The sequence below is a fragment of the Nothobranchius furzeri genome, chromosome 7, assembly GCF_043380555.1.
Source record: "Nothobranchius furzeri strain GRZ-AD chromosome 7, NfurGRZ-RIMD1, whole genome shotgun sequence".
Taxonomy (NCBI): Eukaryota; Metazoa; Chordata; class Actinopteri; order Cyprinodontiformes; family Nothobranchiidae; genus Nothobranchius; species Nothobranchius furzeri.
In genome coordinates, this window is record NC_091747.1 from 62,568,217 (window position 1) to 62,624,607 (window position 56,391).

General features: G+C 46.1%; 1 protein-coding gene across 1 annotated transcript; it reads right to left on the reverse strand.

Annotated features, from left to right (window-relative positions):
- Positions 1 to 11,316: 11,316 nt before the first annotated feature.
- Positions 11,317 to 47,171, reverse strand: rnf152 (ring finger protein 152). The gene is made up of 2 exons (XM_015955516.3): positions 46,735 to 47,171; positions 11,317 to 13,873 (listed from the first exon to the last, which is right to left on the reverse strand). The coding sequence occupies exon 2, from the start codon at positions 13,723 to 13,725 to the stop codon at positions 13,075 to 13,077; it is 651 nt and encodes a 216-aa protein (XP_015811002.1). The 5' UTR covers positions 13,726 to 13,873; positions 46,735 to 47,171; the 3' UTR covers positions 11,317 to 13,074.
- Positions 47,172 to 56,391: the final 9,220 nt, after the last annotated feature.

Here is a 56,391-nt window from a genome sequence, read left to right on the forward strand (position 1 = left end):
AAATTAAACCAACGTCCACTCCGACCTCCCGTCTACACAGATGCCGCACCACAGAACCGGCCTGCTTCCCAAATTCCTTCATTTTCAGACGTCTCCTATGACCGTTTCCAGGCAGAAGCCGAGCCACCCGAAAGGCTCTGAGGGGCTAATTTGGTCTTAAGCTCCACTGCTCTTCCTAACAGACGACAGAGTTCAAACAGCAGAAGATAATAAGAAGTCTTCCAGCTCTAATCCTGCTGAGGGTAAACCGCGGCAAACCCGCTGAATCATCCCCTAATGGGAGGAAGAAAAACACACTTCGTTCTGCTGGAAATTAAGGGGCGGAAAAAGGAGAAACCTCCAGGCCTCCAGAGGGAAGAGCAGGTCAAACCCCTTCGACGTGTGGAGTTGGAGAGCGAGACTTTTACGGACTTCTTCCTCCTCAGCCAATTTATTCAGCTCAGACTGGCCCTCTACATCTGGAATTCCCTTCTGTCCGCCTCTGTGGGAGGAGAAGTATCAGCTAAGAGCTGCAGATCCGACCTGCGACCGTACCTGTAGCAGCAGGTGTTGGTCTGGAGCACACAGGTGCGTGTCAACACAACATCAGACTGTGGAAAAGCCTCTTCTGCCTAAACATGGCAGTGGAGCTTAGGTTTGTTTTGTTTTATCTCAAACTACCACAAGTCTTCAGGAAGTGGACCCAGGAGGCGGAAAGCAAAGCGTCTGGGCGGGGGTGGGGGGTGGGGGGGGGCAGGACCAGGAAGGCACTTCATTAAAAAAAAATACAGTTTGAGTACAGTGGTGGAGGGTTGATGGTTTGGGCTCATTACAGTCCACCATGTCAAATGAGAGTCCATCATGACATTGGTTTGAACCTCTCAGCCGTTGTAGCTCGACACTTGGCTGTGAAGGCCGTGGGGTTGGCCCCACCCGGTGGGAGAAGCGGTGTGCGATGTTAAACCTAAAGGACACATCTGAGAGCGTGAATCCATCTCGGAGTACTAGATGTCACTTCTCCCTGTGATCCATTGACATCCTTTGTTGCTTTCTTTGGTGTTTACCTGGATTTTGTGTCTTAGATAACATTTAGTTGCAAATATTTGGGCAAAACTAGGTTTTTATACAGGTCATCATTGACACCCTCAAGCAAGAGGGTAAGACACAAAAAGACATTTCTGAACGAATAGGCTGTTCCCAGAGTGCTGTATCAAGGCACCTCAGTGGGAAGTCTGTGGGAAGGAACAAGTGTGGCAGAAAACGCTGCGCAACCAGAAGAGGTGACCGGACCCTGAGGAAGATTGTGGAGAAGGACCGATTCCAGACCATGGGGGGCCTGCGGAAGCAGTGGACTGAGTCTGGAGTAGAAACATCCAGAGCCGGCGTGTGCAGGAAATGGGCTACAGGTGCCACATTCCCCAGGTCAAGCCACTTTTGAACCAGAAACAGCGGCGGAAGCGCCTGACCTGGGTTACAGAGAAGCAGCACTGGACTGTTGCTCAGTGGTCCAAAGTACTTTTTTCGGATGAAAGCAAATTTTCATGTCATTCAGAAATCAAGGTGCCAGAGTCTGGAGGAAGACTGGGCAGAGGGAAAAGCCAACATGCCTGAAGTCCAATGTCAAGTACCCACAGTCAGTGATGGTCTGGGGCGCCATGTCAGCTGCTGGTGTTGGTCCACTGTGTTTTATCAAGGGCAGGGTCAATGCAGCTAGCTATCAGGAGATGTTGGAGCACTTCATGCTTCCATCTGCTGAAAAGCTTTATGGAGATGAAGATTTCATTTTTCAGCACGACCTGGCACCTGCTCACAGTGCCAACACCACTGGTAAATGGTTTACTGACCATGGTGTTACTGTGCTCAATTGACCTGCCAACTCTCCTGACGTGAACCCCGTAGAGAACCTGTGGGGTGTTGTCAGGAGAAAGTTGAGAGACACAAGACCCAACACTCTGGATGAGCTTAAGGCCGCTATCGAAGCATCCTGGGCCTCCATAACACCTCAGCAGTGCCACAGGCTGGTTGCCTCCATGCCACGCCGTATTGAAGCTGTCATTTCTGCAAAAGGATTCCCGACCAAGTATCGAGTGCATAACTGAACATAATTGTTTGAAGGTTGACTTTTTTTGTATTAAAACACTTTTCTTCTATTGGTCGGATGAAATATGCTAATTATTTGAGATAGGAGTTTTGGGTTTTCATGAGCTGTACGCCAAAATCATCAATATTAGAAACAATAAAAGGCTTGAACTACTTCAGTTGTGTGTAATGAATCTAATATATATGAAAGTCTAATGTTTATCAGTACATTACAGACAATAATAAACTTCATCACAATATGCTAATTTTTTTGGAGGACCTGTATTTTTAATTATAGGTACAGATAAAGTAAATCCATAATTAGAAGAAGACAACTAATCACTCCTAAAAATACAAAACATGGCAGCAATGGAGGGAATTCTCCCGCTAAAATGAGAACACCACAGTTGAGTTCATCAGCGGTTCTGGATCGCTCCAAAAACTGACAACTCTTGCAGCAGGCTGAGGAAAACTTTGCTTCCAACATGACTGAGACAGACTGTGTACGGATTATTTCACTGTGGAAATCATACCTTATTCTTACACGCTGCACCTTTAAAGTCATGAGAAGAGCTGTTTCAGGGACCTTGGGTCGTCCTGAATTAGACCCAGTGAAGTCGAGGTTAGCAGCAGCTTCTCGGCTGTGACCACACGGGACTGGAAGCACGAGCAGAACGGTAAAAACAAAAAGGTGTTTCTGTAACCTCATGAACATGCGCAGGACCTCGGGGATCGACGAGACCTGACGGACACCTGACCTGAACAAACATGGATGTGGAGGAGCTGGAGCTCAAACCTTCTCCTTGATGTTTCGCCTCCATCCATCTCCTCTGGGTCTGGGGCAGGAAATCTGACTTGTGCACTTTAACATCCAAAACGTCGATATTAGCCCTGCAGCTATTTCACACAAATCCTGTGACAGTAGGCTGTATGAGCATTTAATTTAATGAAAAAATTCATTTTTTAATTCCCTAACCCAGCAGAGAAATGTCCGAGGAGGCTTTAAAGGCAGGAAGTTCCCGCTCACCGAGAAGCTTTGGTCACTCGTGAGGATCTGTGACGTCTTCAGGTGAAGCAGAGGTCAGGTGAACAGCAAAAGGGCGAGCCTCAGGCTACAGCACCAGAGAGGCAAATGGAGAGTGCGTCCTGTTGTCTTCAGGCCGGGATTAGCGGATTTCTCTCAGGACCTGGCAGCACGCATCAGTCTACTCACAGGAAACAGAGACCTCGCCGGGCTGACTGTCTCCACAACCTGGACCAACCAAGACTCAACTCTTGTGCTTGTAACAGTAAATGTTCTTTCATAGACTGAGCTAACGCTCAGGCGGACTCTAAACCTCACTGACCTTTGACCCTTTTCTCACACTGAGCTTCCTCTCGTCTCTTGAGGACAGGGCAGTCGTGGTCAAACATCAGAGCTGAAGCATCGTAGCACTTTGTGACCTTTTCAGAGTCTCTGGGTTCTGCAGCAGGCCTCGTGATGGTCCGACCTGCAGCACGTCTCCATCCGCTGTGTGTCGGGACTAAAGGACACGGAGCGGCTCTGGATTGCACACACTTGTTTGGAGCCGAGCACGGCCTCCTTTAATCCGTCACGCCGCCCGTCCAGCCTCTCCCGTGCATTTGTTAGGGCTGAGAGGCGTAAACAGATCGATGGCTTCAGATCAGGCAGAAGAGACGCCTCGATGGGGTCGCAACGAGCTGCTGCTCGTCTCGACGAGTCACCAACTCTGACTGAATTATTCACACAGTTTTAGATTTTATAAGAGATGCAAAGTCAGGATTTTACAAACAGGTTTAGGTTTAAAACCATGGACGTAATCTTCACTTTAGAAGTGGGGGGGACACGGGGTGGGGTGGGGGGGGGGGCATCTTTGCAGTATGTTCTAATGGGAAACAGGCTTCAACACAAACGGTTGTTTTCCGCATGGTCCTAGAGCTCAACCAGTGTTATTTTAATATAGCGTAATATTGTTTTTGGATGGTAAAAAGTGCAGGGGTCAAAACTTTACTTTGGAAAAACAAATTACATCCATGTTTAAAACTACATTCATATTGTTTTAAATATTTACAGATTCAAATTAGATTAGACAATTTGGTTAAACTGAACCGTTAGTCACCGGATTAAAGTTGGAACCTGACTTTACTAGAACTAGATTTGGGTTCACCCATCTTAAATAATCTATATTTAATTTGACCTCATTCACTTTGATTAACCGCATTTAACAGAATTTCACTTTTTTGTTTTAATCCAGATTAATCAGAATGAAGACCCAAAGTTTGGCACGAAGGACAAATATTGCCAACAGTTATTCAGTTTTAATGAAAACATAAAAAATTTAAATTGTTTGCTTTAAAAAGCCCTTCTCTGCTCTGATTGGTCGGCTCCAGTGCCCTGATTTTGGCTCCGCCCATTATTTAACAGCTTAGCTGTATTATTTTAATCAGAATTGGTTTAACAAAACCACAAAGTGACTAAAATTAATTATGTTTTAATAAGCAAATACATATTTAAAATTTAGATTTTCTAACGTTTCCTAAAGGGTTAAAGGTCAGAGTCTCGTGCAGGTGGAGTTTGACTCGAAACGAGCCGTTATGGTTGCTTCTGTCTGCCGGTTACAGAAAGTAAACCACATCAGAGCACAGAGGTCTGGCTCAATTCATTCTATAAAAAGAAAAGTCTGAGACCTCAGAGAAAATGTACAGAAAGCAAATATTCCAGGACTGAGGCTGATGGCTTTGCCTGCAGGGGTTCAGTAAATAAAACCAGCTGCTTCAGCGTTTTTCAGCACATCTGATGGATTAGACAAGCTGGAAAACCTCACTCCATGCTTCATTTCAACAGGGAGGGGATGAAAGTGTGTGTGTTGGGGGGTCTGGGGGGTGCAGGTGTTTGCCTGACTGTATAATTCTGCTTTTATGATTGGGAGCATAAAAATGCCACACTTGCAGGAAGTAATTTGCAGGCGGTTCGCGTGATGATGGCACAATAAAGGTTTCTGTAGTCAATATCCCAGCCGTCCATTGTTTGCACGGGGCCATGCATCTCTGGGAACCATCCCGATCAATACGGCAGGAATACGCTACACCAGTGATGGGAGTTAGGCGTCGCACAATGCTAAAAGTGTCCCTGAAATAAAGGGAAACACCTCTGGTTTTACTCCTGCACACAACACGGGGCGGCGGTGGCACAGGAGTTAAGAGCTCGCCCCGTAATCGGAAGGTTGCAGGTTCGAGCCCCGCTCAGTCTCTCGCTGTCGTTGTGACCTTGGGCAAGACACTTAAGCTGGTGGTGGTCGGAGGGACCGGTGGCGCCAGTGCTCGGCAGCCTCGCCTCTGTCAGTGCGCCCCAGGGCAGCTGTGGCTACATCGATGCTCATCACCACCAGTGTGTGAATGTGTGTGTGAATGGGTGAATGAGTGATTGTGTTGTAAAGCGCCTTGGGGGGTTCCAGGACTCTAGAAGGCGCTATATCAAATACAGGCAATTTACCATAAAAACACACACGGCTCATAGTCAACACAAAGGTCAGAGGTGGTCTCAGATCTCAAACTCCTGGATCTTGATGCTAACAGGAAACATATCCATGGTTATTTAACCAGGTGCGAACGTTTTTAGCCCAGAGATGCTAACATTTAGCTCACACACCTAAAGCCTAGCTAATACTTCATCAGCAGGGGTGTGGAGACAAACTATGTCATCATCTAACAAACTATTCCCCCAATTGTCCATTGAAATCTATGAAAAGCATCATTCTTGGTTCAGTCAGTTCTTTTTAATTCCCAAAATGTGGAGCGCTGGAGATATCCAGCAGCAGACACGGAGCAAATCAAGAAGGACTTGTGGAAGACGTCTGACCCTTTGAACATTTATCCAACCTTCACTGAAGGAGGACGACGGTACGAGCAGCTTTAGACAGCAGGCACCTGAGGTCGCTCAGGCATCAGGACCTGATCAATAGCTGTCTTCATCTATTGATCAGCGAAGCATTTCTGCAGACTGCCCAACACACGAATGTCTGTTTAGTCGCAAAAAACTCAAATCTTCTCATATTTGTAATTTCATCATTTATAAAAGATCATTAAAATCACAGAGTCGTTCTGCAGCCTGACGTTCTGAGGTGTGACAGCGATGCTACGTGTCACGTAAGTAGTAGGAGACACGGGTCAGTACTCCACACGGATGAGAAGACAGGTGTGGAAAGAAAACTAGACGAGGAGAAGAAACAAAAACCGCATTCCTCAATGACTAAGTCGAAGGCTGAAGCGTTTTGGGGAAATTTGGAATCAAAAGTCCAGAGTTGTGATTGGGAGCTGATAGCTTATTTCCTTCCTTCTTCTGCTGGAAAAACCTGAGTCCACTTACCTAAGATAACAGGAGTGGTGCTGAAGGAGGCAAGGGCTGAACCATCCATTGTTTCCACGGTGTTTCCTCACGGGCATCCTCTGTTAAGAAAATGAGACAAACGCTCAGAAATCAATAAAAGATTTTCAAATTAAAAGCCCTATTTTTCTTCATTTACCACCCCTTGGTGAGAATTTGAACCTTCCAGCGTCTGAGATGTATTTTAAGTTTGTTTTACCACGTTGAGCGGAGCTCCAGACTATTTCGGCTATCTGAGGGGAAAGACAGTTTAAAAGGACGACTGTTGTGACTCATTTCAGTCACAGACGGAGAGAATCTCAGTGGTGTTTGCTTCCCAAGCAAACTGTTCAAATCTGGAGCTGTTCAATTTTCAGATTAAAAGCATCAAAACCCAGTAATGTTTCACCCATCCAGTGGTTCCTGGACAACCTTTCACAGGAGGAACATTACTCTGATGGAGGACAACAGCTGACAAAGTATCAAACACACTGCATCACATCACATGTTGTAATAAAAAGTATAAAATCATATATTCTAGTACCGTAGTACGCCACAACATACTTGCTTTGATTGTTGCTGCATGTGTTGTATTGATTCATCTTACAAAGTATTTATCATATTGTATTGATTACATCATATATTTGTCAAGTTATGATTAATTATATCCTTTTAAATTATATTTTATGTCGTTTAATTAGAATAGAATAGAAGTTACTGATCCCACAGAGGGAATTCACTTTCTACAGAAAAGTAGATGACACAAGGGCAGTAAGCTATGAGCTATGAAAGGATATCGTGTCACGTCGTATAAGAAAAGGACATCGCTGTATTCCAGCACTGATTAAATATTGAGCTTTTAACAGCAGGAGCTTTAATAAACAAGCAGCTTATATTTAAAATTCAGAGACAAAACTTTGTTTTTCTAAAAGCCGGGATGGAAATATCTGTTGTAACTCAGGATCCTTCTCGGTTCCAGTCAGATCGACTCTGAAGCTGCTGTCAAAACCCTAACAGCTGTCAGGTGTGTGTGTGTGTGTGTGTGTGTGTGTGTGTGTGTGTGTGTGTGTGTGTGTGTGTGTGTGTGTGTGTGTGTGTGTGTGTGTGTGTGTGTGTGTGTGTGTGTGTGTGTGTGTGTGTGTGTGTGTCACACACCTGCGCTCCAACACGGTTTCATGTCGCCTGCAGTAATGCATGGTGGTGCAGTGGTTAGCACTGTTGCCTCGCAGCACGAAGGTTGCAGGTTCGAAACTCGGCTGCGGCCTTTCTGCGTGAAGTTGCATGTTCTCCCCATGCATGCGTGGGTTTCCTCCAGGTGCTCCGGTTTCCCCCACAGATCACAACATGCCCTATAGATTATGAATTGTAAGTCGCTTTGGATAAAAGCGTCTGATAAATAAATAAACATAAACATAATCTCCCTAAAGTTGTCATTTTCCACTTTGTTTGATCTGCAGCTCAGACAGAAGAACTCCACCTGGAGCCTATGAGACGTCTGAAACCGGAGCTCCACACCTATGTTTAACTTTTCTCCTTCAATCCTCTCAAATATTTAAGTTTTCTGTTGTCTGAAACGCTGCAGGAGTGTTCGCTGAAAATTTGATATTGCTTTGATTCACTCTGCTGCACACCATCACCCAACGCTGCCTTTTGCAAATGGGAACCAGAACGTTACTTCTGTGTTTTTCTTCTGCCAGCGTGAGGAAACAGTCTGATCTGCTGCCAGGCTTGAAAGGATGACAGCCTCAGCAGAGCTTATGCTGCAAATCCACAATGCACCCTCAAGAGCGCTCACGAGGCAGGAAATGGCTCCTATGCCGGTCGGTAACAGTGATGCTGGGAGCCGGAGATACCACGGAGACGGAGCTTCACAGAAGAATGAAATGCAAATGAGCCTCAGTCAAAGTGAGGATTAGAGCTGCAGAAAAACATCTAAATCAGTGCATCTGCAGGTTGGTAAGACCCACAAACATTTATTCTCTTTTATTGGGCCTTGTGTCATCAAATGAGATTTAAACTTTAATTTTCTATGATTAAAAAAACATTTTAGAATAAAGCTACTAAAGTTTAGCTGTAAAGGAATCTGGGCATCTAGTTATAACGGTACCCACTGTTCTTGCATTAATCCACTCATATTCATCCATCTACAGGAATGTAAATCCATGAACAAACATTCCCGGATAAGCCCCCACTCTGTTACGTCCCTCAGCTCGCTAGGAGAGCTGTGAACCAACCAAGTTGACAAGAATAAAAGATCCATTTGGATCAGAATTGAAACTATTAAAGTTAAAATTCATCAAAACGAAGGTGTTGAAAACAAAATGAGGCCTGGAGGACAGCAGAACCCCTGCACTGCTGCCTCTCCTCATCCTGGGCTGGATCAGGCTAGTAGGTTTCTGAGAGCCCATCCAGTAGGGGCGGGGCCTCCAGAAGCACCCGCCAGTCATCCATGCAGCCATCTGTTGCTTAAAATCTTCTAAACAAATAAAACACCATTAAAATACCACCACCAAGGGATTGTACATTCCTTCACGGTCTGATGTTTTAAAAATATCCCGGATGAGCCCCCATTTACTTTAGAGTTGCATGAAATCTTCTAAAGAAGAATCTGTTTATTCAATTCAACTCAAATATACTTTATTAATCCCAGAGGGAAATTAAGGGTTTCAGTACACACAATTCAGAGATCAGACATACATAGGCAAAGACACATGACAAGAATTGGTGACTGTGGTCATTCGCAACCCTGAGTCGCGCTACCTTAATAGAGATCAGAGGGTTTACATGAGGATTGGTTCAGGTGGAGGGGAAAAGAAGGCACTTCAGAGTTACCCTCCACCGGGAGAGCAGCTTTTCCATCCATTATCTAACCTGCTTCCTCACTAGGATCACTGGGAGCAGGAGCCTCTCTCCAGGTGTCACCAGGTGAGAGGTGGGGGACAAACTGGACAGGTCTCATATGAGGACATGGACTCAACCAACCAGTCACAAGCTCACATCTGTGGAAAACTTCATCTCCAACAATCTGACATGCATGTTGTTTTTTTTTTTTTTTTGTTTTGTCTGGGGAAGAAATTCAAGGAAAAGCCACACATGCGTGGAGACGATGTGCAGAAATCAAACCTGCAGCCTTCTCACTGCAAGGCAACACTATCATCCATGTCATCATGCAGTTTCTCAATTAAGCAGTTATTTAATTATTAAAAACCGTCAAATGAATTAGAAAGGACGTGCATGTCCTCCACGAGGAGGCAGAGGACTTAGAAGTTTGAGGAATGTACTAAACCTGTTAGAGGGAGAGGGCTAGAAGAAAATCAGCAGGTTTGATTGAGTTTAGGTTGTTGTTGGGTAGGTGACGACTCCAGGTGATCTTATAAAATACTTAAATGAAACCATCAATGCACAAGAGAACTCAGGGAGAACAGAGTTTAACAGGAACCGAGAGGAGAACAGGAGGATCTAACTGGTGGATGAACTGGAGGAACCCTTATCCCACTAACCATGAATAGGTGAGCTGAGTGCTGATGGAAAACAGGTGTGTCTATTCACTAACTAGGGTGCTGAGGGAAAACACTCAAGCAACAAAACTCAAGTAAAGGTTCATGTTTAATGCATTAAACTGCTTCTAGTCCATCACCATGGTAACTCCACAGCCAGACCAGAAGCTTCCACTTCAGAACCAACCCGGTACCAAACCCAGACCCTTACCTTTACACGGTTCCACTCAGGTTCTTCTCTGATCGCCACAAGCTGCATCAGACTCTTGACTCCTGATTAGCTCCAGAGACCACCTGCTCCTCTCCCCCATGCTGTGTTTAAACACACATCAAAATGTAGGACATTTCACCTTTTTAAAGGGAAAGTAGTAAAAAAGCTGCATGAAGTGGGACACCAGGTCACCCTGGTGCAGAGGCAGGTTTAGTCCATCTCCACAAACCTGCTAAATGTGCAGAAACACAAGGAAGTTAAAGTAGAGACATGAAGAGCGGCTGGTTGTGAGCAGAGCAGCTATCATGGATGAGAGTGGGGAGTTCAGGTGTCACCCTGGGGAGTCTTAATTACCTCCACGGCATTAAATCAATAAATGCCTGAAGGGAGGTGAGATTCCTGAGGGGAAACAAAGACTCTGAGCACCACTGGGTTTATTCAGCTGTGAAAACCAGGGTCAGTTTAAATAAACATTAAACTGAGCAAAGGAGTTGTTTCTTAGATGAAACGTTTGTTTAAAATAGAAATAAAAACCTGCTTGTTCATTTTACAATATTTAAAATATTTAAATTCAAGAGGTCAGAATTGGTGGCAAGTTCTTTAAATGTGCAGCTGGAATTAGAAAACCAGCAAAATGTTTGCGCCGGGATGTTTTTAACCTTCAATACATTTTACATTTAATTTTTATTGCATAAATTCGAATTTAGGAAAAAAACAAAAACTTGGTGCAAAGAGATGAATCTGTTTGTCTCAAAATCCAAAAGTAGAAAAATGAACAAACATCCATTTCTGCTGAAAACTAAATATCGAAAAGCAGCCAAATCAATACAGCCTTCATTAACAACCGCCCACAGACGACCCGGTGCCGACCCGTTACACAAATAATTACAGTTCAGCCCTGTATCCCAGAGGTTCTGTGCTGAGAAGAGGAGGCGATACGATGATGTGGGCTGTGGCGGGTCAGAGCGGGGTGGGAGCAGGTCCTGACCGGGGGGCAGCCAACGCACTAAAACTTCAGTTAAAGGTCGAATTCATCATCTTAAGAGTCATCGTTAACTTTCATGTGCATAAATAAAAGAAGAAATCAATATTCCTCCTCCGTTTGTGTTTAGCTTAGCTTAGCATGACGAAATATTTAGTTTCTGCAGGTTTCTTTGCGGGAAGAAAATAAAAGTAAGGCATTTGAAAACGATTTAATGATTTTATTAGCAAATTCTGACGTGTGAGGCACAAAAACAGGAAGATGTTGAACAACAGAAAGTAAAACGTAAACACGTACAGTGCTTAACTCAACCACACTTCCCATCTATCTTGTTACTAGCTAGTAAGTTCGCTAGGTTTGTAGCACGAGAAGCTAACACATATTCTAGCTAACCTGGGAGCAGCTATGCCAGGGGTAGGAAACCCCGGTCCTAGCCCCTACCAGCTTGTTTTAGTTGTTTCCCTGCATCAACATAGCTGATTCACCTGTTCAGCTGGTCACCTGCTCATATAAACCAGGTGTGTTGAATCAGAGAAACTTCTGAAGCGAGTTGGTTAGCGGCTCTCAAGGACTGGAGTAGCCTACACCAGAGCTAGCCAAACGAAGGCCTCTTAAACGTTCATAAACACCAAAAGCGACTCGTCTAACCACCTTCAACAGGAACAGATTCAATTTTTTTCATTATTCTGTAATAACAGCAAAATAAAATAAGTTTAAAACCTTCACAAGTAGCACAAAACTGAGTTACACCTCGGTTTATGTACAAATAAATCCAGACAGAGCTAGCTGAAACCTGGGCTTAACGCTAAATGTTTGCTTTTATTCAAAATTTATTTCTTACCATTTATAAATTAAACAACTAGCAAATATTATTAAATCAATTTCCATTCATCTGATAATGACATTACCATCATTGATATTAAAGAGATAGGCCTATAATCATCCAATATCAATATATAGAAATGATTTAAATATTATCATTATTGTTTCTGAATATTATGAATTACAACATTTGAGTTCCCTTTTGGATGAATAAAGCATTTCTGAATTACATTAAAGCTAATCTTCAGACCTGTTGACATTTAAATATTAAGAACAAAAGTGATTTAACATAAAATATAAGATTATATAATTTAGGTGGTAAATTCAAAGCTTTTGTCACATTTGGAAAGAAAACTGTCGAATTTAATTTAAAAATTTGATTTAATTAATAATTCAGTGTCAGATATTCTGTATTTTTCCAGATATTATAGCCAGTTTTATTTTTCAGCTCATAATGATCTCACATTTAAACTACTTTTAACAGTTTGTTCGTTTTGTGCACCAACAGAAGAGTGAAGTCGACACAGACATGTGATTTAAACCCGAAAAACAATTAAAAACCTCCAACGAGTCACCAGAAGATCGTTGCAGGATACCCTAAACCAACTACCTGCTGCTCTTCTGCACATCCTGGTTGGTTTGAACTCTACATTTCACTTACAGTCATCTCAAAGGTTTGTTCTCAACAGGTTCTTCCACAGCAGATAGAAAATGAAAGCCAAGTAGGTTCCACAGATTGGTTTGTTCTGGGTGAAGATGTGGCTTCTGCACAGTAAGGTCCTACAGAACCAGGAACCAGCCAGCTGGAGAATGTCTGAGCCAAACGCTACAAACACAATCAGCTGTGAGGGAACAATCCATTCGGAACGGTCCATCAGAGAAGATTGGGAGAACACCTGGGGTGGGAGTTTTTAGGCCAGCGGAGTTCTGCTGGAGAGGAAGAAAATGAAACTCAGAAAGCTTTTTCTCTGTTTTAACATCAGTCCCCAAGGTAGAAAAATTCTAACAAAAACAACAGTGGTCCCTTTGAGGATCTCCTTCCTGTCCTCTCCGTGGGTTTAGTCCACTCCCCTCAGCAGAGTTCATCCCTGAGGAGAAGCCAGGCCAACATGAGATGTCTGCAGGAGCCTGAGCTCCGCCCTCAGCCACAGGAGATAACAGTGAAGCGTTTGGAGATGCAGGACATGTTGTGTAGCACGATTCCCAGAAGGAAGAGCAGCACACATGCCACCAAAATAACCGTGCACACCCCGGACCACGTAGAACCTTTTCCTCCCCCAACTGGGCCAGTGACTCTCCTCTCCCCTTCGCCTCCTTCTAGCCCCACCCCTTCCAGGCCCATCGCCAGGCCCAGAGGCTGCTGCTCGGGCATCGTCACCACCGTCACCCCCTTCTGCTGGCCGCCAGGCAGGAAGCGACACCCCAGATCCCCCGGCAGGCCGAGCGTCCGCTCCTTAGTGACAGGAAGTGGCACCATGTAGCAGCCGTTGCTCGGGAGGCGGATGAAAACTGGCGTGTGCTCGGAGGCGTGAGGGATGGCGATGACAGTGACGATGTCCGGGTCATCCGGTAGCTGAGAGACAGACAGGCCAGGAGGAAGTTTGGTGACACCACGGCACCAGGGACAACGGATTTCTTTCTGGGTGCTGCGCATTTGGGTCAAACACACCGAGCAACAAGTGTGTCGGCAATCCAAGAGTTTGGGCCGCCGTCGAGGGCTGTAGTAGTTAAAGCAGATCTGGCATTCCAGAATTGAATCCTGGGAAAGATTATCCATATTGGAATGGTGCATTCACTGGCAGGCAACAGCAAATGTATAAAAGTGGTTCTGCTCCAGGTCGGGTGAAAAAGAAAACCCAAGTGGCTCTGAGGTTTCACGGTCCAACGCTGTCCACGACTTCACTGTGATGTCACATCCCATCAGCGTCCGCATGGCCCATCTGCAACAGAAGAACGAGGGTTTATGGAAAAGCTATTACACAAATCTTTTCACTTTTAAATCATTTCAGCAGACATCAAAACATGTCCTACGACAGGGCCAGTAGGGGGCAGTAACCTCACCGTGTAGGCAAACAAGATAAAATCTGCAAAAACAACCCTGCCCCCTAGTGGCTACTTCTGGCAAGCCCCGCCTCCTCCAGGTAAACATGCTACTTCCCCAACACGCGAGTCCACGTGAGGTGAGCAGAGTAAATAAACTAAAATGCTAGATGAGCTCGCGACGCTGAACGTTTTGCTGTTTGCGTCATGAGGCGTTTTGGGATCTGTGGACCAATCAAACAGCGCCAACTGGACGTTGTACCTGGAACGTCACTTATCTCTCCAATCACAGGGAAGCTCGTGGAGGTTTGTGACTTTCTGACCAATCAGGTGGTGACTGAGCAGAGACTCGGCGCTCACCCGGTTGAATTCAAAGATGGTTAGCGACACAAAATATTTTGCAGAAATGTATTAAAACTAAAATATGAAAACATGAAATCTGCTTCAGCGGGAGATGAACCCGCATCAGCACATGGCTAAATCACAACAGCAGGCTGGCCTAAGACGGTTTTCCAGGCACGTGTTTTTGGATGTGGGCGGAGCTTTGTTAAAATTAATCGTTTCAGTTCCTGGTATAAATTCAGGCTGACGATGGTAAAATGGTAAATGGCCTGTATTTGATATAGCGCCTTCTAGAGTCCTGGAACCCCCCAAGGCGCTTTACAGCACAATCAGTCATTCACCCATTCACACACACATTCACACGCTGATGGTGATGAGCTACGATGTAGCCACAGCTGCCCTGGGGCGCACTGACAGAGGCGAGGATGCCGAGCACTGGCGCCACCGGTCCCTCCGACCACCACCAGCAGGCAACGTGGGTTAAGTGCCTTGCCCAAGGACACGACAACAGCGACAGACTGAGCGGGGCTCGAACCTGCAACCATCTGATTACGAGGCGAGCACTTAACTCCTGTGCCACCGTCGCGATAAAAACTCATGATGTAAAACCTTTAAACATTTACTTTGGCATTAGAAACGGGTTCCATACCCTTAACCCCGAGCATGCCTGCAAACTTTAAAGGATAAAAGTCAAACGGAACCCTTTTAAACTCATGAAGACCCATAACGGAGATGATTTTGAGATTATTAGGAGTTCACCAATCCAGCCATGTTAAACGTCCCATTAGAGGGCCAGATGTGCCTTTCCAGACTGCTGACAGCATCAACAGCATGAATGATGAGCAGTCATTGTTAAGCACAACACCGATCAGCTGACTGCAGCCGGGGGAGTATACTCGTTCATGTGTGTTCTGGTGATTCTTGCGTCTGCTCCAGTTCAGACACTATGAACGATTTCTTCCTCTTCTCGCTGCATAATCACGTCTAGCGTCTTAATCCATGCCAAAGCTGTGATAGTTTACTTTCACAGATTATGAAGCCGTGTAAAAACCGCGCCGTGGAAACAATGAATACCAAACAGGACTCTGCTGACTTTATATTTAACTTTTTGCTTAAATTGTCAATTGGGAGAACTGCTGAGGAAGACAAAACAACCGGATTTTTCTGTCTTTATTCTGCGCTGCCATCTCAACAGAGCCACTGTCCCTTCGGGCAGTAAAAGGGGAAGTGAGGAGGGAGAGGGATGGAGGGATGCGGTGGAAATTATGACAGAAATAGAAAAAGGCGACCACTATCTGTCCTGCTATGTCGAGCATCTCTGTGATTCGCTGCAGAGAAACATGATCTTTCCCAGCCACAGGTGGAGGTAAAACGACGACACCTCCTATATACGACTTAGAACGTAGACTCCTTATAACACTCTACTTAAAGCAGAAATCCAGAGGGTGTGTGTGTGTGTGTGTGTGTGTGTGTGTGTGTGTCAGGGGCACCTCCAGAAAATTTTGATGGGGTGGCTAAATGGGGCCTAAGAAACTGCTGGGGTGGCGCACCAAATTGGTCCTTGTGGTAACTCTGGTTGAATTTAGTCTGTGGCGATGAGCTGCATTGCACCTTTTTTCTTTTTATTAAAATAACAGTATGTATCCAAATCATTTAACTTAAATTTTACAAACACAAACATTTTAGAAAAATGGGTTTCATTTCTTTAAAATGTTACCCCAAATTTAATTTAAAATTTTATTTTTTAGGTTTATTCATTTAAAAAAAATCTATGGAGATAAAACATTTTTTTAAATGGTGAGCAGCAGAAACATGTATATTTTTTATTCTGATTATTTCTTTACTCATTAATTGTAATACTTTATTTTGTTTTACAATTATGTCTTTAATAAACAAGACCAAAGTATGGTTTGGCTGAACATTAATGTGATTTGTTAACACTGGCTTTTCCTGGGGGGGGGGGGGGGCAGCAATTTTCTAGGGGTGCCTTTGGGGCACCCTCGGTGTGTGTGTGTGTGTGTGTGTGTGTGTGTGTGTGTGTGTGTGTGTGTGTGTGTGTTTACGTGTCTGAGGTAATAAAAACATCAGTGAACTCTGATAACCAAGCTGCAATGAGGGCGAGCTGACTGACCCACTTTCTCTCACACCTACAAGCTCCAGACACAGAAATATCCTCCAAAGGGATCAGGAGCTTCGGGTTAGGAAGAAACGAGCCTGTTTCAGCTGTCGGGAGGAAAAGTTTCAGCTTCTTATTAGTGACGGTGCAGCGTGAACAAGCAGCGGCCTCAAAGACCCCCAGCAGGACTGGGATCTACCGGGAATAACTCACTGGAAAGCATACCTCCCAGGAGAAAGATGGGAGTTTAAAATAATCCTCCCCAGAGTGGCTGACATAAGAAAATAGCTGTGAGGAGGGATGGTTTGTTTACGTAGAAACCCCTCAGCTGGGCTGCAGCAGTAAAATGTCAGCGGTGGTGACACATGGTGGGATGAAGCTCCCACCGGAAACACGCTGCTTTATTATGGATGTGAACGAGCAGCACTGGAAGGTTCAGGGATTTATGGGTAGCAGTAAAAGTGTAGGTGAGACATGATGGAATCAGGCTTTCTCCTAGTCCCAGGATCGTCTGCTGCTTTTCTGTTTTAAATACAAACGTATTAAATGTCCTTTTTTAGCATGAGTCATAACAAGTGATTCACATTGTTGTTATTTTTAAAACTGGTTTTAGAGTCTCAGTTGTCTTCCCAAGGAGAAAACCGGATTCTCCGGAAAACCCCTGAAGAGAGCAGCTTCCCATAATCAGTAGGTCACCACTCCTCTGCCAACCGAGACTCGGGTCTCAGTCACTAGTTTTAATGCATTTAGAGTTTCTCCTACTGCATTCCTGCTCTCTAAAAACGTTCATCTTCATCAGAACAGCAGAGACGCTGATGCTCTAGTTTCACCTTGATGTGCCTAGGCCACTTTTTTGTATAAGAAAAAAAATTGTGAAGCAAATTAAATATTTTATCTTCTCGACTGTGTGAGCACGGTGCTGAGGCAGCATTCACCCAAAGCTGGTGTGTCGTCATCCTCACCCACACATCCCGAGTTTGGACCAGAGACAAAAATCCTCCAGAGTGCGTTTGACAGCTAAAGCAGCCATGCAGTGTGTGTGTGTGTGTGTGTGTGTGTGTGTGCGTGCGTGCGTGCGTGTGTGTGTGTGTGTGTGTGTGTGTGTGTGTGTGTGTGTGTGTGTGTGTGTTTTAATCAAACATCTGCTGAAAGCCAGTTAAATATGTTTAGCCCTTGGAATGAAGAAATTATAAACACCTCACCCTGAGAGGACTGCTAACATGTAAAGACACACACACACACACACACACACACACACACACACACACACACACACACACACACACACACACACGATTCTGTATATCACAGAAAGGGAGACTACACAGATTGGCACATTTATTCTCTGGTTAAGGGAGGCGCTCAAACACCAACCTTAACATTTTACATCAGCTTTATAGTTAAAAAAACAGGAACATTTTGCTGAGCCTCTTTCATACAACAATGGCGATATATGAAAACTGTCAGATATCGTCCGACATATCAACCTACCAATATATCGACCAACCAATATACCGACCTACCGATTGATCGACCTACCGATGTGCCGACCTACCGATATATCGACATACCGATATATCGACCTACCGATATATCGACCAACCAATATACCGACCTACCGATATATCGACCTACCAATATATCGACCTACTGATATATCGACCTACCGATGTGCCGACCTACCGATAAAGCAGTTTACTCCTACTGAATAAAAATAGAAATCTAAAGTGTGCTGTCTTTCTCGTGTGAAACCCCTGTTCTTAAAAAGAGTTGTGAAAAATATTGAATATTTCTGCATATTTGACTTTATGTTTCTACCAGAATATTACTTCTCTTGAATTAAGCAGTGCAGGTGAAACCAACTTGGTGATTCAAGGCTTTTCCTTGAGAACTAGGGATGTCCCAACCACATGTAATCAGTTGTATTGCACAATGTACGTTCCCACGCCAGGGCAGGCAAATCTCGACAGGAAACCTCTAATCAGCACAACACCTGTAAAGCTGTGCCTGTAAAGTAGTAACGAGAAACACCCCACGGAGAAGGCCGCAGCAAAGCTGAAGCTGTTGGCAGGTAGAGAATTTCAAATCACTTCATTTACTAATGCTCTGTGCCTATCAGAAGACACGTTTTTGCCCTCATGAAAACGCAACTATTCCAATCACTTGAAAATCCTGTGGCTGGGCCTGATTTACTATTATGTGACTGAATGGGAACATCCCCTAAGAACAATTTATTATTCCTGTTGATTGGTTTCAAAACAACTTCAGACCTTTCATCCTTACTGGGGTTCGGTAAGAGTCCAATAACCAGTCTGCAAAACGAATCGATGATTCTCTCAGCTCGCTAATGAACACATCACTCTGTTCAAGGCAGAATTTAAAAAAAGGTGAGAGCTCTGACTTCAGCAGCCAGGGGTTCAATCTTCATCTCCAGATTCATAAAAAGGTGTGGGAAGTGTGAGATAAGAGCAAACATGGTGGCTCGATCCAACCTTCAAACAGAGACGACACTTCTGATTAAGCTTTACTGCAACAGCGCTGCTCAGGGAAAAACATGCAAATGAGGATTATTTAGAAACTGTAATGCAGAGCCTACGGCTAAAAGTGATTTATGCAAATAATGTTTAAAGATGGCCATCTAGAGGAACGTGGTAAAGCTGTCTTTGGATGAGCTGCTTTTTGCTCTTCTAACAAATAATATAGTGAGAAGATCAGTTTATCTTGTGCAGAACCTTAAATAACTTTTAGCTACTTGGGCTAGCAATAGCAGTAGATTAAGCTAGGGTTGGCAGTAGCTCGGGCTATAGCAGTAGCTAAGGCTAGCAATAGCAGTCGCTCGGGTTAGCGATAGCAGTAGATTAAGCTAGAGTAGCAGTAGCTCAGGCTATTGACCCTTTGCACGTGACGTCACACCACTCATGTGACCGCCCCCTTCGCCATGATGGACGGCAAAAAGACCGTTTACACCTAGAAACTCCAGTGAAGCTAGTCAAAACAAGCCAGTTTGTAGCCTTTTATCGCTTTTATTTAGTTTATTTGACAGTAAAATTATTTTAGCTTGCTGCGTGGTTGGCTGCACTAAGAGACAAGGACGTAAACTCAACTCGTTTTGTTTTTTAATAACTTTGATGAAGACTGAGGACAGAGATGAACTGCAGTGATCAATCCTTCAAGCGGACTAGCAGGCCTCAGATTAGCAGCGAACATGTTTTTACCGGGTAAGATTAACGTTCATTTATTTCACGAGGAAGACAGGGACAGGGATAAATGAGATGTGTTTATACTAGTTATTGATAATCCTGATGGACGGGTGTTTCACCACGGAGGCTGCGCCCCGTCCACTGTAGTGTAAAGCGAGACAATTGTTAACAATAGTAAAGCTCCGATGTATGATTAGGTGTGTTAAAATGACGTTATTTATTTATTTATATGAGCGTCGGCGTTCAGAGATCTTCTCATTCCAGTGTGAGAGCAGCAGCTGAACCCGGTAACACCACCAGCAACAGAAGCTGGTAGAGATCTGGACTTTTTAACAATCAGCTTTGGTGTAAAGTGAAACGCTGTTTATAACATAAAGTTATAAATCCAGAGGGGTGAATTTAGGCAAAGTCAGCAGCATGTTTACATCGGTGAACAGCTGCAGAGAGAACGTAAGCTAACGTTGGTAAGCTAGTTAACGTATGAGCCCCCGCTAGATGCGCTACTTCTTCTGATAACTGAACTGGGCATGAACTAGTTGAAGGAATGCTGGAGGAGTTTTGTTTTTGTTTTGATCGCAAAAAAATTTTCAGGCTCTACTTTTCCCTTTGTTTAGTAATCCTGTCGCTCACTGTTTACATGCTTTTGCCGTCCAGCATGGTGGACCCACGTGATTAGGTGACGTCGGTGCAAAGAGTCGATAGCAATAGCAGTAACTTGGGTTAGTGATAGCAGTAGATTAAGCTAGAGTTGGCAGTAGCTCAGGCTAGCAATAGCAGTCACTCGGGTTAGCGATAGCAGTAGATTAAGCTGGGGTTGGCAGTAGCTTAGGCTAGCGATAGCAGTCGCTCAGGCTAGCATTCTTCTGTGGTTAGCATTGTAGCGACCAACATTTTTTGCCCACATTAAAGTGGTTTGGGACATGCTAATTTAAGGGTGTGTGTCTATGTGTTTGACGTGTTAAACCAGCTTTTCTCGGAACAAACCGTTTCTCCGTGGCCATTAAAGAGGCATTATGGAAGTGTGACAGCCAAAACATGTATAGAAATAACAAATTTCTTCTTCATACATTCTCCTGCAATGCCCTGGTCCTGTAGAATGAGCCCTGGCATTTTTACTGTGATTGCCTGTTTTTCTGTAAAATCACAGAAAAAGAGAGATGCTCGGGTCGAGCAGGCTGCTTCATGCGCGTTCACGCTCAGGCATCGCCCGTAGCATTTGCTATCAGTAGCTTTAGCAGCAGAGAGAGAGGTAGTGCCAACTCAGCGACTTTGTCGCTGTTCCTAACGCCTAGTGATGAACCTAGCTACATTTCTGAGGACCTTTAGCTACTTTCTGTAGAACTTTCTTCTAGATATTTTCTGCACATTAGCAACAAATAGCCATTTTTGCTCCGAACCATTCTTTGAACGTTGTTTCAGCTGTCATCAAGGATATAAATGTTACAGATACAAAAAATGCCGCTGGCGCTTTGGCTCACTTAGTGAGACGTCGGACTCTTGTGCAAAAGATCCGGGTTTGATTCTGGATGTGAACATAGATTATTTAGAGTTTATTTTTTACATTAATGGTATATTTTTTTACAGTAAGATGCCCAAATTTTTATTTGAGACTCGCTGAATGGCATTGAATTCACAGATAAAAAAGATGTGGGTTCAACTTTCATTGTGGAACAATTTTTCAAGCAAGGGAAGGGAATGATCTGAGCATGCAGGAGGACTGACCCATCATAAACCTTTGTCGGCTGTGCTGAAGAGAAAGGTACAGAACCACATTATTTAATTAATTAGCTGCGCGTTCTCCTGTCCTCTGGGCCACTCACCCACACACACACACACACACACACACACACACACACACACACACACACACACACATGGGACTGTCCCAGCTGTTATTTGCGTTAAGGAGTGTGCACATACAGCATGCGCGCCTCGTGCACGAGCCTACTATTGAAGCTGCCCTTACGCTTTTGGCCTGAGGGGGCAATCACGAGCATAAAAATTCAAAACTCCGTAGAGTCCCTTTAATAATTTACATAAAAGAGGATTGTGACCACAAAGACTTTTTGGTATGCTACATTAGACGCCCAAATCTGGCTCAGACCAACAACAGAAAAGTAAACGCAGATTCACACCTTTAATGAATCTGAGCGCGTGGGTTTTAAACTGACAGAAAGTGATGCATACGAGTTGTTCCTGTTGCATTCAGCCACAAGAACGTCCTGACCCTTGTTCCTCTAACTGAGTGTTAGATTATTCTCACATCAGCAAGCTGCACTGCAGGCGAGGGCGTGAGGGCGCATTTCTACTGCAGAAGCTTCAGAATGCACAGCTTGAGTTGAGGAGCAACTCAGCAGGTGAACGATGCGAGGAGAAGATAAATAAAGGGAAAAAAGGACACCTGATTGGATATTCATCACATGTTTTGAGTCTGTTTAACTTGGACCTTGAAGCACACAGACATCACACCCATCGCAGCGCTGCAAGCTAATGCTTTCAGGAGTCTGTCAGGAGTATCGTTGCTAAGAGACAGAGGATGTCACATCCCCGCTGTTCTGTTGGGGCTTTGCACAGGAGTTCTGTGTGTGTGTGTGTGTGTGTGGGGGGGGGGGGGGGGGGCACCAAAGGTGGAAGTGATGTTGCCTCTGCCCTCATTTTCATGTCACTTTGTGTTTAGCTGTCTTTACCAGCGGTTTGACGTGTTAATGAGAGAATCTGAATAAACTAATTTCTGCCACGAACAGACCTGAGCCTCCAGTGGAGACGATGCAAACACCTGCCTGAAGGATTATTACATATAAAACATTTCAGTGTGTTCAATTACTTCACTGACGTTAGTAGAGCAAATGTTTATACCAGTTATGAGACGTACGTAGCCTAGAAATGGAGACAGACTGCAGGTTCTTCTAGTCCTTCTATTGGTTTGGTGGGCCAATCACAGCGCTCCATCAGTGCAGCTTGTCTGAAACGGCTTTGGCATCACCAGACTTTTTAGGATGAATTTCCAGGCTATGTTTATGTTTATGTTTATGTATTTAGCAGACGCTTTTATCCAAGGCGATTTACAATTTATAACCTATAGGGCATGTTGTGATCTGTGGGGGAAACCAGAGTTTCGAACCTGCGACCTTCGTGCTGCGAGGCAACAGTGCTAACCACTGCGCCACCATGCAGCCCTAGGCCATATTAGCATCATGAGGCGTGTTTCCACCATCAGAACTTCAGGGTCATTTTAGTGGAACTTCACAGTGTGCCTCAACTTCAGCGCGCCAACCGAGAAGCCCGGTTTCGGGATGATTTTAAGAACCTGAGGGAAGTTTCATCAGCAGACATTGCCGAAAACAACCATGAACCATGTTAAGCACCACGAACAAATCAAAAACTGAATCAGCCACAGCATCAGACCTCATAAACATCAAACGTTCGTCGAGGACAACCCATCAGCTGTTTTAGAAAAGAGCGTTTAAAGGTTTACCCTTTTGAAATTAAATATTCTTTCCTCCCGATGGTTGGTGTATTCTCAGCCACACTGCAACAGCTTTGCATAATTCATCAAGTTTAACCTTCATGCATTAACACCCCCTCTGCTGTGAGTCATAGTTAAACAACGGGGGTAACTTTCCGCTGACATCAACGCTGATTGAGCTGAAGTCCCACTAAGCCTAATGCTAAACTGCTCCTTTCCGTTTAGTGCTATCAAGATTCAAAATGCCAATTAAACACCAGAATATTGCCTGAAATGACAGGAGAGGACTGGAGGAGGTTCAAGTACCACAGAAGGGGTGCAAGATGATGGAGTGTGTGCTGTTGCCTGGCGATGTGAAGCAGAACCGAGTCCAGCAACAGGAGTTTCAAGCAGAACCAGAGCAGCGACAGCTGCAGGCTCAGTGACCAAAGCGAGTAAGCAGTCTGCCTCCTGTCAGCGACACTAACGGCACAGAGAATAAACAATTAGCCCGCTAACTTCCTGTCAGATATCAGTGAGACAACGAAACAACTCATTAATGCTGCCAGCAGCTAACGCTTCAGCTGGAGGGCGTTTGAAAGTCCAGATTTCTTCATATCAGGAAGGTTTCTGTTACTGGAGGAATGAAAAGGCTTAGTTCAGATGGAGGGTCTGCCTCTGGGCAGTGGCACCGCCCACCCACCCTTCACGGACTTAAAGGGAGTGTGTGTGATGAAATGATTACCACAGTAACACACACACACACACACACACACACACACACACACTCTTGATTCTCGTCTGTAAAAAACCAAACCCAGGAAACGAACCAGCATTTCGTTCAAATCAGCCTTTAATAAAGGCATTTATGGGAATTACAGCTGTTTTTCTGCGTGAAAGTCGTTATTTGGGGGCAGCAGTAGCTCAACAGGTTGAGCGGGCTGTCCAGTAATCGGAAGGTTGCAGGTTTGATCCCGGCTCCGGAAAGAAATCTGCTGCTGTGTCCTTGGGCAAGACACTTAACCCAGCTTGCCTGCTGGTGGTGGTCGGAGGGACCGGCGGTGCCTGTGCTCGGCAGCCTCGCCTCTGTCAGTGCGCCCCAGGGCAGCTGTGGCTACATCGTAGCTCATCACCACCAGTGTGTGAATGTGTGTGTGAATGGATGAATGATATGAATGGATGAATGATACACTGTAGTGTAAAGCGCTTTGGAGTCCTGACTCTGAGAGGCACTACACAAGTGCGGGTCATTCATCATTTATTTAATTTAGTTTTTCCTGAATAGCCTCTGCTCAGAGAAATAGAGTTGATGTGCCTCAAACCAGTATCAGGACAACTGGCCCCCTAGTGGCTGGATCTGGTTAAGTCCCGCCCCCTACGTAAATAACCAGGGTGTGTTCCTGCTGTCACTTGAACAGCGGCTATATTCTGATCTTAGACTGGCCTTTAACTCGGCGTTGTGAAAGACGGTAAACTCTATTTTTCTAAACTGAGGCCATCATGAGTAGAGGAAGCAAGCGCCCTGATCCGACCTGAACATCTCCTTAGTTAGCAGCTTTCATGTGGTTGTAGTGAATCGTTGTGAGTCTTCAGTGGCTGTTGACACGCTATCGGGAGTATTTTTGTAGTCGTTTTTGTTTCTGAAGTTTTCCGTTTTGTTGCTAATGGCAACCTTGAAGTCTTGGATCACCGTAATCATCGTTTGGGCTTTTTTTCTCTTGCTGTGTTTTTGCACCTCTATTGAGGTTTTTCCCACGCTACTTCCATCTCTTTTTTCAAATCAGTTCCAGTTCCACACAGAAGCTGCGGCACGAGTCTTATTGAGATGGACGTGGCTAGAAAACTGATCCACATTCTGAACCAAACACAGGAAATGGACGGATTACTAAATCTGATGAACCGCTTCTGAAAACTCATCTGCAGCCAAGAAAGAATCAGAGGAGCGAAGATGGTTTCTACGTCTATCGCCACAGCGGCGCATCTAAGGCCTAGTCCACACGAAGCCAGGTTTTTTTTTTAAACGAATATCCGCCCCTCCAAAAACTTGCATCCACACCACCTCGTTTTAAAAACAACTCTGTCCACACGTACCCGGATAAATACGTTGTTAAGGACATGCCAGACCTGTAGGTGGCAGTACTTCCCCCGTTCTTAACCTCGTCCTTCGTCTGTGGTCTTCCACAAGGAGCAGTAATTCCGCTTGCAAAAACAAACAAGCAGAAAGCGCTTGGACGATTGATAAAGCGAGCGCAGCTCTGAGGGCATCCATGCTGTCGGCTAGTGTAAACACAGGTCGCACACGTGATGTCAGCATTTTTTGTCGCGGAAAGTGACGTTGCGGACCTTAAAACTCCGGTTTTGTCCGTCCACACGCAGACACCCAAAACGGAGAAAACGCAGATCTTCACTTTGGCCGGAGTTTTTAAAAAGATCCGTTTTCGTGTGAAAAAACTCCGTTTTCGTGTGGATGACAGGCCAAAACGTAGAAAAATATCTACGTTCTGGCAGATCCCCGGCTACGTGTGGACAGGGCCTAAGTGAAGCACGGAGACACATTTGGGTTTTCCCGTTTCTGTTTGATTAAACTACTTTAATGTTCTTGGCCCCAACGCCAGCTCCGCCTCTACAGCGGGTCGATTCCTTGCTGATTGACGTGTTCATTTTATGTTTATCTGCTAAAGTCGTTGAACTGGACCTGCAGGTCTAGACCTCTCTGGCCAGAGTTTATTTCTCTGAGTGAAGCGAAGCTGTGAGCTCCCGCTGCTGCAAACACATTCCTGAGGATTATTAGTGTTCTTGCAACCCGCAGCGCCTCTCTGTCGACTCGCTGCAAGTCTGAACAGGTTTAAAAAGTCTGCAAAGCACAACTTGCACCAAACCAGCCAGACGGATGTTGAGACTCATAAAACTAAACCGAGGAGCTCCAGAAACCCGTTACACGTTTAACGTCCCTGTCAGGCGAGAGAGAGACCTTGCAACAAGAAAACCGAGAAGGTCTGCAAACACGTAGACACGTTCTGGAGACGCTTCTGAGAACGCCGCTTAAAATTCCTCACCAACAGTTAGAGCCTCATGAGGGGTCAAAGGTCAAAACAGGAGACGCTTCAACAGAACAAGAAGTTTCTAACACTGATGGGAGCTGATGGTTGCTGTCAGCATGGTGGAGAAGGGTAATGGTTTGGGCCAGACTGAGTCTGAGGCCATGGTCCTAAACTTTGGACCAGCCTGGTTAATAAAGCCTAACAAAGATCTGGAACCAGGACCCGGAAAAGTTGTGGCGGGACTTTGGACGAGCCGAATAGTTGCAAATCTCACAGAACTGAAGCAATGTTGGAGTCAGACCTCCTCAAGAACCACGAGAGACCGACAATGTCGGCTAGAAAACAACACCTGAGAGATGCCGACACACTTTAGGAGTGAGAGGAGTTTGTGGATCTGAAACTAAAGCTGGTTCTGAGCCATACAAGAGGCCATTATGGGCTGTTTTTGGATATTTCTCTGCAGATGGACCTCATTCTCATTTAGAGGACGGCTTTCTTTCCCTTGTGTCCTCAGCTGTTGCCAAAACAATACGCGTTGATCCTCCTGCAGCCTTTAGAGGATGTCTGACAGCTGCAATGAGACGGAAACAACCGAAGCTCCTCCACCGAAGGCCTGCAGCTCTCCAGCTCCTGAAGTGGATCACCAGGGCCAGCTGCTGGGGATCACCCGAGCTGGATTACACGGGAGCCGCTCGACGCAACTCCTGCATGTAGAACAGACAGAGAGCACCTCTCTACTTCCTGTTGACACAGGATAATGAGCCCTGCTGGGGAGGATATAGATTGCAGAACGTGTCTCGGAGCTTCGGCACACCGGAGAATTTGCAGGCGAGGCAGAAAAGAGGGATTTAGTAAAGGACCTGCAATGGCAATTTGTCAGGATTAAAGCTGGACGGTGGCTCGTTGCCGTGGCGTCAGGAGCTGTTCATTAGCCGAGGTCGTCCAGGAATCTTGGTTTTCTTCTGCAAGCATGCTGAGGCTTGCATCCAGCTTTAACCCCACACAGATCTGATTTATTTTAAACGGGGCTGAAGCTCACAGGCCAGCTGTAAAAATACACGTTTGTTCCTTTTTAAAGTGGTTTTGAAGAAGAGACACCAGCTGGTGGCGACCATCAAGTTCATCTCCACAAAAAATCAAATCTTTAGAAGTTATTGATCAAACATTACCTGAAATAGACCAAACTCTTCATGGAGTTTTGCAGAACTTCGTGTTTTGAGGCTCATCTTTGTAAAAAGCAGGGTTAGATGATGAAGTCGGCGTCTGTAGAGGATTTACTGGGAGTGACAGTCTGATTCCTAACAGCTGCACCAACACCGAACAGCCCGGCGGCGTTTTGGTGCTGCAGCATCCTCCGACAGCAGCACAGGTGCGGGGAGATAAACCAGCTACTGTAACACCTGCTGAAAGCTGTTCACACCAACCCCAATGCTAATGACTTCAGCACTCGCTCAGGAAATGGACAGGATAACAAGCTCCAGGGACGCCTGTCGAGTTAATCAACGCCAGCAACAGTCGATGAGACGGCTGTGCAGAACCACACAGAGGTACGGAGAGCAAAGAATGGCCAGCTAGCTCAGCAGGAGCAAGATGGACGGCCCCCAAACAACTCAGTTGTGTTGCAGGGTCGATGTCACACGAAAGGCTGCAAATCATCGGTGTAGCAACAGAACCATCCTGAAATGGAAGCAGAAAGGAGGGTCGGTGCTACAGAAGTCATAAATCAGCTGTTTCTGACATCAAGTGTCACAAATGTTTCAGCCGGCAGAAACAGCTGACAGCAGAGAAACGAGGGTTCCAAGGTTTGAATCAGCGCCACGCAGACGGGGAATGAAAGATGTGCATCAGGATTTCAGAGAGAGAACAGAAAGCAACACGTCAGGAAGAGAGAGAGAGCACGTTAATCTGCTGATGATTATAATCTTACAACACGGCTTTATTTAATCTGATGTGTTCTGCCTTCTCCAGAAGCCTCCAGTTTAAAGAGCGTCTTCCAATTATTTTATAAACATCTCACACATTAGGTCATTCTTCTCAACAACGTTTTTTATGTTTCAAACCGATTCAACAAAGCAGCAATCTGATTATTAATGAGCGTAAAGGGATACCATGTAGTTCAGGCTCGCTTTTAGCACCCCCTGGTGTTCATTTAGTAAAACCAAAAGTGATATTTATCTCCTCGCTGTGCGTTTGTCTGTTTAACACCTTCATCTAACAGCAGAAATGTCTCCCGGCCTTCATCAGTAGCTGCGTTTACATGTGCCAAATTTCCTCAATCCGATTGAAATCTTGGTTGAGCGGAATTTCCGAATCTCTGTTCACATGGACACGAACTGAAATGATCCGATCGTGCCGTGCGTACCTACGCACCAAGCATTTAATCTGATTAAATAGGTTGAGCATGGGCAGAGTTGCCTTTCCCGAAAGAAAAATTGTAAACAAACGCCATGGAACGAAAAGAAAAATGTAAAAACAGAAATAACTATTCTTCCCGCTTTCCTGATCCATTTATTCTATTTAATATTTTTATTTAGCTCATAGAAGTTACGTTTTCTTCAGCGAATAACTGCAGAGCGATGCTTTGCTGCATTTTATTGTTGATTAAAATAAGGGAGGGTTATGTCTCTGCCTCTTGATCAGCTGGTCCGCGGGTCTGAGGTGACAGCTGTACTGTTGCGCTGCGGCACACAGCGGGGGTGGGGGGGTTAGACTCATGTTTTACTACTGAGCTCTGTTGTGGCTTATTATTAATAACATGTGACGATCAGCTGAAACTGTTGAGAAAAATCTGTTCAAACAAAATAACAGAAGATGTTCAGAAGGTTTAGAAGCCTGTGTTCATCATTAACGAACCGCGTTTCAGGTCAACTGCGTTTACGTGCTTTTAACACGGACTTTACTGTCGTCCAGAGTATTTAACCGAGGACGTTTTCCTACCCAACATCAGCCTCCAGTCAGGTCTGTAAAACCCAGATTATCCCGTGTTCTTTACAAGCGCGTCTCCATCACCTGCTGCAGAAACTGCTGCGTTCAAAGCTGACAGAAACGGGGATCCGTGCGCTGCGACCCCCGCGATAAACCTGCGTGTTTCCAGTTCATATTTGAACATGTTTGTCGAATGATTGGTGCAATAATCAGATTTTTATTTTACTTCCACAAAATGCAAGTTCTGAATTAAATATTACTGAAACGGGGACGGCTTGTCGTCGGATTTAAAAGCCGCCACTCGTTAATTACGCCGTCATTTTTGAAGTCAGGCAGTCCAAATGACAGCGGAGAGGCCCGCCCGCTGTTGCACACATGCGCAGTGGGCTTTATGTTACCCCAACAATCCGAATGGCTGTGTACATGCACGTCAATCGGAATGAGGAACGGAATAAACCACCCCTCTCAATCGGACTGAAATTTCAATCCGATCGGGCCGAATCTGATCAGAATATTCCGATTGACATGTTTACATGCAGAATTTTCGATCTGAATGGGCATTCAATCCGATTAAATATACGCATGTAAACGTGGCTAGTGTCTACAGGAGTCATTCTTCACCAAATTAAACAAATCAGACGTGTTCATGATCTAAAACGTGCAGGAAACTTGCTGGAAGCAGACTGCAGCACCACGTATGTCAGCTCTACTTTTCTAAGTCTGACAGAGACCGGACCGGCACTCTGAAGTTGCAAGTGTGGTATTCTGGCCACAAGGGGCAGTGGGGTATCAGTGACATTTCATTAACCCCGTAAAGGGTTGCTTCAGCACTCAAGAAAGTGACTTAAAAATAGGAAAAGTTACCATTAGCATCACGTTACACGGTTAGCGACTCTAGGGTCGTTCTTTTAGAGTTGTGTGACAGTGGCGTGTCCAGATCTTTTAAACTGGGGTGGCCCAGGTGAGGCACAACTTTGTGCATGGGTAGCACCAATGGTTATGCTTTTTTTTTGTTTTACCCCCAAACCTTTTGTGGACAATGAAAAGCCTATTTGAAGGTAAATTAGTGTGTTGGCATCTTAGGTGTGTTCTTGCTGTGTCGTGGTTCTAATTCCATGCTTTCGTTCTTTTTAAACACAGGAACAGTTTTGTTCACCTGTGTTGTAGCTACAGTTTCGCCGACGGCTGCCGGTGAAGGTAAACAAAACTGTTTCTGTGTTTAAAAAGAACGAAAGCATGGAATTAGTGTGTTGGCACCTGGGGTGGCCAATCAGATTCCAAGGGTGGCATGTGCCACCCCAGGCCACTCCCTGGACACGCCCCTGGTGTATGATGGATCCACACCTACAGCACATTGCTGCTGTAGCCTTGGTTTTTATCATTTTATGATGATTTGCCAGTGGAGCTCTCTGGGATAGAGACAGTCCGTGTTGGAGTGGAACTATTCCAACATCACCCATAGAATTCCATTTAAATAACCGCAGAAGTTCGATCCAAACAAATGCTGAAGTCCACGTGAGGATCTGTGATGAAGAGGCTGGTAAAATAAAGTTTTGGGAGTTCTGCTTCGGCTCCTCTGAAGACCGAAGAGATTTAGCTTGAAACCATTTCTCTGAACCGAGGCTGTTCCTGACGGCGTTTACAGTCATTAAGACAAAAGTTGACCTTTAAACAGAAACGCTTGTGAATGGCTGAAAAGGGTTAACAGACATCAAAACTACTTTTAAAGGCAAACGTGGTCAACGGAAAGTAAAGAAAGCTGAAGGCAGAAACAAAGAAGATACGGTCTAGTTCAGCATTCATTCATTCATTCATTCATTCATTCATGCTCACCTGACCCATAATAAACCATCATGATCCTCCACGCGAGAATCAGGTTAGGGAAGCGGGTGCAGGTTGGTTATTAAACTGTCTCTGGTTCGTTTTTTCTGTCTGACTGGCACAAACGTACAACTCCATCTCATTTACCGGCGCCGCGCTTCCTTGTTTTCCCGGTTTGGGGTTGAGTTTGATCTAATTGGCCTTGAAGAGACAGAGTGAGCTGACATTAAATTACCACGCCCACAGGAAGCCCTGACATTTATGTTGTAGACCGACGGAGACATCCACAGACTCAATTAGAGACGCCGATGACTGTTGGTCAGTCTGGCTGATGCTGCATCGTGTTCAGACTCGCCCAAATAAAGAGCATCAGATCTATCCGAGTGGTTTTAATGTAGGAAATGGAACTAAACCGACCTGGTAAACTGCTGTAGGACGCAGCGATGGGAACGCCACAACCAGAACCGTTCATCTGTAAAATGTTGGGACTGATTCTTTTACTTCAGAGCTTTCATCTGTTTAGATGTTAGTAAATCTCTATTAACCCCACCAGAATCAGAACCAAATGGACCTGTCTCAGCATCATCATGGATGCACTGGCTATTAGCACGATGATGCTAACCACTCATCCCAACTCCTACACTCACACATTTAAGCCAAAGGTTCATTTCATCCCAGTGAGGTCTTTCAGTTGCACATCTCAGACAAAAACTGTTTCTATTCCTTCAAAATAAAAGCCTACACGACACTCAGAAGCTAAAAGAGCAGTGTTAGTGGAATTAGGATTACGTTTTATTATTCTGGTGAAATCAATACCAAACAGTCACTCAGTTATGGGAGCTGATCGCTGGTGACATCAGTACCAAACAGGTATAAAGCCTCTGGTTCCTGCCTAATGGGCTTCATTCTGTCCCTTTTATTCCTCCGTTCTTCAGCCGTCCATCCAGATAAAAGGCTGAATTGATTATGTTCTCCAGGATTCAATCTAAATTAATCCCGCCATTTAATACAAGAAAAGCAATCGATGCAGCTTAAAAGATTCAGTGATTCCCAAAATCTACAGATCACGATATAAAAAACCCACCGGGCATCAACCGTTGTTCATCCGTGGTGTTTGTTTTGTTTTATCCCACAGCCTGCTGCAGCGTTCCCCCAGAACACCTGAGGAGAAGGGCAGATTACCAACCCCGTCTGAGAGGAAGTGGAGCAGCAGGATCAGCCACAACACACTGAGGTTTGGCCTCTGGAGGCAGATAAAGCCTCCCTTCTTATCAGACACCACGCAGGGACAAACACGCCCAAGAAACAACCACCTGACACGGAAAAGCTCTCAGGATAAGGCCGGAATCTCGCCGGGCCGAGACTGCCGGGACTGATGGAAAACGAGATTCGGGACGGAGACGAGGAAGAAAAGGCTCTTTGAGACGTTTGTGAGGATTTTTAATTAGGAGTTTTCAGCACGTTAGAATAAACTCGCTTGTGGAAGTGTGAGTTTAGGGTAAGTGAGACCACTTTGGGAGGAGTCGGTGGCCAGTGTGAATCAAAATGAGAAGTCATTAAAAACACTTTAAGACTGAATGGCATCGAGAACATTTGCATGACCTTTGCTAAGTGGCCTGGCCTCATGAACATAGAACAAAGTAAAAAAACAACATGGTACTGCTGGTTTTTACCAAATCTCCTCTGAAGACAAACATCTCCTGCTACCAGCTCTGGTTTTGAGCTCCTGGTGTGTCGGACGGAGACGGTCCGGTACCTGATCAGCATCACCTGTAAGCTGGTCCGGAGAGCACCTGGGCCCAATGGCAGCTGTATCCTGGTGGCCATTTTAAAGAAGTCTTCCACACACTGACATTGATTATGAAATTAATTAATCATTAGACCCATGGACCCAATGGATAAACCATCAACCCTACTCAACGGTCAACTTTCCTCGTGGGGTCACACCCATTAGGACGGTGGGAGGGTTAAACGACTCGTGTGTGTGTGTGTGTGTGTGTGTGTGTGTGTGTGTGTGTGTGTGTGTGTGTGTGTGTGTGTGTGTGTGTGTGTGTGTGTGTGTGTGTGTGTAGCTCAGACTTTAATCCAACTAATGGTCCAAAGACTGTGTTTTTTCTACAGACTCCGCCCCCGTTGTGTGATGTCACCTGCCGTTATGACAAACGCTTCACAATGACAGAAACATCCATCCAATGCAGCCGAAGGGTTCAATTAGAAGTCAACGGTTGTTAATTCATTGGACATCTTTGAAGGCCAAGGCTGACTTCTGGTCTAAATCAAAACATTGTTAAGAGGTTGTTGGTTCAATTCCAAGCAGAACATAGATGTAGAGCACAAAGTAGGAGGAGCGGAAAGTTTTCTGGTTCTCCGCTGGTGTCTGGTTTCTGGTTTCTGCCCAGCAGGTTGTCCCAGAGGACAGCAGGACATAAAGGTCAGCTTCGTTCTTCATCTGCAGCACGCCGCGCTGATTTAACACGAATGCATCCCTGCGCAGAGCTGGAAGACACCTTTTGTTCTCCCCAGAAGCCTCCTCCTTTCTGGGAGAGCTCACTTCTCCTCTGCCGCGTGGATAAACAGCACCTGCTGCAAAGCGCTGCATATAAATGCAGTTCACTTGGGGAGCAGAGATATTAACGTGGACACCTGTGGGCCCTCCTGTTGCCATGACCACCAGCAACAGCTGCAGCAGAGTCGCCGGCGGCGGCCTGCGAGGAATCAGCGCTTCCTAAACAAATTATTCTGGAGAAAACTGCTGAGGCCTGAACCCTTTAATTACATCAACCAAAACCAAATTACACGCCGAGCCCGTAACAACTAATGCACATCACACAAGCCCTCCTCCCCGTCCCACTCCACCATCAGTCTGGAACGTTCATATCGGGGTATTTGTTCTCAGGGGAGACGGGGAGAAATGTCAAGACAAGGGAGACGTGGCTCCTCGTCCCTCTCTGGCCTTTTCACATCTCCTTCAATCTCCCCCTCCATTCTTTTTGCTCTCTCGTTCATTCTTCGCCTCTTTCTCTCTTTATCCTGTCATCTTTATTGTGAGGAGCGTCCCGACTCCTCCGAGCCTCCGCTGTGTGAGCAGAGCAGACTGGAGAGGAACAACAGCAACATTTAGAAGTGGTTAAATGCAACGGATTTCCTGTCCTATGACGTGACAGTAAGGTTGTCACGGTGTGAAAATTTAAACTCACGGTTATTGTGACCAAAATTACCACGGTTTTCGGTATTATCGCGGTATTTTTTTTAAACGTGTTACATTTTCAGGAAACTAAATAAACCCTGTATATCAGGAAATATTGTCCTCAGTTTGTGTCTAAATTTTGCCTAAAATGTGTTATTTTGTAATTATGTTGTTTGTTTGTTTACATTTTTTCCCTTTAGTCTTTAAAATACCAATATTTGCCCATAACTTCTTATTTTATGTCTGTTTGATGTCATCATTTAAAAATATTACATCAGATGATACTCAGTACTCAAGTAGCCTTCTAATCAGATACTTTTTTACCCTTACTTGAGTAATAAACCCTATATCAGGAGAATATCGTCCTCGGTTTGTGTCCTTCCAGTGAGCTTTGCAGATGTGGGAAAATGTCATCAGGCAGTAATCGTTGTTAAATTCATAATTATTCTCGGAGAGAGACCAACTCTTATCTGCCCCTGGGAGCCCCGTAATGCATAGCGTCATTTCAACATGGCGGTGTCCGCGACACGGTTTATATGCAGGTAGCGGCGCTGCGGCTGCTTTATATAGCGACTCGTTGCGTTCTCCCTCAACCCAAATCCTCGGATCACGCATTTTAGCTAAAACGCTAACGTTAGCTTGCCTTGCGTTGACTGTAGAGTTGTGGGTGATGGTCACACAGATGTGTCATGAGATTTGAAGCGTTGCTGCCTTTCACAGACACTTTTTCTGCACGTGCTGCAAACAGGATAGCCGTCTTCTATCAGCTGTCCCTCGGCATTCTTCAGATATCCAGAAGATGCCCGTACTTCCCACTTTGTCTTCTTTGAGGGATAATAAATGTCCGGAGCGCTGCCGTCTCCTCCTTTGGCCATTATTTCAGCTTTAGCTTCAAGAAAGTTTTGGTTGTAAACAACTAAGTGCGCATGTGCCGCCGGCAACTTCAGCAGATGATACGGTGGCTGGTAAGGGTCACCGCGCCTACACCGCAGCCACGGTAATCCACCGGGGTAATATAGGTTTTTAAAAACAAGACGGTTATTATTATTGTCAACTTTTTTACCGGGGTTTACCGCTACACCGGTTACCGTGACAACCCTGTGTGACAGTGAAGCCCGGTGACCCTGATGCCTTCAGGAACGTCGTTTACAATCTGTGGTCGAAAGTCGCAGCTGCGTGAGAATCAGCCACACACATCGCCGACTGCTGAACACGTCCAACAGGACATTAGTGAGGAGGTCAGAGTAAACAGGGAAATCTCTCATAACTCATTTTGGACATGAAGCTCCCAGATTTGAAGATGTAAGCTTAGATCATGAACCCTCTCACCCTTCGTAGTGCAAAAACAGGAGGAACAGGCTTCAGGTTTCAGATCGGAAAACCAGATATTTGTTTGAAGGCGACCATAAAGTTGGTGCTTCACCTGACCTTTCCGCCGAACGCGTAAGCAGCGCTGAACGCAAGAGGTCAGCGGAGCGGTGCTTTCCACTCGGAGTGAATCAGCAGCAACAGCTGGAGAATCACAAAACCACGCCTGATTTCAGTTCACGCGATAACGAGCAACGAGGAAGATGGCCGCATTCATCCAAAGCTTTGTCTTCTCTTCTGTTTACCTTGGCCGTGAAGGTGTCGCTAACAACGATGTCCTGTTTTTACTCGTTAAACAAAATCTGCAGGCCTTTTATTTTGAAAGTTACCGGATGCTTTGCACTGCTTCCACGTTTAACTTCCTGTCGGGCCAAATCTGAACTGACGACTTGACGTGTCGTGGAAGCGCAGCGCGTAAAAACACAGCCCTGAAACGTAAACTCACCACAACACCACGCCTCTGGGACACGTAGCCAATGAAAACACACCCTCCATATTTGCCTCGCAGACGTTGCGCGACGTTAACTCGTCCAATGAAAAGCCAGGGTCAAACCTCCTGACTAGATCTACGTGCCCCCACCCCCCACCCCCCCACGCATGTCCAGGCGTGCTGGCGCCATGAAACGCCAGCTGGTTTATTTAAATCAGAAATAATTCTCATGAATTTAATTTCGAATGAATCCGAGGGCCCAGACCCAGGCGATCAGGGATGAGCGAGGAAGCTTCCCCTGCTGCTCTCATCAGGACCAAACGGTCTCACTCAGAAACACGTCGGCCGTTGGTTAGAAGGTCGTGGTCGTTGTGAACTAATAACTAATAAACATGGTTATAAACGAGGCATCGAATCTCTTGACTTTATTATTTAATCGCAGAACTGAAGCACTTCCTCTCCCTCTGGAACCTTTAACCCTTCAGCACCTGTAGATTACTGCTCCCATCAAACCCCTTCTGTACTAAAATAGAGTTTATAAGCAAAAACATGCAAAGCATCTTCCGACATGGTAAATTATAATCCCACGTCTGCTAGGCAGCAGCTCAGCGGCTGATGAGACCCTCAGAAGAACCCTACAGCTGTGGCCTCCCACAGGAGAACCCTTCCGGGGACTAAAATCCTGTTTTCCTGATGAAAAATGAACTTTTCTCACTTCCTTTGTGACATTAGAAAAGTCAGAACAGTTGGTTACAGATGAACGGAGGCTGATACATGGTTTGGGGGTTATGTTCGGGCAGTAACTAATTCCAGACTGAATTAACGTTAGCGGGAGCTGGCGGCCTGCAGCTTTTATCGACTCATTATAAAAACATTACAGTTTGACTCCGCGTCCTTCCGCTCGGCTGTTTGCTGGTGAAGCTCCGGTAACGGCAAGTCGCGTTGTTTATCTTCTAACCATTATAGCGCCGTCCAGGCACTAAGGCAATTAATTACTGAATTATGCCACGCTGGTGCACAATGAGTGCACCTGGCCCTCGGGGCCTTTTTCTCATTACCAGGTACACACTGTCCTACACAGCTGGAGCTGGGGAGGCTTTTAATAACGTTTAGTATTCAGATTAAACCGCCGTTTGCAGGCAGAGCGCCGGCTTCCAGGGATTCAGCTCCAAAGTAGGATCAATTTACAATCCAATTAATTCAAATTGTGTGGAAACATGCTCACAAGGAGGAAAACAATCGACTGTCCTGTTAGGACAAAGACAAACGAGGGTCTGGAGCGGGAAGAGGAAGAACTCCTGCTTCGTTCGACCATCCTGCAACGGCTGGAAGGAGGGGAGACGTTTCCACGGAGCTGGCGTGGATTTAAGGGTCACGCCGTGTTTGTTTGGTGGGAAAATGAGGAGCTTCCCAAACGAGAGAAGTCCTTTAAACAAACACGCGTTTATGAAAACGAGAGCGGGAACACACCGGAAGTCTAACAGACTCTGGGGTTTAGATTCAGGAAGTAAATGATTCTGAATGACCCCGTCTTTTCTCTAAACGTTCGCCTTATTAGTGGGGCTGGCATCAACAGTTTTTCCCAGAATCGGTAAAATATTTAAATTCGATGCCCAGTCCGCCGACCAGAAGGCGAAGCCGCCGAGTACCAAGTGTGTGCGTTACCGCGCGTCACGGAAAATGAGCCGAGGCGCTCCAAGGTGTAGATCCACGTTGGAACGTTCATAGGATTCAGATTCATGGAGAACATATTTCATCACGTAGGACCTGGTCAGCTGACTCGTTTAAAACGTGGACTCTTTTCCAGTCTGACTCTTGAAAGAATCGGAATCGAGGATCGGAGGAACTGGAATCGTTCAAATTCAAACAATGACAAACCCCAGTCAGGTCAGTGAGCTCATTGGCTCAAACCGCACAACATTTATAATCAATCATGTCTAGGACCCAAAGCCCCTCCCATCCTATTGGCTCCTCCCACCCACCTTAAAGACTCAAGTATCTGATGTTGATCTAAATATGACAGAAATGTTTTCCAGACTTAAGTTGTTGAGTTGACACAACATAAGAATCTGACTTTTTCTGTGTTTAGTTATCCTCAGACTCTAAATTGTCATTTTCTTTATCTGTAACATTGAAAAAATTAAGCAATGGTCCATTTTGTGTTGGCTAAAGTTAATTAGCTGTGGCGGCCATCTTGCATTGGGTTGTAGATTAAAATCTGATGGTTCATGAGATATTTTGTGTCAGACAAACAGAAAGAGGTTAATAAGACCTTGTGACTACATCCCACAGGTAAAGTTTGTGTTAGTTCATGTGTCGATGCTCGCTCCACATGCAAACATCAACCTCCCCCGCGGCAAGGTGCTCAGTCGCCAGCAGCTGCGGTGATCTGCATCCGCTCATGCGCCGAGTGCAGCAGCAGTAGCAGTCTGGCCCGGTTTATGTGCTGATTCAGACCCAAAAACCGGTAAAGAGAGCGGAGCTGCCGGGGGAAGTGAGGTCGCTGAAGCCTCTTTTCTCCCGTAACGACACGTTAGAGGCCAAGAGAAGATTTCTGCAGCAGTAAATGAGAGGCTGCTGCAGAATCCATCAGGACCTCTCAGGGTTCCTGAAAGCATCCAAACCAACGACTGCCAGCCCTTTCAGAGCTGTACGAGATGAGTTATTCATCTCAACACCCTCTCCAGCTCCACCGTCTCCACCTGAGGTTTGTTTAATGCCCGGTAAAGATCTGAGGAATGGACGCCAAGCAGAAGAGTCTGGCAGCGAGTCCTGAATCCCTGGCAGCGGCGAGCCGAGGCAAATCCAGAGACGCTACGAAGATCTGGCTTTAAACAGGAAGTGGTGGAATAAAAAGATAGGAGAGGGAGAGTATGGCTCTGGGACTCAGACATAAAAGATTCAAACATGATAATAAACTAAAATGAGGCGTTTTATTTCAGTCAGAACGATAAAAGGTGATTATTCAGAAAGTGCACTCGAGCGCTCGCCATCAGCGCCGTGCTGCTTTGTTTTTCATCAGACTTTCAGCAGCTGAAGTACGTCCACACACCTGTTCCTTATCGTCAGTGATGTCATCGACTGTGTCCTCCATCTTTTTCTGTCCCGTTTGGATTTGACTCTGTTTATTACCAGTTATGTCCTTCCTGTTACCTGCAGTAAGAGGCTACCGCTACACAAACATTAGCCGTTAGCTGCTAGCGTCTGTGTGGCTCTAGCCACTGATTGGTCCATCGCAGAACAACAGTTGATATGATTGGCTGTTGTTCCTCTGTTCTTCACATCGAAGGTTTAATCGACCCGTTCTCTTATTTCTGTTGAGGAAAAGTTGTTTATAAATACATATTTACATATTTATGCTACCTAGCTCTATGAGAGTCAGCTAGCATGCGGTCATGGCTCTCACCTGGACAGAGTCTCAACTCTCCCTTTGGACCGGGAGTGAACCTACCTCCTGCAGAGGAGTTCGGGTTTCTTGGCGTGTTGTTCCTGAGTGATGGCAAAATGGAGAGGTGAGCCGCGTGGCGTTACCCGGATCAGCTGTTCTGAAGAAGGAGCAGGAGATAAAAGGCGAGGAGCTTGAATCACAGTCGCTGCTCCTCCTCTTCAAAAGGAGTGAGCCGAGGTGGTTTCATCGGTTTTGGACGCCTCCAGGTTTTCCCAGAACTCCCAGGAGCGATTATTTATTTGTTACTGCCGACTGGGATGTCTGGGACTTCCACCTGGGTCGGTTTGCAACCCAACCTCAGAAAAGAGGGAGCAAAGGAATAGAGGAGTGAAAGACACAGTCAGATGTTTGTAATACTCCACAGCTCTTCTTTAATGTCAGGACTTTGTTTTCCCTCCACTCAGCCTTCTGTGATGTTGAGCAGATCCACAACCGCCATCGCTGTCGTCGCCGGGTGGAGGTTCAGATCTTTGTGAAGGTGAAGAAACCCCGGCCGTGTCAAACTTGTCTCCTTCATCTAGCCAGATCTGAGGCTCAGAAAAGCCTTCATGAGCTGCTGCCGATCGCCGTTTTCTCCCGATGCTTTCAGGAGGAGCAGATGCCGCTGATTGTGTGGGGTCTGTCATAAATAATAGAGGCTTGTGGGAGCTGGTGAGCCACAGCAGACAGCCCCAGAGGTTGGTTGCTCACAGAAATGGGTCAGGTGGAGCTCCACGAGGAGGAGGAGGAGCCAATGGGAGAGATCGGTCAGTCCAGGTGTACACCTGTGTAAATCAGGCCGTTCTTTAGCTGATTCCAGGTCAGACGGTGAGGTCTCAGGGGTTCTCTCATCTCACATGGGGGGTTGTTTTCTGCAGACGTTCACATTACGTAGACTCGTCCATCCTAAGTCCTGAACATCCATCACCCTCCGCACCGGCGCCACTCCGACCCTCAGATGGAGGACCATCATGCTAATCCCGGTGTTTAACGACACACGTCTATAAAATCGACTGCTAACGGCGCGGCTCGTCAATCCTGCGATCCCGTTGGGTCGTAAATCTCACAGCCAAGTCTTCGCTCAGTCAGAGGACTTCATGACACTTTTATTGGTGGCGTTTTAGATCATTCTAACGGTCATAACCACAAAGAGGTGCAGCAGCGTTGGGTTAAAGGAGAGGGATGCTCACGGCGGACCGGCGAGGGAGATTTAGGACGTCAGTTAAAGGGATTTCACTGGTTAAGCGTGTAAATAAAAATAAAGCATATGAAAAAGCCTTACTGGAGTCATCCTGGTTTATGACGCACACAGCAGCTGATGAACCTCGGCAGAGAACTACTGGGACATAACTTGTTGTCATGGTAACTAAGAGTTATCCCCAAATCGGATTCATTTAATTTGGTCATTAATTGCATTTTGTGGCAAATGATTTCAAGAACTATTGGAGGTATTTTAACAAAACCTTCAGACAGTAATCGACGGATGTTTGTTTAAAACTGATGAACTTTTGGAGTCGATCTCATTCATGAAGTCCGCCCCAGACTCTTGAACCTAAACACACCAGAGGCTAAACCCAGTGGATTTCCAACTCCAGAAGGGATTTTATAAATGTTTGGTCTGTTAGTGGCTGAGAGTTCTCCCCAGCGCGTCCACGCTACAGCAGGCATGTCCACGTGTAAACTACAGAGCCCACCTGCCTGAAGCCTGTTAACGTCAGACCGAAGCCGCCTCTGCATGCACAACTTTTGTTTTCTCGTCCATTTAATGAATCGTGAAGGAAAGGTAAATGATTTTCCTGCAACAATAGACGACGCGTTAGCCTTCACCAATCATCACTGTTTACGATCCGTCCAGCAGATGGAAGTAGCAGCATCAATCATCACCGGAGACGCACACCAAACCACGGGAACACCAGCAGAGAGCGTGATTGATGCAAACGCGGTCCTTTGCAGGAATTCTGCGTCTCAGGTTCCTCGCATTCATCACAAACAAAAGCATTAAAAGCTGTCATCGAGGAGGATGGATGAGTCTGGGGATACGCACACGGGTTATTTGGGATTAGAGAGGTTCAAAGCAGGAAAGAGAAACACGGCAGCACAAACTCTGATATGAGACGACTGCTTTTCCGGTGCTGATGGGAGCAATTCCCTGAAAGCGTCTCAATTTGCTGAGGTCTAACACTCCCAGCTCCTTCTGTCTTTTGCCCCCAATTGACACTTTAAAGCTCATCTTCACCTCCTCGCTTTTTCTTTCATGGCAAATTAAATTTATCCAGTAATGCAGCTCTGTATTTCAGGCTGCCCGACCACCGGCGCGCTTCAGTATCTGCAGCTTCAGCAAGGTCAGCCACGACACCCCCTTCACTCCTGTGATAACTCTGTAGAAGAGCTGGAAATTGGTTCTGTAGCTGAGCTGAAATAAAGTGAGCTCAGATGTAATATTCTGACAGAGGTTTAAATAGCTTTGGTCTCAACAGGATCTTCTTCCACTCCAAGCACTGTAAGCTAAAGAGGGATGCATGGAGCAGCAATGAGCAGTCAGTGTCTCACCTGCAGCAGAACGCAGTCAGAGGGATCCCTGTGTGGATGCTGAGAGAAGCTAACCGCTAATCTGGGCAGGAACCAAGGAGGAATTACCACCTTATGTTATTTTTACATTTTCTAACACTTTTATGAGTTAGCCAGTAATTTGTGTTGCTATGCCAACCATGCATGCTGCACTGTTGCAGGAATAAGGTTGCTGGTTGAATCCCGGCTGCAGATTGTCTGCGTGGAGTTAGCATGATCTCTGCATGCATGTGTGAGTTTTCTCCAGGTAACCTGTGTGTGTGTGTGTGTGTGTGTGGGGGGGGGGGGGGGTGGGGGGGGTGTGCACACGTTCCGCTGCTGTTTCTCACCAGTATCAGCTGATGAAGGACTCTGGTTTCGTTGCGCTGTTCGTGTCAGCAGACACGGTAGGGTCGGGGCATGACGCTTAGCCGGGTGGCCAGGCTTAAGGTTGGTTTATGCTTGATGCGTCCGCGAGGTCCGCACGGCTCCGCGCGGCAAAATTGCGTCATTTTAACAACCACGCCCCTCCACCGCGCCTCCCCACGTCCCAAACTTTCCAATAATACCTAGCTGCAGACCCTCTTCAAACACGCCCCCATGTGCCTGTTGAACAGCTTTTATTGCCCTTACAAAAACCTTCGAAAAAAAAATAAAAATGTCCACACAGTGAGATGAGTCCAGAGCTTTTCTGAATTTCTCCGAGTATATGAGCAGCTCCATGGCATAGGACGTCAGCTGCCTCTCACTAATGAGACAAAGATAAATAGCAATTAGTAAAAAGGACATTTACACCTAGAGGCTGTCATAAACAATGTGAAAACAATACATATAGGCATTAGCACTGTTCTTGTGTTTGTAGAATACCTCCGGGCTACCACATTGCCGTCGTGAGTTTGCTGCTTATTAGATGAGGAGTCATAAACGGTCGAATAAATAGCCTATTGTTAGGTTTATTTTGGCCAAAAGGCTTGCATGTAGCCCATTAAAAATGATAAAAAAAATATTTTGCGTCCATGACGTCTTCCCCCACTGCCAATAATGCTTAATTTTATATAAAAGTGTTTCAGAAAAAATTACGAATGTGCTATCTATCAAACTATGTCTTAAACGTTCAAATTTCTAGTGCAAAATCGTCGCAAGTTGTAAAAATATAAATCTGTCTTTACCTGAACCGTCATTTCCATCTGTTGCAACACTAATGCGAGTTCTCGTCGTCGTACATGCACGCGTGTTTTGTACGTAGGGGCGTGTTTGGCCGGGGCTGCGTCTGCAGCTAGACCTTACTCAAACTTTCCGCACCGCGCACCTGGGAAAATTTCTAACCACGCGGACGGTCGGACGCGGAAAAACATGGCGGACTGCCAAGAACTAGTATGGCAGAGGTTCGTAAATACAGACATTTGTATGATTCAGCTCTCAGAGATCACCGTGATCAACATGTTGTTAATAATTCTTGGAGAGAAATAGCTCGCACTGTCGGAAAAGACGAGGACGCTGTTAAAAATGCTGGAATGCCATGTTGTAAACAGTAATTTCTACTTCTACTATGGTGTAGTGTTGGATGCATGCCGTAGAGCTCCATGCTGCCCCCTACAGTTTGGGAGAATATTGGCTCACCGCAGAGACGAGCCGCATGAACCATAAACGCTGCGAGTTGTGAAGCGCGTTCCATCCGTGAGCCGCATCACCAAGCGGAAAGTGAATGCGTCGAGCATAAACCAAGCTTTATAAAGCTCTGGGGGAAACCCTGTGTTGGGTGAATTTGTAAGTTACCTTAGATAAAAGCTGCTGGGTAATAAATAAAGATAATAAACCAACGATTCTTCTGTGTAGTCCGGTCATTTTAATCACCTTTCTTTTACAAATAAGGAACACCGGTCGTAGGCGGGATACCAAGATGAGGTACCAGTCCAACGATGTGCTCCTGTATGTGTAAAAATATTCAAATACCACTTTATGTGCCTTGGTGCTGGGAGGAGAAAACAGCAGCAAAGCTGGAGGAGATGAAGTTTAGGTCCTGGAGTTTGGCTCGGGTAAAGCACACAACACGAATGTGAAGCTCATTTTCAACTAGGGCTCGTCTAGCTGAGAAGTTTATTGTGAGTGTTTCTGATTAGCATGGCGGCACCATGTCTCAGGTCAGAGGCATTCATCAGTTGGACTTCATTTTGTGCTCTGGAAGCAGGATGTAAAACTCTGGATGCTAACCGTGCAGCTTCATGTTCACCAGCAGCCGTGTGACTGAGATACACGCCAACAGAAGTGTGTGTGTGTGTGTGTGCGCTCTACTCTTGCAGCTATCTGCTTTTACCTGTGAGGTAGTTGATCTCTGCAGCCCTAGCTGGTCAGAAATCTCAGACTTTGGGGGTTTTCTTGTTGAGTTTTCCAACAACAAATGAAATACTTGTCTACTGCGGGTGAGATACTGACTGCTCATAAGTTCTCCAGTTAAAAACCCAGCAAAACAAAACAGTTGTTTAGATGCTTTCATGTCTGCATGATTAGGCATCTGTTTCTGGTAACTTCCTGTTTGGGCTGGACGAGCCTGTTAAAACTCCAACCACTTCCTCTTTTTTCTCACAGAGAGACAAACTTCTGATGCAGAAATAAAACAGTGACAAGCACAGAGGAGAACGTAAACCAGCCTTTCATTACTATAAACTCAAAAGGGCCACTGAAACATGCTAATCTCCTCAGATTTACCGCTTAGACGACAGCAAAAAGCTTATAAAACAACCAAAAAAAAAACCCTTTATGTGGCTAAAGACAGATTACTACCACACGTCTCTGCAAAAAGTGTCTAAACCACTAGTAGAAATGAGAGGAGTGGTTCCAAAATGACAAAAACAAGAACTTTTCAGTCTGAAGTTCAGCTGTGGAGGACAACGCTTCATCCGTCTGGTTAAAACTCTGGACACAAATTACCCAGAATCCTGAAACGGCTGATTCCTCCCAGCAGATGGGAACCAATTAGCCACCTGACTCCCTGCAAACACTTGGGCAGCCGAGTGAAGCCAAGATGCAAATGAAGCTCAAGGGAAGGCAGAAGCTCACCGACGTCCTGAGAGAGGACGAATTAATGAAGGAGACGGTGAAGTTGCACTCTTATACAGCAGGAAGAGAATAAAGTTAAAATGATGTATGGAGGGCAAAGAGGTCACAGAAATATTTAGAGCTGAACCACATCAGCAGCAATGATAGTGTAAAAGTTTCATCTGACTGGTAATATAATCCCAAAACAGATATTTCTATAATTCTCATCAGTCTAGAGTGTAGGTGAACCTTTTCCAGGTGTTGTTTCCGAGCTTCACCAGTGACCCATTTTGCCTTATTTAGGTTCTTTAGCTGTTTCAGGAATTAGGCCAATCCCACCTCCTAGCGATACCCTTAACTCCAGATTTTAGTCACCTCCTTCGTCCTCATTATACGAGACAGAGGTTTAAATCCGACAACCCTTCATGAAGCCAGCATCACTTGCTGCTCCTGAATAATTCTGGATATGCTAATCCCAAAGGGAATTAGGAATGTCCCAGTACTGGTAGCAGCATCAAGTATCAATCTGATGTTATGTTTTAGTTCTCCCCTGGTTTGTTTGTTCCTTATTAAGGTCCCACTGAGATTAAATACCTCCTTTTCAGGGGAGTCCTGGAGGCCAAGCGGCAGCAGACGCTACAGTTACATCATTTCTCAGGTGCAGTTAGTTTTATACAGAATTACTGCACTGGGAATCCGTCTCAGGGCTCTAAAGAATGTTTTCAAGGGAATACGCTCGGTTCATTTCCAGTTTTCCTGCAACCTGTCGATGAAGAAAGGGCAGAGCGACCTAAAACCCTTTTGCCCAGGCCTGTGTGGGCAAACGAAAACAAATACATCTTTAGATAAAGTCCTGCTAGAGTCATTCACAAGAAAAGGACCCAAAATGCTGAATGTGCCCTCGTGGCTGCCCAGACATCATGTCTCACCTCCCTGAGCGACCAAACATCTCACATGTGGACTATAAACGCGTGTGTGTGTGTGTGTGTGTGTGTGTGTGTGTGTGTGTGTGTGTGTGTGTGTGTGTGTGTGTGTGTGTGTGTGTATTAGAGGTGGGACTCCATTTAAAAATGTATCTAATTAGTCAGATGCCTTGCAATTAATTAATCTTGATTAATTAAATTTTAATCATTGATCCGAGCAATTTTTTTCCTGATAAAATTAATTTTAGGGACACACACACACATACGAGAAAAGTGCTCACACAGCAGTCCAGGTGTATTGCTTGTAGTACAAGGAGTCAAACTCCAACACTAATCCTGCAGCCAATCATGGTTGAGACTCAGGTAAAACATCACAAATGTTGGACGGAGTCCAGCAGCAGTAAAAAAAAACCAGGAAGGGTTTTAAAGTGTTTATGTAAACAGGAAGAAGAAAGAGACTTCACAATAAATCCACTTTCCTGCAGAGCCCCTAATAAAACCTTTTATCTGCTGAGATGTGAATCAGGGCGCAGAGATGCCCGTGGCGCAAACTACAGCTGATCTCAGAGAGGAAACAGAAGGCATGGAGCCTTTCTTCTGCGCTAACGTCTCCGCTTCAGGTGGAAATAAAACAAAGAGAAGCAGGAAGTCAAACTGACGCACAGTTAAATCCTGACTGTAGAAAGAAGTCAAACCAAGGCGGTCAAAGCTGCGCAGGAATCCGCGACAACAAAGCAGGTGTGATAAATCAGGGGAAATGTCCTTTCGGAGCTTGTTTACGTGTTTCTATTAACGGATTTAAAGTCTAATCCTGCATTTCTGTTGCATAAACGCGTAAAAGTCTGCGGACAAGAGGCAGCTTCCACCTTTCCGAACAAAACAAAGCAGCACGCCCGCCCCTCGGAGATAACTTCAACGTTTACGCAGCTGAGAGGAGCAGAACCAGCGCTCACCTTGTGTTGGGTCTGCCGGTGGTTCCGCCCGTGCCTCGGTCCGTTCAGACGGGGTAGGATCGGGGAAGTGTCTGCGCGCTTTGGCGGATCTCCGTGGAGAGAAAGCCCTCCCGCTCCTGCGGAAGGCGGACGCGCTCCGTGTCCGTCAGGTTATGCGGATGTGCGCAGCTCCGAGCGGGCAGCGGGACTCCTGCTGCAGGAAACGCGGTCCTGATGGGGCTGCTGATGATGCTGCACGCGCTCTGGGCCACCAACAGTTAATCTCTCTTATCGTTTTAATTATTAAACAGCGATTTTGTTCCTTCTGAGCCAAAACAAACAAACATGAGAGCCAGATTTGGGCTCTTCTGCTCTGGTTGACCTAGTTTCACTGCTGCTCTCTAAATATGTTTCTACTTTCCCACATCACACACACACACACACACACACACACACACACACACACACACACACACACACACACACACACACACTAAGCCCCCAAAGGGGCCTCTTTTTGTTTCCTGTAAATTGGTTTTCCTGATGACACCAATTTTATCCTGCAGCCTTAAAACAAGAGGCTGTGATAACATTTGAAGCAAACCAGCTTGTTAACAAAACTGCTTTCGTACATCAGTGACAGCTCCGCTGTGACGAGCCCACCCATAGAGCCACTTCAGTTGTGATGGAAAACCACCCAAACCGTGTAGACCAGAGTGGCGCCACACGGACCAGCTGAAAAGGGCACCATGCCAGCTAAACGTGATGTCATATTTGTTGGCCACTGATTGGCTGAGGAACCACAAGGCTGTCCAGCTATGATGAGCTCACTCATTAGAACGATTTCTTAATGGAAATCCATGATATAGTGGTCCTCAACCCAAACTCTTATACAGCAACTTTGTAATATCAGCCCGTCTGCTGGCTCACGGGGTTCAACAAAAACACGACAAGACCTGCAACACATCTGCTGCCGTTGTTTGGACCGCTGGCTGTAACGCACATAACACACAAGCTTGCAATATAAAGCAGGACAAGACCTGTCCCCCTCCAGCTCGGCTGTGTGACCGCACTAACCTGTCCTGTGTGACCCTCACCATGTGACCCTCATGTCCATGCTGTCTCTGGAGGAGCAGATAGGAAACAAGATCTCCTGTAACTTAAAATGAACCAAAGCTTCCTCCCAGTTTCTCTTTAGCTGAATTTAACATCAGTTTATCATCATGAAACAAAAGAATAAAGTGGAACAAGAACTTCTATCTTCTATTTCTCTCTCCTTTTAACTTCTCCGTGTCCCTAAATAAAAGAGACAGATGTTAACGCTGCAGCCGCCGTCACTGGCCCCGCCCCCTCCCCAAGACCGGATCTCCCGACATCACAGCACTCGGTCTGACTGAGCGCTTCCAGGAGAAACAATAATGAACTCATGAAAATAAAAACGCGTGTTTGGAGGAGCGTCCTCCGATCCTCTCTCTCTCTCTCTCTCTCTCTTTCTCTCTCTCTCTCTCTCTCTCTCTCTCTCTCTCTCTCTCTCTCTCTCTCAGTCACTGATCGAGCGAGCGGAGCGCGCCGCACGACAACCCGCTCAATTAACATAATTCACGACCCAAATCCAACAGAACCGGTCGGGCTGATTCGGTTCGGGTTCGGTCTCCGGTTAGAACTCCAGCGCTCAGCCCTGCAGTACCACATAAAGGCAAACCAAAGTTTCCTACCCGGTAAATGTGGAGAACACCGCTCTGACAGATGTGGATGCTGCGCTGGTGCCGCCGTTAAAATAACACAACTACATTCCACTATAACTGATGATGGTTCTCTTCTATGGTGCAAAACCGTTTATGGCCGCATCTCATGCATTGATTATTTGATTATTTTCCTCAGCTCTATCCTGCACCTCCTGGTAGGCTGTCGGGTGCCACAAAGAGAGGGCTTGTGGGCCGGATGTGGCCCGCAGGCCGCCATCTGCGGATCACTGGTGTATAGCATTCTACAACCCCCCAAGGCGCTTCACAACACAATCAGTCATTCACCCGCTCACACACTGGTGGTGATGAGTTACGATGTAGCCACAGCTCCCCTGGGACGCGCTGACAGAGGCGAAGCTGGCGCCACCGGTATACCGGTGGCGCCAGCTTCGCCTCTGTCATGGTGTCAAGCTGGTGGTGGTCGGAAGTATACCTCCGACCACCACCAGCAGGCAAGGTGGGTTAAACGTCTTGCTCAAGGACACAACAGCAGCATTCTCTTATCAAAGCTGGGATCAAACCGGCAACCTTCTGATTACTGGACAACCCTCCTGAGCTACTGCTGCCCCAGTATCTAGTTATTACTCTTCACACAAGCAGGTCTAACATCTGTGTGTTGTTGGGATGAATTTTATAATCGTCGTTACTTCATCATCCACCAGGCCTGGCAGAACTGCATTGTGGGTAAAACTCCTGCTCCGTTAGCCGTTTCCTCTCCTGTGTGGCGTAAACGTGACCCGGTCAGGAAGCATCAGATGCTTCAAAGCCTCCCGTGGTGCTTCCCGGTGACGATGATTTGAAAACCTTAGCTTCGGTTCCACACGTGATCACCACCCCACCCCTCTCTGCTCTGGTTTTGTAAAGTCGAGTGTTGTTCTGATGTGTCGAGTGGGAGTCGAGCGCTCGCCGTGTTCCCAAGACAACTTCACCGGAGGGAAAAGTTGTTGTTCCATTTCATTCAGAGAAGTTTCCTCACAGCGAGCCTGGATCATCTTCTGTTCCGATTCCTCTCCGTCTGGAACGAAAGCCGTGTGGAAGGCGTGTTTTTATTCTCTCGGAACAAAGATGTCAGCCATGATTCAGACTCCGAACGTAGAAACTTCATTTATCTGCAGAGATAAAACAAACGCAGCTTCACAGATGGAAGCAGATCCTTTCTGCACAAACGCAGCTGAAGAGCTTTTGGTTTCACGAGCTGTTGGACAGATTTGTGAGACGTACCTCCGGAGTGATGAGATGTTTAGCTTAGCTACTTGGTTAGCATTAGGATAATAAATCACAACACTTTTGGGTTAAGCTAGCTGTTTATAAGCCATATAAAACATCCGTTACCCGAGCGGTGTGACACGTGTAAAATAAAGTTAATATTTAATATTTTTTATGACTATTTTATGACTATTGGGCTTGTTTTTAGACAAACTCTCAGCCGTCTACAGCTAATCACAGAAGACTCGGTGTTCATCATCCTGGGATCCTGGAGGGAGCGCTTAAGCTTTAAACTCAGAATGAGGGTTTTAACTGATCCTGATAGACGGCGATGAACTCTAGTTCACATGAAGGAGGACGAATGTTTGAGATTAGAGTTGTTTTAAGATAGCAGATGTTCACCTTGGTCTTGGTGCCATGAACCAGCCTTTAGTTCATCAGTCTTCTGACAACTAATCTGTGTTTCTGCAAACTGAGGTCATTCCTAGAGCGATCTGCAACCAGCAAGAAAACAGGCTGTTCTACAGAAACCCATTAGAAAAGACCTGAATGAGCCGTTTAAGTTAGAGTGCATCGTGAGCTGCTTGGTGACGCCTTACACGCTGTAAATGTATTTGATATGGCGCCTCCTAGAGTCCTGGAACCCCCCAAGGTGCTGTACAACACAATCAGTCATTCACCCATTCACACGCTGGTGGTGATGAGCTACGATGTAGCCACAGCTGCCCTGGGGCGCACTGACAGAGGCGAGGCTGCCGAGCACTGGTGCCACCGGTCCCTCCGACCACCACCAGCAGGCAAGCTGGGTTAAGTGTCTTGCCCAAGGACACAACGGCAGCGACAGACTGAGCGGGCCTCGAACCTGCAACCTTCTGATTTCGGGGCGAGCACTTAAAGGTATAGCAATCGATCTTTTTCTTCTGGGTGGATCACGTCAACCATCGGCCCGTATCACTGTGAATCATTCTGGCGAAGCGTGAGTCCATCGTACGCGCTCGCCCCCGGGTCAGCTTTCTCCTTGCGCGTGCACTCTCTTTTTGCGCAGACCGATATGCTATCTCCTCTCGTTTCTCAGCGGGGTCTTTTGAAAATGGCTGAGAGTCGCAAGAGAAAAGGTGTCCTCGAAGTCTACGAGAAGAAGAGAAAGGCCTCTGAAGTGAAAAATAAGACCAGAGTGCTTTTAGGAGACTCTTTTCAACGATGGCGTTCGCTGAGAGAAGGTTGGGCTGTCCACAGGCGCTGCGGTTGCCTGTTTCCTGTGCCACCGCCAGCCCCGAAAAGTACCTGTAAAATAAATACCTCCCTAAATCAGGAATCTGTAGGAATTCTGTCCTCAACGGTTCCAAAGTGAGGAATTCAGACGAGCTCCTTGTTCTTTTACGGCTTTCCCCTGTGATTCCAGCTGATTTCAGATCAGATTAACAGCATCGGACCAGAGGAGCCCCGAGTCCTCCACATGTAACTGACTCTATTAATATAATATCCCACCTTAATCCCAACAGGAACAGATGTATTCACCGGGTCGAGACTCCAGAGTCAGAGCGCTCCACCTGACAGGGTCATGTGACCTCAGTGTTTTTACAGGCAGGCGTGGCGATCACAGCTGCTGCTGCTGAACAGAAACAACGTGGAGTCTAACATCAGATACGTCTATAATTTAAAGCATCGTGAGATTATTTAGGTGTCACGGTTTTCCTGGAATTCCTTTAACATGGATGGTTGCAGCCGGTAGAGTTGGTTCTGGCACAAACTAAATCATTGTACTGGATTTACTGGTCTGCTAAGAAAATAAAGCGTCCTGTTCTCAGGCGCTGTGCGGCACACGGAGGAGCTGCAGACGGCATGATGTAATAATTAGACTCAGATGTCCTGATCCCAGCGGGGGTTAGCAGCCAGACTCAGGCTGACCTTGTGGATCACAGATCAGGTCATTCCTGTTGTTTTCTGTTATCAGGAATCAGGACTTTCCCGTCACATCGTCGGTTTCCTTCAGCCTTGAAGCAGCAGCTCCGCACAAACTCGCTGCTACTCCTGATTTCCTGGAACGTAACGATAAAAGGTCAAAAACAAAAGACCGTTTTCTTTTCCTGCCTCGCTGAATTTATTATTTATTTAGAAAATAACATCAGATGAGCAGAACTCATAAAGAACCACATAAACAGGTCAACATCTCAACTGAGACGCTCATTTTCGTTTACAAATTCCACTTATTTACAGTTCATGTTAGTATTATTAGCTTGCAACATTAAAGAGATGCTACACGTTAGCATGGATGTTCTTCAAGATCCTCACAAACTATTCATGAACCATCTTCGGTGTTTTTTAATGTTATTTTTTCCATTTAAACTTTCTTTTTAAGGTCAGAAACATCATTTATGCTACATTTGTTTGGCATTTTTAAAGTTTTCATTGTTTCCTGCAGTTAAAGTTGAGTAGATAGCAAGAAAATCCACCACAACTGCTGCAGCTGGAACTGGTGAAGCTAACTGGTTTGCGAATAATCCAGAAATGACCTCCCAACCACCTCCTTGAGCGCCGTCGTCCAATCAGATTCCCCCCTCAGTGTCTGCTCGATGAGGAGGAGATAAGAGCTAAGGTGACCTCGTTCTGAATGAGGCTGGCGGGCGGTGTGATTGGAAACACTGATGCGAGATTGAGTTAATCCCAAGTTAAAGAAATAAAAGTCTCCTCCGACCGATCGGCTCCTCGGGAGTCGCTCCTCAGAGACGGATGTTTGTGGATGAGAGTAATCACCTTATGGAGGCAGACGTGAGGCCAACGGGCTGAGAGGTAAACACACGGCAGAGGTCAACTCCATTTACTGCTGGGGAGCAGAGCTCCGGGATGGATTCTCAGGAATCTGAAGACGTGTGTGAGTCCAGAGGTGGAAATTTATTGGAATTTGTAGATTTTGATGGAGGGAACATTTTAAGATGTTTAGTAGATTAAGGTGAGTTTATCAGGAGAGAGAGTATTTAAAAACCTTCAATTAAAACTCACGTCTCACTGGAATGTCTGGGCTTTTGACTTGTTAAAAATTCATGTAAAATGAGTATTTTCAAGTGGAGAAACATCAAATCACCAATAATTATCTCTTTTCTTCAGGATTCCTCTCACATCCATCCATCCGTCCGTCCATCCATCCATCCATCCATCCATTAATTCATTCATCCATCCATCCATTCATCCATCTGTCCATCCATCCATCCATTCATCCATCCATCCATCCATCCATCCATCCATTCATCCATCCATCCATCCATCCATTCATCCATCCATCCATCCATCCATCCATTCATCCATCTGTCCATCCATCCATCCATTCATCCATCCATCCATCCATCCACCCATCCATCCATCCATTCATCCATCCATCCATCCATCCATTCATCCATCCATCCATCCATCCATTCATCCATCCATCCATCCATTCATCCATCTGTCCATCCATCCATCCATCCATCCATCCATCCATCATCCATCCATTCATCCATCCATCCATCCATCCATCCATTCATCCATCCATCCATCCATCCATCCATCCATCCATCCATCCACCCATCCATCCATCCATTCATCCATCCATCCATCCATCAATTCATCCATCCATCCATCCATCCATCCATCCATTCATCCATCCATCCATCCATCCATCCATCCATCCATCCATTCATCCATCTGTCCATCCATCCATCCATCCATCCATTCATCCATCTGTCCATCCATCTGTCCATCCATCTGTCCATCCATCCATCCATCCATCCGTCCATCCATGCCCTTACCGGAGTCGGGTCATGGGGGCAGCAGCCTAAGCAGAGAGGACCAGACTTCCCTCTACCCAGCCACTTGGACCAGCACTTCCGGGGGAATCCCAAGGCGTTCCCTGGCCAGGTGAGAGACATAGTCCCTCCACCGTGTCCTCCTTTAGATCTCCTCCGGGTTGGACGTGCCCGGAAAACCTCACCAGGGAGGTGTCCAGGGGGCATCCTGGCCAGATGCCCGAGCCACCTCAACTGGCTCCTCTCGATGTGGGGTAGCAGCGGATCTACTCCGAGCCCCTCCTGGACAAACGAACTTCTCACCCCATCTCTAAGGGAGAGCCCATCACCTGTGGAGCTAACTCGTTTCAGCTGCTTGTATCCCTGATCTTGCTGTTTCGGTCACTACCCAAAGCTCGTGGCCAAAGGTGAGGATAGGAATGATCTTCACCTTGCCGCTCAGCTCTCTCTTCACCTCGACAGGTCGGTACAACGCCCGCAGCACCAATCCACCTGTCGATCTCACTCTCCACCTTTCCCTCACTCGTGAACAAGACCCCGAGATACTTAAACTCCTCCACTTGGAGCAGGACCTCATCCCTGACCCGGAGAAGACATTCCACCCTTCTCCGACTCAAGACCATGGTCTCAGATTTAGAGGAGCTGATTCTCATCCCAGCTGCTTCACACTCGGCTGCGAACCGCTCCAGCGAAAGCTGAAGATCACGTTCTGATGAAGCCAACAGGACCACATCATCTGCAAAAAGCAGAGACCCGATCCTCAGACCACCAAAACGGATGCCCTCACATTGGCTGCTCCTAGAAATCCTGTCCATAAAAGATGTGAACAGAATCGGTGAAAAGGGGGGAAGCCTTGGTGGAGTCCAACTCTCACTGTGGGACCGCCCCCAATGTCCACGCGATACTGCAGAGCTGCATCAGCCAACACAGCCCCACAACATCCAGAGCCTTAAGGAACTCCGGGCGGATCTCATCCGCCCCCAGAGCCTTGCCACCAAGGAGCTTTTTGACAACCTCAGTGACCTCAGCACCAGAAGAGAGTCCAACCCAAAGTCCTCAGACTGCTTCCTCATTGGAAGGCGTGCTGGTTGGATTTAGGAGGTCTTCAAAGTATTCCGCCCACCGATCCACAACGTCCCGAGTAGAGGTCAGCAGCACAACGTCCCCATAGCGTTGGTAGCGCACTGCTTTCCCCTCCTGAGGCGCCGGATGGTGGACCAGAATCTCCTCAAAGCCATGTGCAAGTCTTGCACCATGGTCTCACCAAACTCCTCCCATGCCTGGGTTTCTGCCTCCGCGACCACAGCTCTGGTCGGCCGCCTCAACAATGGAGGCACAGAACATTTAGGCTCATGCCTGTCCCGGAACGTTTTGGAAGTTCTGTCGGAGGTGGGAATTGAAGCTCCTTCCGACAGGAGACTCTGCCAGAAGTTCCCAGCAGACCCTCACAATACGTTTGGGCTTGCCAGGTCTGACCAACATCCTCCCCCACCATCTGAGCCAACTCACCACCAGGTGGTGGTCGGATGACAGCTCCGCCCCCTTTTTCACCCGAGTGTCCAAGACACGCACCTGCAGATCAGACAAGACGACAAAGTTGATCATCGAGCTGTAGCCTAGGTATCCTGGTGTCCAGAGCACATGTGGACATCTGTATGTCTGAACATGGTGTTCGTTATGGACGATGCATGATTAGCTCTCTCACGTCTTTGAAAAAAAAAAGATAAAATACACGAAAGTGTGCAGCTCGGCTAAGACGTGTGACATAGTAGCATATTAGCATAGCAGCATATACAGTAGCACAGGTTAGCTGAAATTTACAAAAGAACTTTGCCAGTTTGCAAAAAAACTACATTTATTTAACCCAGGTGAGAAAGCCCCCCCCCCCCTACTTCAGGTAAGACTTTGTTTTTGCACAAATCTTCAACAAGAGATTTGATTTTTAATCTCAAAAAGTCCAAAAATGTTGCATGTTCTTCGTTACGTGCAGAGTAAGACTGTCACTTAGAGATTTCTAAAAAAAAATCGTTATTCCCGAAAAGTGGAAAACTCCAGATTGCAGCTTCAATGCACCACTGTGGGTTACCATGGTGATCCTAACGAGTCACTGGCAGCAGCTTTAACATTTCTGTTCCTCCTAATTTACAGTTAAATGTTGACATTTTGTTTCAGATTAGATTTTTACAGCATCAAACATCAAACTATTGTTCAGAATTTAAATCAAATCCTCTAATCAAAGATGGCGGCACAGAGGGGGAGCTGGGGCAGACGTTTCCACTCCACCTGGGATTATCACCTGAAGAACAAACCTCCACATCTGGTCTCAACAGACCCAGAAAAGCAGGCGGGGTGGGGGTTAACCTCCATCAGGAAGCAGCTGCAGCATAAGATTTAATCTGGTCAAGGTGATGTGAAAGTTTCAGTAAGCAGACATTTTGGGGATGCATGCGAGCGCACACACACACACACACACACACACACACACACACACACACACACACGCGCACACACACACACACACACACACACACACACAGCTGGGTTGGGGTACGATGAAGCTCCGGCGGGTCCTCTCAGAGCTCCACCGCCTTACATAACGAGGATTAGCTTATTGCTCCTCCTTTCCTCGGACCTCCTACAAACAAACAATCTGGAGCCACATCTGCTTCCAGTTTGAGTCCGTTAGCTCCGAGGAGGAACGAGATGCTCCTTCCAGCTCTCTGCAGGCCTCCTCTTCCAAAGCCCCCCCTGCTGAGTTTGTTTGGGTAAAATACCCATCATGCCGTGCTGATTACCCTCTGGGTTGGGTGGCTGACGTGTTGCTGAATAAACATTAGGATGTTGATGAGGAGAAACATTCAGGTCTGAACCCACGGAGCAGAACCAGCCACCGCTGCTGAGTGCTCCACTTCCTGTCAGGAAACAGGAAACGACCTGCTGCTCATAAT

Coding starts and splice junctions, on each gene's coding strand:
- rnf152 (XM_015955516.3), bottom strand. CDS start 13,725: ATGCACCATTCCAATATGGATAATCTTTCCCAGGATTCAATTCTGGAA.